General features: G+C 35.7%; 3 protein-coding genes and 2 pseudogenes across 3 annotated transcripts; 2 read left to right on the top strand and 3 right to left on the bottom strand.

Annotated features, from left to right (window-relative positions):
- Positions 1-4,943: 4,943 nt before the first annotated feature.
- On the bottom strand, positions 4,944-12,158 carry LOC116143743 (sister chromatid cohesion 1 protein 1). Its single transcript, XM_031429193.1, has 21 exons — positions 11,978-12,158; positions 11,777-11,845; positions 11,596-11,654; positions 11,448-11,492; positions 11,322-11,341; positions 11,139-11,215; positions 10,044-10,158; positions 9,231-9,306; positions 9,034-9,112; positions 8,138-8,264; positions 7,891-8,046; positions 7,749-7,791; positions 7,441-7,629; positions 7,229-7,353; positions 6,981-7,152; positions 6,803-6,863; positions 6,496-6,638; positions 6,306-6,390; positions 6,089-6,201; positions 5,887-5,971; positions 4,944-5,282 (listed from the first exon to the last, which is right to left on the bottom strand). Exons 1-20 carry the CDS (start codon positions 12,028-12,030, stop codon positions 5,889-5,891), a joined length of 1,890 nt encoding a protein of 629 aa, XP_031285053.1. The 5' UTR covers positions 12,031-12,158; the 3' UTR covers positions 4,944-5,282; positions 5,887-5,888.
- Positions 12,159-42,033: 29,875 nt separating this feature from the next.
- LOC116143733 lies at positions 42,034-42,640 on the bottom strand (annotated as a pseudogene).
- Positions 42,641-43,317: 677 nt separating this feature from the next.
- On the bottom strand, positions 43,318-43,873 carry LOC116143834 (annotated as a pseudogene).
- A 10,307-nt stretch (positions 43,874-54,180) lies between these two features.
- On the top strand, positions 54,181-59,590 carry LOC116143729 (BEL1-like homeodomain protein 9). Its single transcript, XM_031429170.1, has 4 exons — positions 54,181-55,506; positions 57,965-58,371; positions 58,463-58,523; positions 58,877-59,590. Exons 1-4 carry the CDS (start codon positions 54,181-54,183, stop codon positions 59,366-59,368), a joined length of 2,286 nt encoding a protein of 761 aa, XP_031285030.1. The 3' UTR covers positions 59,369-59,590.
- Positions 59,591-69,329: 9,739 nt separating this feature from the next.
- LOC116143720 (zinc finger MYM-type protein 1-like) lies at positions 69,330-71,057 on the top strand. The gene is made up of 4 exons (XM_031429157.1): positions 69,330-69,761; positions 69,858-70,326; positions 70,672-70,914; positions 71,005-71,057. Exons 1-4 carry the CDS (start codon positions 69,330-69,332, stop codon positions 71,055-71,057), a joined length of 1,197 nt encoding a protein of 398 aa, XP_031285017.1.
- Positions 71,058-72,089: the final 1,032 nt, after the last annotated feature.

Below are 72,089 nucleotides of genomic sequence, written 5' to 3'. Positions count from 1 at the left end.
GGTCGTAGATCTGGCCTTTTTCGACCAGATATGTGGTGGATCTGGCCGGAAAAGGTCATAATGATGCGTTACGGCACAAATCGGTAACAAAATTTTTCGGCTAGATTCCAGTGGTGGTGGCCGGAATCTGGCACTGCAGGTAGTGGGGGTGTTTTTGTCATTTTATATATTAGGGTCTTTAATTAAATTAGTAAACCTAAGGGTTTTTTCATAAATTTTTAAAATTTACCTCGTAATACTCCCCTATCCAATATCTCGATACTATCCCCAAAATCCTATCCAAAATACTACACCAAACGCACCTTAGAATGCCTTTAAAAGTTTGATATGTTAGTTTTTTATAAATTTAAAAATTTCTAAAAAACCCTCTAGGTTTGCTAATTTAACTAAACACCCCAACATATAAAAATTTTGTAAAATCACAAAAACACCTTCACCACTCGCAGTGCTAGATTCATGCCACTATCGTCGGAATCTGGTCAGAAAATTAAGTTACGACACAGACCCCTTCGGATCTGTGTCGTAACGCGTTGGTCTGGCCTTTTCCGATCAAATTTGTGGTCGGATCTGTGTCATAACGTGGCAAAGACCAGACCAGACCAGATCTACGTCCACATCTAGCCGTCGAGAGTTTTGTGGCCTCGACGACTAGATCTAACTGTAGATCTGGCCTTTTCTGGCCAGATCTGCCATGGATCTGGCCGAAAAAGGCCAGATCGACGCGTTACGACACAGATTTGATGGGTCTGTGCTGTAACGCAATTTTTCGGTCAGATTCTAATAGCGGTGGTCAGAATCTGGCACTGCAAGTGGTGGGGGTGTTTTTGTGATTTTATAAAAATTTTATATGTTGGGGTGTTTAGTTAAATTAGCAAGCCTAGGGGGTTTTTCTTAAAAAAATTTAAATTTACAAAAAACTAAAATATCAAACTTTTAAGGACATTTTAGTGTTTTCACTATTATCAAATAAGAATCACTAACACACGGAAGATACTTATTTGTTGTTATGATAAATCTTGGGTATGTGTAAGCCGTTTGACCCAAAGTTTGAAAGAGTGACAGGCTGACACGAGTAAAAGTTTTCTTATCAGATAAACATTATTTATTAATTTATTCAATATAATTAGACTTGGTTGGAAGAATTTTTGTTCTTTCTCCAAAGGGAGTGTGAATACTAAGTTGGGTATTGGCATGTGAACACCAGCTAACTTTATTTACTAATTCATAATTGCGTTGCGGTAGTCGGCCAATGAGAGAGAAAACTGAAGTGGGACAGATTGCTAGGAACTTAACTTCGCTATTGGACGCATGAAAGTTGTGGTTCAACTTTCTTTCTTTCTTTCATTAAACTAGGATTTGGGAATTGAATAATCTTCTGACTAGAGGCATTTTGGTACTCTACAAGGGCTGTCAAGTTACTTGAATATGATTTTTGGTAATGTGAAAAGTGAAATAAAATATGACACGACACGTTTTTTGTTATGAAGTTTAGAAAATGATGTTAATGGAATCCCGGATTAGAAGGTGGGACAGAGTAATGGAAGTATTTGTTATTTAGAATTAAAAGAAATTTAAAATGGTCAAGAATAAGATATGTTGGAACACAGAAGGAACAATTTCTTCGCTGTTAATCCAGATTGCTTCTCATAGTTGGTTAACTATTGATTTTTTTTTTTTATTCGAGGTTTCCGAACTAATTTACGTGTACATCAACTAGTTTTTTAGGACTCTGAAAACTTATGCTTTATTAAAAATTGAGAGGAATTGAACTCAAAACCTCTAAATAATATATTCAAGAATTTTTATCGAACAACCTAATCATCCAATGGTTAATCAAAGCGTATTGACTTGTAGATTAAGTTTAATCTCTCCAACTTTTCACTAACAACTATTGACTAATTCTATCATTTTAACTTTCCAATTGGATCATCCACACCACGTGTCACGTTTGTTTCTACAACTTATCTTCAATTTGGATTATTATTTGAAAATTTTCTCCATCACAGGCTTTTTAAGTTTGTTAAAATCTAAATTTTATAAAATTTTCGATAAAAGGATTTTATTATTTATTATTATTTTTGAAGTATATTTTCCTCTTTAAGAGCTTTAACCTAATAATATCAAATGTTTTAAAAAATTAGAACCAACGACAGCAAAAAACTAGATTGGAGGCCGCGAAAATCACGTTGACTAATTTATAAATGTCAATTAAATAAATTAATTGTCGTGTCACTTTCACTTACTTGGTTTACGATTCTATTCTTACGTTGAATTATTGAATTTCCTAACATGCTGACTTTTTTAATATTGGTGATTGATGTAATATAAATTAACTTCTTGTACTAAATTTCGAAGCCAAAAAATAAAAATTAATTAAATATAACAAACATTGCTAATTGGATAATCACGAAAGACCCTCAATTAGCTTAATTAATCAAATTAATTAATTAAGATTTTTGAAAGTTATTAAAGAGCTTACATTTATGGTTTTTTGACATTTGTAACGGAGTTATGAATGGATCAAGTGACTTTATAGGATTTTCAAAGGGTTTTCGATAATTTGAAGAACATCCAATAGTTTCTGTGGGTCCCACCAAAGTTTGATGAAATGACACTTTTCCACCCTTCAAGTTTAAAAATGACAATTTCCTACCCTTCATTAGGTTCAATTATGTTTTCTCATTTTTTGTTAATATTTTATTAGAAAGAGGAAAGTATCCTTAAGAAATTGACTTTATAAATTTTTAATTAGCTAAAAAGTCAAAAAAGAGAAAATAGTTAGTCCCACCTAAAAAGTTATGAATAATGTTATGAAATTATTTAAAGTTAAATCATCTTAATATTTATTTATAATGTCATCAATATCTCATCCCTATTATTCAATAATCTATTAAATTTATAATGTTTTTCATAATATAATGTTTTCCATTTTTCCTAATTAATATAAAAAAAAATATTCATAATTAATTAAATAAACAAAGAAAAAATATCTTTACACTTAAACTAATAAATAATCTAGAAAAGACTTTTACTTAATTAAATTTTAATTTATAATAAACTAATTAAGAAATAAATTATTTAAAGGTATTTTCGTCTTTTCACTTAAATATTAATAGAAAACACTAACAGAACATAACGAATGGTGGGAAAATGTCATTTTGAAACTTGATGGGTGAAAAGTGTGATTTCATCAAACCTTGGGTGCGCAATGTGTTCTCCCTTTCTGGGGTGGTTGGAAACATGGTTATCAAATCGTGTATTGTATCGTGTATCGAAAACCTAATTTTTTGAATCGTGTATCGCGTATCGTATCGTATCGTATCGTAAGATACGCCTTTTTCAAACAAATTAATAAAATAATCAAAATTTTCTAAAAATTAATATAATCCCCAAGATTAATTAAAGAATTTTGTGGTATTATTGACTTTAAATTGCAGTATTACATAATCAAAATTAATCATAAAATTTCAAGATTAATATTAATATCTATATCTCCACTTATATTTTGTTATCATGTAAAATGGGCAATATATATTCCTCTTCACTTTCTTCATGCAAAATAGGTAAATTTGGACAGGTTTTAGTGAATCGGGTTGGGTGACCCGGTTTCGACCAGATTTTTTTTTTTTGGACGTTTGGCCCAAATTAATAAAGTCGTATCGATTTGTATCGATATTTTTAGGGATACGAACGGATACGTATCGTATCGTAGGATACATATCAACATATCGAATAGTTTAGGATACACTCTCTGATACGTATCGTTGGCGACCTATATCGAATCTTATCGTATGATACGTATTGGGTATCGTAAGATACTAATAACCATGGTTGGAAATATTAACCTTTCAGACTCTAATTATATAAAAGGTACAATACAATGACACCTTCCCCGTAATAGTTACAGTTTGCTTAAAATTACTCCACTTGGGTGAATAAACTTATAAGGTGTATGGATGATCGATTCGTTTTATTGGAGGTGGTGGTGGGGAACATGTTATGATACAGAAGCCTCATTATAAATGCAAATTCTGACTTCATTGATGACATAAGTAGAAGCATTATTGCATGAAATAATAATTAATAAAGGAAATAAAAAATAACTTAATGATACTTTTTTATCTATAGACTTTTTAAATGCTACTTAATTATCTAAATTTATATTCTATTTTTGATTTCAACGTCATTATGACACCACACCATCACCATCCTCTTCTCTGATCACCACTCACAAAAACCCTTCAAATACTACTCTCGTCAACTTTATCAATCATCGACAATTGAGCGATTAGAGTTTATACAGCTATCCCTCCCAATTCAAATTCTGATCAATTTCAATTATCAAAATCCAACATTCCACTACTAAAAAAATCATTGGTCTTCCCTTTTCAAAAGTCCTAATAGTTGGGATAGAGTTTGCTCTTTGTTTGTCATCAAGATATAAATTTAAATAATAAAATAATATTTTAAAAATATATGGGCACTGCCATTTAAACGATTATTTGGTTGAGAAAAAGTCGTTAACCGAACTCTTATAAATAAATACAGCTAATAAAAATCATAGAAGCAAACTGGTATAGTTGTATACTTGTATTGAGAATGGGTAGAATCCTTTGACCGAAGGCATACAAAATTTGACCGTTGAGTTTGCATTTGCGGCTGCTATTGATGCAAGTCAGACAGACACTGAATTTAGTTGTTATTATCTCCAAATTCCAATGAATATTAGACATTTATTTAGACTGGACTTCATAAATTTTAATAGAGAGTTGCTACCTCTGTCCCTAAAGTCTCAGCAATATCATAATAATGTTAATGTTATCATAGTATTAAGAAAAAATTAAATAACAAGCAGAAAGTTTGTTCTATATTTTTATTCAAACATCCACCGTTGATTAATCATGGGAAAGATGACAAATACAGTGATATATTAACATGTCAAGCAAATATGATTTTGGTCATTAAAACAAGAATTATGAGGAGTTTGGATCTTCTTGGGCTGGGCTAAAGCTTAGATTCTTTTTACTGTTTGGGCAATTCACTTTGACTTCAAATAAAATCAATCAATCAAAGAGCAGAAGAGACAAAAAAATTCTAAACAGATTACTCAATAATCCTAATTCTATTTCTTTTTCCTGCTTCCTACCGTTCGCCTTTGATAATGTATAAATTTACGACTGAGGGTCCTCTTGCTTTCGATTAAATTTACGAGTACTCAACTCCTGTGACTGCATCTTCTTTGTTGTAGAAACGAAAGAGGTTTTGACCTCTTATTTCTGGCTCTGCAGCCACCCAACACAGAACGCATCAAATAAACTAAATTATGTGCTTGTAGTACCTTTATTTATATTAATCTCACAGACCTAATACTATGAGGAAAACAATATCATAAATAGGAAAACAGTTTCTATTTACAATAGAAAACGTACTAACCAACTGAGAAAAGATAAGTAAACCCATCCCTCCCAGGCATTCTCACTTTCTTTTTGCAACGCAATTCCTAATCCAAATCAAAATTTAAAAAACGAAGAAACTACTTGGAAATCCATTTTTCTGGTTGATTTTTTTTTTTTTTTTTTTTTTTTTTTGTGATAGACTAGTTTGTCTGCATCTTAACTAATCCAAATTACCTTGTGTTAGTAAAATTACTATTATAAATAAAAATCAGTTTAATCATGTTTTAAGTATAAGAAAGAGAAATATATAATTCAGATCAAACAATTAATTAGAATTTTTTCCGAGTCTAACTTAATATATATATTATATTTAATTAGGAGCTAATTCTGTGATCTAAATAAGGTTCTTTTTGAATTCAAGTTTTTGTAATAAATCCTAAGCAGAGGTAATGTAGAACAGAAATGAATTTGAGATATTGACACTTACTTCCTTTACATCTTTGCTCCCTTGGAGATGGAAATGTCACCATAAGGCTCCTTTTGCTCAACTTTTAGGTAATCACGAGTGGCAAGGACTGTACAGAGATTAGCATACTCATCTCAGTTATTTATTTGTTGACTTGTTTTAAGTTGAGGGTTAATTAAGAACGGTTCTACAAAGAAGAGGGTGGGTAACATGTATTTATACATACCACATGTCTGATAAAAGAGCATAGCTGCTCCTTTTCGGTTCAGTCCAGCAGCTAGTGCGTTCAACGATTCTTCTTTAGAGGCTCCAGGTGCGTCAAAATGTGTTTTGATATTCCTGTAGGTGTTTTAAGTCCAAGGAGGATATATTAATTGATAATCCAATTGGAAGTTACATTTGCAGAACTAATAGGAATCCAGCAGGTTTGAGATTAATCATACATTCGAATAGCATCAGTAATCTTGTCAAGAGCAGGATTGATGACAGGAAGCTGAGTTTGTGTTGGTCCAGTTTCCACAAAAAATTCTGTAGAAAAATAAACAGAGTAATCAAGTCCTCTTTTTGGATAAAGAACGATTATTCCAACTTCCTCCTGATAAAACACAAAAGAATAATTCAAGAGTTATTTACCTGGGTCTGGTGTAGAACCATTTTCAGCTAGCCTCGATAAATTGAAATCTGGTTCAGGATACTCAAATGGTTTTTCTTCTTGGATAGGTTCAAGCCCATTGCCACTTTGTCCAGATGAAGAAAAATGCCTTTTTTGGTTGGACCTGTTGACAATCAGAACATCCAATCCAATAAATCATTTAGAAGCACTAGAGTCTTACGCCATGTCAGATGATATGGCTCAATGTATTTTCTATGAAATTTAAATGTGCGTCAAAACTTATTTCAATAATCTTTCTAATTGATTACAGTGGGATGTTTTACTAACCTGTCCGGATTGAGTTCTTGGTTGCTGTGTCCAGATCCTGAGCTTTCAGACAAATACGCTACTGTAATTTTAAGACAAGAAAAAACTTACTAAAATGCATCATAATACTCATCCGATAACTTCAAGATTTTTACCAGGGAAGTGAGGTGCAAAGATTATAAAAGAAAGATGAACTAACCAGAATTTTCAGGTGTCACCATCACATTGGTCTCATTGGCCCTAAAAACCTGGTTGCGAAAATTAGCTGTCATTTCTTCTATGATGCCTTCTGTTGGTTGGTTTCCCCGTCTTCTTTCTATGGAACCACCTAGTGACTTGGAGCCAACTTCACTATGAATATCTTCAAAGGGCTTCACATTCAAAACCTAAATTAGACATAGGCTTAAATGTTTTTAACAGAAGCAAATTAAAAGACTGGAGTCCTACAAATCCTGCTGGTATTTGAGGTTGTACTCTCTCTTGTGCTGGTGCTGATGATGATGATGGTATTGGGAGTTGCGGTGGCGATAACGATGATGATGGATTTGGGGGTTGGGGTGGTGAGCTCTTCTCTGCAATCAAAGGATAATGTGATCTCTGTCCCTAGGTTATCTCCCAACAAGAAATATCTCAAGGGCAATTCATAAGTGAACTCTTACTAGATGGAAAATCATGACGCGGCGGAGTAATTTTCTTCCAATGCTCAAGAAGAGGAGCCGGATAGGGGATTGCTTGATTTCCTTTAATAAATAAATCATCTGTTAATACTGTAGGTGGCAACTCTATGAGGTTAGCTATCTTCACTTTAGACAAGATATCGGGTCTTAACTGCAACAAAATGCATAAAACTCATCTTGCATTAGGGAAAAGTTAAAAAATTCTTCTCTCATCATTAGAAGAAAAAACGCTTCATGCAACATTCTATAGATGTCCAGGGTTCAGGAAAAAGAAATATTGTCCAAGATACTGGGAAGTTTAGCAATTGAAAAACAAGTCGGTGCATCATTAACCTAGGCAGAGTCACCTTACTTAGCGGGAAAGAAGTTAGCTTTTAGATAAACTATAAATAGGATAAACTCTGAAATGAATATTGGAAAACAAACACAAACCTTCCTCTTTTTTCTCTTTCTTCCGCCAATATCTGAAGTATCTTGAAGCCAGGATTGGTAAATGTCACCAGGAATAATTGTTTGCTCGTAATCCATTATACAGGCCGCTGGAATTCTTGTTTTCTTTCTTAATGGTCCTTGCCTCTGTTGACCATGCTTTATCCAAATCATCAAGGTTGGTCAAGCTTGTCATGTTTTTGTCATAATGTTTACACAAGGATGATGTTCCACGTAATTGAATTATTACCTGTCTCCATTCTTTGCTTTCATCTTGTTGATTGACATGGTGTTCCGGATGCTGGTCATGGGTTTCATCAACTGTTGGAAGGTTTGGAGCTGAGCATAGCATCCATCTTGATTTTTCTATGCTATTTCTTTGTTAGCATACACAACCTCGTATGTTTTATATCTCATATTTAAGGCTTTGGCCACCATGTTCAAATTAATGTTTTTTTTACAGTTGTTAAAAATACAGCAGCAAAAAGGAAAAGCATTAAAAAAAAAACAAAAAACAAAAAAAGAATAACCACAACATAATATGAGTTGGTCATTGTTAGTGAAAGCATGATGATGGGCAGTTTAATAAATATCTTATTACTAGTTTACCAGATGTTAAATGCAGCGATACTAGTAGACTAAAATGATATAGAGAGGCTTAGTGCACCTTTGATGGGAGTCCCTAACAAGATGAACCAGGGAGAAAAATCGCATGATTCCGAAATTGAATATTTTATGTAAATTCTCATTCGGGATTCTAAGTTTCAGGGCAAGCAACAAGTTGAGTGAAGTGGTTACCAGGCTGCTGACCTCTTTGAGGCTCATCTTGAGGGGGTGGGGAAGGTATAAAAGTTGATGGCATTTGCTCCATGTCCTCTTCAATGTCAAATCTATCACACCACCCGGAAAAGCATAATTATAGATATCTATAAAAAAGTGAATAATATAATTTCAAGGAAATCCCAAATAGAGGATGAAAAGAGATCACTTGAGGCTCCATGATACTCTTGAAACATCAACTGCTTTGCTTGTTCTCAAATTAATGTTGTTACCCATAAAATATTTATCTAACAATGGGTCTTTAACTATATAATGAGAGTTAACGTAACAATCAGCAATGTTAACCTATCATGGATGGAAATCTACCTTTCAAACCGATAGAACATGTTGTTGTTAGCCTGATGGGAATCAAAACGGTCAGACAAGGTGATATTATCAACATCAACTGAGAGAGAAGATAAAATGTTAGCATGAAGGGAATAATTGGATTCTGGTCCAGTTATGTATGCCCATGGTGATAATTAATAATTAGGGAGGGAAAAGTTAAGTTTTACAAAAATAACCTTGATGGAAGTTTTGCAACGGATCCTCCTCTCCTATATCGTTGTGAACATAAGTTTCATCCAAGTCATCCAGCCGCTGACACAAAATGCAAGAAATTTAAGTGGTATAATATTTTTTGGCAATTATTCCACGAAAGCTTTTGAACACTAATGTCCAAAAATTCATTCTATTTTGGTTTGTTTATCCGCATAGTTTAGTGTCTCATACATGGGCTTCTACCTAACTGGGGACTCTTGAAATTGAAAAGATGAAAATGCTGAGGATGAAAAATTTCTTTTTATCTCTTCCGGATATCATAAAAACTCAAACAAAGCCAACAAGAATTTTGAAGGGACCTTCTCAAAGAACTAACAAGTTCTCAAAGGCATCTCCTAAATTTATAAACAAGCAAAATTATTGAAAGGATACTAATAATTGCACCGTTTAAAGAAAATTTAGTCTAAAAAACTGAGGTAAGGACATTTTTGGTGAAGCTTAGATTGGAAGAAGTCTACATTTGACATGTAAGCTATTTCTGTTACCCCAAAAGCAGAGGAATTATAAGAATTCATTTTGAATTCTAGTGTTCGTCTATCCTACATCTTGAGCAAAACTTGACAGGGTGAGAGACCACATTTTATAACCCTGATCTTTAATGACTAGGATTTTGCACTCGAGCCTTGAATACACACATAACTTTTTTGTTTTTTGGTCTGACTATTGCATCAATGGGTAATCGGGTTCATTGATCAAACACATCTCAATCACACAAAAAGTTTCTGCAACAGTTTTTAAAGTGTTTATAAATGTGCTATTACAACTTAGTAACTTACCATTGCACAGAATGTTGTTTGTTGGAACTCCATCTCAGCGTTTGAGAAATTAAGGGAAGGCTCAATATCCTCAAAATCTGTCTCTCGATTCTCAGGCAATGTAATAGTTTTTTTCCTAAAAACATGAAAATCAACAATCAATAGCAACAACGACATTTCTATAACAAATTAAATGGTTTTGCCATAAGAGTAAATAACCAGTAATGTTCATTAGGTCTCTTATCTGCCGTTTCAAATACAAACAAAATATTTTTTAACTCTGGAAACAAGAAGCATCCATCAACAAAGAATGTGCAGAGAGTATTTGCTACTGAAAATATTACCCATTTGTTCGGCAATTATTCACAGAACCTAACGAATAGCTTTAAGCCAGAATTATTTATTTTTCAAGATTTTGATGAGAACAGTCGTAATAAACAACTTATGATATCTACTTGGTGAAATTAACTAAATACATATAGTTCAATAAGATTTTAAATTCTAATTTGGAACAAAGAAATGTCTCTCTTTTAACTGTATAAAGCAAACAAGAATGTCTATATATTCACCAATACTTCCAAAAGGCTACGTTAGAATATCTAATTCCGATGGTACCAACTCCACCTAAATGTTAAAGTAAAACACACAGATATTATTTAACCTTGTGAGTCATTAATTTTTTCAAAGGATGCTTTAACCTTTTCATCCACCATATACACATTTAACTCAAAACAATACTCTTCTAATCCTTACGTGTGCTGTTTCAATTTGCAATTGTAAGTTAGCTCCAATGAAATGGGTCATGTTTTGTTGCCTATAGAACATCCCTTCCGCATCAGTTTCACTACACTGAATTGTATTCTAAACTTTAGTTGGTTAAATTCACAAGCTGAAACCACGAAATATTTGTAACAACTTTCAGGGCTAGCTGCTTACCCAAGATCAACTCAGTTGAAATAACTTAAAACAATAATATGATGATGATGATAACCATCTGGTTGTAAAAATTCTGAAACTACGCCGTTTCGTTTTGTTTATTTTATTTATTTATTTATTTTTTTTAATGCTAAAACCAAATTGAGCTGATAGTCAAGAAGAGAAATGGTTAGTGGTTACTTGGCTTGTGATTTTCCTTTGGGGAGTACCGTTGGATCTGCAGCTGCTTTTACCTTCCATGCTTCATTCATTTCTACCTAAAACCATTAATCACCGAAGTACACATAGTTCAAACACTAAACATTGCTACTGATAAGTGATGAACAAATTGAACGAATATATAAAAAATTTCACGAAATTTACCAGGAGTCGATTAACATCATCTGTAAAAACAAACAAACCAAAAAAGTAAAAAAAAAGGCATTACATATTCAAAAAGTTCTTATTCACAGATTCTAAACAGTAAGCTGAATATTTAAAAGAAATTACCATAAAGGAGTTTCACTTTTCTTTCGTACACAATCACAACTCCACCTGAAAAAATAAAATAAATACGTATATGTGATTGGCTAATTTAAACGGTCGATGGAAATATGAAGTGAAAAATTAAAAACAGAGTTAATAATATGTTAATTACCCATGAGAATTCCAGAGAGTCTCAAAGCCAAAGGAACTGGTGGATTCAAAATCTCTTCACTGCAACATACACACACATAAAAAAGAAAAAAAGATTTAATGAAATTAACTGAGCTCGTAAATGCCAAACAGAGTAAGAACAGATATACAAATAAAGAAATAGCAAATTAAATAACTATAACCAGATTTGGATGATGTTAAGCTTCTCCAGCTTCTTTCGATTCATTTTCGCTCTCATAGTTGCAGCCATCCTTCATTGAAATTGAAATCATGTTCATTAAATAAAAAAAAAACAAAAAGAGAGAGAGAGAGAGAGAGAGAGAGAGAGAGAGAGATAAAATATCAATAAACTAATTAATTTCATAAAATAGAAATAAAATCACCATATCTGTCCCATAGAAGCTTTGCGAGCTAGAAGTTGATGAGAGAAGAACATTTTGATGTCGGTTCTTTGAAACTAGAGAGAAATGTGAAGAGTTAATGGCGTTTGAAAGAAAGAATGAAAAAACAGAGCGTTTGAAAGAATGAACGAAAAAACAGAGTATAATCAGAGAGATGTCGAAGAGCCTAATATGCGCTGTGTGATTTTTGTTCTCTACAACGAGCTAATCATGTCTACTATATACTCTACCCGCCATGGCACTGAGAGACATGCCCGAGGAGAGAGAAACGCAAAAAATGCTTTGAACTGATAAATTCACCAGCATTTTCTGGAAATTTTCGTACTTTTGAGTTGATATGAAGACACGTGTACTGTGTTGAGTAGTAGAAAGTTGGGGTTAATCGTCGTAGGTGGGTGACAATAGAGAAACTGACAGCGTTGGTTATTTTCTGGGGCCCACTATATCTGATGTGGACACACGCTGCAAGCTGCTTCCTGAGCACGGAACCTTGCTATTTTTATATTTCAAGAATTTATACTGAAATTTCTTAAAAATATTTTTAATCAAGATTTATTAAGTTACTATTGTCAATCACAAAATTGAGGCACACTGAGAAGGCTGTTTTTAATAAATGATATAATTTTTCTGCATAAATAGAATATTTAATATCATTGTATAATGTAAATTTACTTTTGAGTTTGTTATATTAAACTCAATTTTTTTTTATTTATACTACTAAACCCAAAAAAATCACACAGCACATGTTAGGCTACTCCTAATCCTTCCAACAAAGAAACTACTTGGAAATTCTTTTTAATTTAAACTACTTTTCCTATTAGGATAATATGTTCCTTTTGTTTTCGGGTTGTATAGATTAGTATAAATAAGGGACACTATTTATTTTTCTTCTCATCTTTTGTTCTCTAATTCTCACTCACAACTCACAAATCAAAACACACAAACACCAACTAGAAATACAAAGGATGAATTCATTATTTGATGTGTTCTGTGCTTGTTATGCCTGGGAAAATAGGGCCGACGTGGCGCCCAGTTAAGTGCGAAAGGTCAAACCTCGGGAAGAGCTTACTGGCATTCTGGCGCAGCTGCGTCGTGTGATCATGGTAACACCCACAACTTGCTTCCGTCAGAATAATGGATGCACGTCAGGCCAGCTAGGAGTTGTGATGATCCCGCGTGTCCAATCCTTGCAGCAAATCATGTGAATTACTCTAAAAGAAAGATTTGCACGGATCATCCCACCAACTTACAGATTCAGTGATCATTATCTCAAGGCATCCCACTATAAAATGGGAGCTCCTCTCTCATTAAGGGGATTCGCACATTTTCCTCTTGACAAAAACTCTCTCTCTCTCTCTCTCTCTAGAAAAGACGGTCTTTGATACCTTGTATCATCAGTGTAAAGTCAGTCATCTAAAGCGACCTGACCATTATCATTAATAAAAACATCAGTGAACGTAGGATTTGCTTCCTTAGTATCCGAACCACTTTAAAACTCCTTTCTCACTGCATTTAGTGTCATTTTCCTTTCCATTCACGTGTGTCTTTTGAGCCAACTCAACATTTCACACGTGCGTTTCGTTGGTGTCAAAATCACGCATCAACAGTGCTGGTTGCTTGAGCCTAAAGCGAGAGCGAGCCTCTTTGATTTGTGCAACCAAAGAGAGTAACAATACGCAGGTGCAATCACAAGATTATTTAAGTAATAGCCTTAACTTGAATAAGAAGCAAGAGGATCACACATCATCAGAGACGAGTCGTGGGAAGTTCATGTTTTCACCGAAGTTGGATGGACTGCACTATTTTGAAACCCTCGTCTTCTATAAATAATTTACGTACGAAAGAATTAGATGCATGCTCACAACATCGATTGGAATTAGAATGATTAGATATATCGAAAAAAAATTAAAATATTTTCTTTTCTGTTATTTTATTCGTTTATTGATAAGTACTTAGGCTCCGTTTGTTACACTCTTTCGAATATTATTATAGGTTTTTCCAATAAAGTTAAACAGTAAAATTGATTTATTCTCAAAATATTATTCTATATTATTCAATTTCTTTTAAACCCCCCTAAATTTGTTAATTTAACTAAACATTCTCAAATATTTTTTTTAGAAATTGCAAAAACACCCCAGCAACCCACATTTACCAGATTCCGACCACCACTGCCGGAGGCTGGCCAGAATATGGTATAATGGCGTACTACCGGCTAAATCTAGACGGTAATGCGCCGATCTAGCCTTTTCTGGCCAGATCCACGGTGGATCTAGCCAAAAAAGGCTAGATCTATGACCAAAGATATGGCCGTCAACGGTCAGATCTTTAGCCGTAGCCAGTTGTCAACGACGGCCAATATATGGTCGTCGTTGACCATTAACGATGATTGTATCTTTGGCCATCGTAGACGACCAAATGCGGCCAAATCTAATTGTCAATGGCCAGATCTAGTAATAGATTTGGCCTTTTCCGGCCAGATCCACCGTGGATGTGGTTGAAAAAGGCCATATCGGCGCACGACTGACAAGATCTAGCCGGTCATGCGCCGATACGGTGACTCCGACCACCCTCTGGCAGTGGTGGCCTGCTGTCCGTATTTAATGGGTGGGTTGGGGGTGTTTTTGTTAACTTTTAATATTTAATTATATGGGTATTTAGTAAATAAACAAACATAAGAGGTATTTTTGTTAATTTCTAAATCCTACATCGTAATACCCACCCAATTTAACTTTTTTCAAAATATTATTAAAAAAAGTATTAGAATAATGAATCAAACGAACCTTTTCTTGGTTTTCAATAAAGGAATATCTTTAATTTGAAAGTACTTTTTGTTTGTTTTTCTGTTTGCTAATTTGAAGGAGATATATGATTTCAGTTCTTAATAACAAGAAATCTTATCAACTAAACAAGTCATTAGTAATTTTGACAAACTTTTGTCTAGCCTCTGGAAACAATAAATTGAATTTGGATAGTTCATAATTCACTAAAACTTTATATGGATTTATCGTAATGAAGTTATCAAAGTTCTCTTAATTGAGACCCTGGATTAGAAGGTGGAACATACAAGAATTGAAGTATATGTTATATATTTACAATAATTTACAAGCGCGCGCACACACACACACACACACACACACACACACACGCACACACACACACACACGCACACACACACACATACATATATATATATAAGATTTAATGGAAAGTGAAAAGGAAAAAGGAGTAGGGATTGTAGGGTTAGCTAATCACAGTTGGCTCCCACCACAAGAATCTTTTCTTAGCTAATCGAAGACCATCAATTGACCATTGTCATTTTTTACCAAACAATTGGTGTTCAGATTTTTGGCATCTATGCAATATATATGTATGGGTGCACCGAGCATAGTTTACCATAAAGACAATTTGGTATCCAAAAAGTTTGGAAATAACAAAGACCCACTTCCCGTAAGGTTCTGTTAGTGAATTCCGTCAGCCGAAGGACAGTGTGGTAATTTCTTATTCGACTGAAAAAAACCATCCCCAACCTAATCCTTATGCATTTTTCTCCTTTTCCAAACTATAATCCCCATTCCCCAAAACCAAAAGTTAAAAAAGTTTTCAAATTTTAGACAAATTCATATTTATTTAGATTTTAAACAAAAGACAAACATTGAGTTTACCTCGTAACCTTATGACAGACACAAAATGCAAAGAAAAACGGGGCAGTTTATTAAAAAGACATTTGGAGTTAAAATTTAATTAAAGGGCTATGTAGTTTGTAAATGTTAACTAAATAGCCTTATTTTTTATTAAGCTTAATTAAATATGATTAGGGGTTAATTAGGATTAATGAATAATTATGTAATCTTTTAAAAATTATAATATGTCCCCAAAGAGTCGAAATTCTTGCCAATAAACTCAAACACCTTCTTCTTCTTCCTTCCGCCACGTTAATGCATTCCTCTGCCATTAACATCTTCTCCAACACAGATCCTTCTCCTCCTCTTGACATTTCGTCCAGGTATGTGTATCTCCCTTTCGATTTCATATTTCGATTTACAAAGATCTGGGTTATGATTTTGATTTAGTTGTTTAGGTTGTTGGGCTATGTTTGATGTAATGGAAGTTGAAATGAGTGAAATATGTTGAAAATTTGTTCTTGGAATGTGTTCTGGGTATGATGGATCGATTGTAGGTGAAGATGACTGAAAATGTGTTATGGGTATGATGGATTGCTTAAGCGATCTGGTGTATCACTTAAGTGATCTGGTGTATCGCTTAAGCGATCTGGTACGTCTGGTAATGCAGCAGATAGATCGCTTAAGCGATCAGGTATGTGGCATAAGGTCGCTTAAGCGATACACTAGACCATATAAGTAACTGTGCAGATTCTTTTTAAAATATTTGAACCCTTAGTTCAACATTTAAGAATATTTTTTTCTTGCATTACAGGTAGTTGGCTATTATTACACATGGGACAAGTTGTTTTGGGTGTTGAATATTTTGGTGAGTGGGTGGAGGAAGAAAGTAGCTGGAAGTGGATTGGAAAGAGCAAAGAAGTTATACCAATTGTTGTGAGCACAGAGGTTAGTTTTGATGAGTTGATTGATGAAATAATTAGAAGAGGTAATTTGAGTTGCTCGCGTAGTAATATAGTTGTGAAGTATGTTTTAAGCAGAGTTCCTTAACATTATAAGGTATCTCCTTCTATATTAAATTTGGATGAAAGTGTGAAGTTATATATGATTGATGTGGCTGATAATGGTTCGAGGCCGATTTTAAGGGTTTTTTTTGTAGAAAAACCGTTGGAAGTTGGTTCAAAGGAAGGGGATAATGAGGAAGTAGGCAGAGATTTGCCTGATTTTAATTTGAACTACGAGGCCATTAGTTTGTTAGTTGAAAAATCAAGAGTAAACGGTAAATTGGGTGGTGAGGAGGACACTATAGAAGAGGTTGGTGATGGGGGCAGAATGAAAATGTTGAGGAGGAGGACACCGTAGATGTTCCCACAGATATAGAGATTCCTTTAAATATAGATTATGCAGAAGACGTAGATTATGAGGAAGAGAACACTATGGTTGTAATGACTGCTTTATACTAGGATACTCATAGAAATATATCAAGTAGAATATATTTATATTAGCAAAAGTAAATGGGCCCAAAATTTTCTTTTATTATATATAAACATTATTTATACAAAACGACGCCCATCCAACTGCGTTCTCACCTAGATCCTGCAACCACAAAGAAAACAACAGGGTGAGCACAAAACAATGCTCAATAAGTAAATCCTCTACTCGACTGTCCCCGTAACTCTTTCTCTTAATTCTTTCCTTACACATTTTCTCATCTCATTTATTTTCTCTTTCATACAGCTCTCTTTCTTAACTTCTGCTATATGTCACGGCCTCATCTTACCGGAGGCACGGCCGGGTGGAGTTCACAAAGCATCAATCCGTTTTTCATAACTATCGGGTGGAGATCACAAAGCACCAACCCGTTTTTCATAACTATCGGGTGGAGATCACAAAGCACCAACCTGTTTGAGTAACTACCGGGTGGAGATGACAAAGCACCAACCCGTTTTTCGTATTTTTCTCATTCTCTCTACTCTTAGAGTAGTTCATACACAAAGTTCTCTACTCTTTCTCAATCCACTTCTCAATGCACAATTAATACATATGGATGGTTCTTCTCCACTAATGCCTCTGAAAGCCAACATCAATGTTGCAATTTAAGGTTTACTACTCATGATTCCTTAGGCATTTCTCAAACAACTATTGTGCATACATACACTTTACTTTATCTAATTCTACCCCTCTCTTAAACCATCCAAATGGGAGAACCCCCTCACTAACTATAATTCTTGTCATAAGGAACACTCCTAAGAACTTACTCATTTCCAACTCATCTCAAACTACATCCTCTCATCACATATTCATCACATATTAACCTTCTCATCAATGAAGTGTATTCAACAACCATAACACAATCACTCATCTCAACCCAAATTCTCAAAACATAACATATATCATGCATAAATAAATCCTATTCAAAGGATTTCTCAAATATCAACTTGGATTGGGATTTACTTACCTTGTAATGGAGATCTTACTAGCACTTTCCTTTCCTTTAGTTGCTTGTCTCTTCTCTACCCTTTAAACAATAAACCATAAGACTTCATTGTACAAATATATGCAAAACTTCACATCGAAGCAAGGATTCTTACCTTAGGTGCCTTAGATTAATGTTCTACCAAGATCCAACTAAAAGCCCTCAAGATCCTTGAAAGATGGAAGGAAGAGTTGAGAGGAAATGGTGAAAGAGTATGGCATGGAAGAAGAATGAATGAAGGGTTCACTAAGCTTCAACCCTTTTTAGCTCAAAATTATCATTCATTCCCATATTGCCCTTGCTTTTTCTTCAAAATTCCATCTTTGTCCTTTCAATCATTACAATCACACCCCCACTCTACATATTCTCCATAAAATTCTTCCATTTTACTCTCCACTTTTCCTGCTAACTAAGGGTAGAAAGGTCATTTTGCCCCTATGAAAGAATTCTCTAGAAACCTCAATAAACTTTTCAACCAACCCTCGCCACAGCGAAGACATTTCCGTCGCCCCGGCGAAAACTTACAGAGCTGACACCGCAATACAAAACCAACGTCTCCGCGGCGAAGACCGAAATTCCAAACTTCACTAAAACTCAACCAAAATCAGGGCAAACACTCAACAAACCAACTAAGGGCCAACCACTGAAAATAATGACATACAACTCAAATGAAACAAGCAATAAACATTCAAAATACAATATAATATACTACGTACCTTAATTGGGGCATTCACATGGTCGTTTATGCAGGTTCAGAGGGGGCAATTGGAGGTAGTAGTGAATTAGCTCATATTTTTACGGATGGATCGGAGTTACGCATAGGGTATTTATTTACAACAAAGAGGAAGTGGTGAGGAAGCTAAAACTTGTTGCCGTAAGAGGTAGTTTTGAGTTCATCACCAAAAAGTCAAATTCATTGGCTGTGACGGTTGCATGTCATGACCAAAAGTGCAAGTGGCGGGTTTATTGTAGAAGGTTGCGGAGTCGAAAAAATTTATTCTTAGCACATATACCCGTGAGCACAAATGTGATTTGGGACATATTTCTGTGAGCATCGACAAGCTCCGCTGATGTTATTGGCTAATTTGTCAAAAGTCGGTTCGTTGAAGTGAAAGGTTATTCTCCTAAAGACATTCAAGACTTGTGCATACAAAGTTGGGATGTGTTGTTGGTTACTAGAAATGCGGAAAGGGAGACAACATGCACAAGATTTTGTGAGAGGCACGCCAGAGCACGGAACGCATTATTAGAAGTGTACCATTATATGCTTAAGTTGACAAACCAAGGTAGCAAGACGGCTTTGAAGTGGGACAGGAATATGATGTTTAAATATTTTTTTGTTATTTACGGTTCTGCTATAAGGGGTTTATAACATCAGAAAGGTGTTGGCTGTTGATGTTGCTTTCTGACGGGAAAGTATGGAGGTACATTGTTGGTGGTCACTGCACAAGATAGTGAGAATCACACATATCATGTTGCAGGTGTGTGTTTGACTCTGAGAATGACGAGTCGTGGACTTGGTTTTTTCAGCAATTACGTACGATAGTGCCTGACAGTGACGAGTTGTGCATAATATCGATAGGACCAACTCTATAAAGAGGGGATTGCCACTATTTACCGTCAAGCACATCTGGATTCTGTATGAGGCACCTGTTGAAACATAAAATAAAAGTTTATGTGTGCTGGCCCCTTCAGACATACTACATGGCAGTAAAAGCTTATCGGGTGATGAGTTCGAGGAACACTTCTAGCAAATCCGAATCAAGGATGATAAAGTTGCTAAGTATCTTAAGCATGATGTTGGTTTCGAGCGATGAAGTAAAGCTTACTTTCCTAGAAGAAGGTTTGATGTCATGACCATGAATAACGGAGTCCATAAATTCGAAGTTGTTATAGAAAGAGAGTTTTCAATGAGTTGTACTTTTTGATGCAATCCAAAGAACATTGTCACGGTGGTTCCATAAGCGTCGTACGGTCAGTATTTTACTACAACCCTTGTTCCATCAGTTGAAAAATTATTGTGAGAACTTATGAACTGTCAAATGCACTGTTTGCCTATCCTCTAATGCTCAAGAGTTCACTGAGCGCGGCTATGGTCCGAATGCCCTATTTACCTTGTTAGAAAAACTTGCAGCTATAAAGTGCTTGACATTCAATGTTTACCTTGTCCTCATGCACTAGCGCACTGAAACACCAACGGAAGCCGGATTTTGGTTCAAGAATTTACATGGAACTTTGCTCCCCTCTCTATAGGCAGATCACACATGCTAGCTTATTCAGAAACATATATCCAGTGCCTCCAGAAGAGCGTGGTGTGGCCGCCAGAGTTGGCTGACATTATCATCCATCCGCCATTCAAGAATAGTAAAGGGAGAAAAAGAGTTAGCGTATTCCATCAGCCTATGAGGTTCCCTGGAAGAGTAATAGTGCTCATTTGCAAGCAACCTGACCACAAAAGCAGTTGCCAGAAGAAATCACATGCAAATCCTGAAAATTAGTTCGAAGAAGGATGAAATTCGGAGTTGCGAAGGCCAACCGTTGATAGTTATTGTTTTCATTATTGATGTTATAAATTTTATTGTTCACCTTAATAAATCATTCTTTATATTTCTTGTTACTGGCCTAAATATTTGTTGGTGATTTTAGTTTGGAATTAGGTTGTCAAATTGAGGAGAAAGTATGGAATTAATACGTGTTGGTAATTTTAGTTTGTCAAAATTCAGGAGAAAAGCTGGAAAATTATATATGCCCATGGTCGCTTGAGCGACAAAGGGTTTTTCAAACTGGCCTACCCAACTTCCCAGATTCCGTCACCACCGCCGAAATCCTACCGGGAAAGGGCGTTATGACGCATAGCGGTCGGATCAGGCTGATAGGGCGTTGATATGGCCTTTTCTGACCAGATCAACCATGGATGCCGAAAAAGGCCAGATCTTGCTGTCGACGGACAAAAGTCGACATTTGGCCGTCTGCAATGGCCAAATTATAGGGCCGTCGTTTTCGTTCAACGATTCCCAAGATTTGGCCGTCGTTGACCGTCAACTCGGCCATTTCTTTGAAAGTCGATGACGGCCAATGAGGCATTTTCCGACTAGATCTACAGTGGATCTGGCCAAAAAATGTCACATCTGTGAATTACCGGCCACTTTCAATTGTTTGTAGCCGTCGGTGGTGCCGGAATCTAGGAAGTTGGGTGGGTCGGGTGTTTTTGTTACTTTTTAAACTTTTTCAGGCGGTATTAATGAAATTAATTCAGTTAATGGTCTAAAATTTATTAAAAAATACCAATATTTCCTAAATAATTAAACAAAGAAATATTTTGGGAATAGATTTGTAATTTGTAGCAATATTCAGCCAAACCACTCTTTATTTCTGAACAAAGAGAAGAACATATGTTCACTAAGATCCATGGTTACCTTTGAAATATAATAACGGTCATGGTCCACTGAACGAATCCTAAACCCCATATGTTTAGCATAGACATAAACTTCTACACTTATATGTTCATATTGACATAAAAGAACTATATGTTTAATATAAATATAATACCGTCATAGTCCACTGAACGAATCGTAAACCCTATATTTTTAGCATAGACGAAAACAGTCTACACCTTACATGTTTCATATACTGACGTAAAAGAACTATATGTTTAATATAAATATAATAACAGTCATAGTCCACTGAACAAATCGTAAACCCTATGTTTAGCATAGACGTAAACACTCTACACCTTACTGTTTCATACTGACGTAAAAGAACTATATGTTTAATATAAATATAATAACGATTATAATCCACTGAACGAATCGTAAATCCTATATGTTTAGCATAGACGTAAACAGTCTACACCTTACAGTTTCATACTGACGTAAAAGACTATATGTTTATATAAATATAATAGGTCATAGTTCACTGAACCATTTGCAAACCCTATATGTTTAGCATAGAGTTATCGTTAACCGATCTCTAAAATACAATAAATAATATCCGAATACATAGGATCACTTAAGCGATCCTCTGTATTTACATAGTCGGTTAGAGTCCGTTTGTATCGCTTAAGCGATTCTTTGCTTTCTCTGGTCGCTTAAGCGATCCGTCTGTATCGCTTAGCGATTCTTTACTTTTACTCCGGGTCGCTTAAGCATCTAGCCGCGGCAGATGCCCATATCGAAAATCGATCAGAGTCTTTTACGAAAATCGCTTAAGCTATCCATTTGTATTTCTTAAGCGATTTTCGTAAAAGACTCTTGATCGCTTAAGCGATCTTATGTATCGCTTAAGCGATCTTGGCCAAGGCAGAATGAATTTGCCCAGATCTATGATCGCTTAACGATCCATTTGTATCGCTTAAGATTTTTTTAAAATACTATTGGTCGCTTAAGCGATCTTGTCCGAGGCAAAATGAATATCTACCTAGATCTATGATCGCTTAAGCGATCTTATGTATCGCTTAAGCGATTCTTTCTAAACGAGTCTCTGTCACTTACGATTTGGGATCGCCTAAGCGATCTTGGCCAAGGCAAATGAACATCTGCCCAGATGGGTAATCGCTTAAGCGATCTTATGTATCGCTTAAGCGATGCTTCGTAATAAACTCTTGGTCGCTTAAGCGATTTGAGATCACTTAAGCGATCATATCTGGAAAAGTCTTGGTCGTTCATATACGTAATTGTTTGGTACCATGCCATTCTTTAAGTTAATTAATTTCAAAATGACTGTGATTGGAAAACATTTGTACATCCTCATTTATATCATGTTAGAGTAGATGCCCCTAAGCCAATCAATTATTGTAGAATTGACTCTTGTAATAATGTTCATTAACAATAATAAAAGGCATTTTATTCTATATCGCGTAAATCATTATTATTGCAATATGTATTGATATATGTCCTTAGAATGATAGAACCGTAACAAGGGTATCAAGTGTTTCAAATCTTGATATTAAGAACCCTATGAGCACATATGGTGGCCATTCTAGAAACGTCCGTATCCCAGTATTATTCTAAAGTAAGGGCACAGATAATACGGTAAGGCTATCATAGTGTTGAACGACCCTGTCGAAAGGCAGTGACTGATCTCACTTGTCAATGTTTTTTGGTGACACCTGGTGCAACACATGGGTGCTTGTTGTAGGCGGATATACCACAGCAGTTCACTGGACTGACCCCCAAGGATTCCATATGGATGGTAACCCCAATGTCTATGGAACAATCATCTACGAATGGTGCATGTGATCCTTAGACTTGAGATCACCGGAGTGCCTTGTGCACCGATTGGTACAGTTTGACACTAGCCTAACGCAGTTCTATTCAGAGCTGTCGTACGTAGTGATTGGCTATATCAAGGAGTGTATCAAGACTATGGTAGATTGACAGAGGATTCATCCCTCTCGGGTACAGGAGAAGTTATCCCACGGCGCAATTCAGTATATGCGATGAACAAAACTGTGGTCACAGTGGGATTGAGTTGTTGCTCTATCTGGATTATAATATAGGTCATTGGTCCAGAAACTGAATACATAATATCGAGAGTAACCGAAGGTTGACACTATTTCTATGCCTTCGTCTCGTCGAGATAACTATGATGAAAGGATCGAATTGTACGGTAACCATATCGTTCACAGGTAGCTACTTGTTTGAATCCGAATCTATCGGGTGGCCATGATGCCTTGTTAGGGGCCAATCTTGGTTTGTGTATTAGAGAGACGATTAATGGATGTTAATCGTGATACTATACACTACTGGTAAGATGAGGACCTATGGGTCACACACATAGAAGATAATTTAAGAGCCAAGAAAAAAGAATGGTGTTTTCGTCTTTTGGGGCGAAATGGTATAGGTAATTTCACAGTGCAATTAAATTTGCTGAGGTCGTAGTCTTTTATTAATTTGTTAGAAAAATTAAATAAGTGAATTTACGGTTAAATTTGTATTCGCACTATTTAATTAAATCATCATTATGTTACATGTAATTATATATTAATTGATTTTTAATTGAGATAATGATGAATTAAATTAAAATATCTAATTGGGATATTTGGCAAATTGGGGGTGTTTGGGTTGGAGCCCAAGCCCATTCCATAGGGGAATATGGCAACAAAATAACACTATAAAAACAATTTTTAGTTAAAAATATAAGTGTGTTATTTTATTATTTCATTTTCATTGAAAAGGAAAAACCCTCAAGCCCCAAATACTCTCCCACGCCACTTTACTATTTGATTGAAACCAAACACTTCTTTTGTTTTCTTCTTGATTTCTTAAGGTCAATGAGGATCTAGCAAATCCCTCCTTGGTTCTTGTTGATTGTCTTCGTGTGGACCTCTACGGTTCGATCCTACCCTTGGATCGGTAGCAAACACTTTCAAAGACAATATTGGTGGAGCCCACAAACGTGGGTATGGTTTCTTAAACCTTGAACTGATTTTCTGCAGATTTGATTATTTTATGTAACTGTGATTTTTGTACCCGGATCTTGTTCTAAGGAACGATCCATAGAGTTTATGTTTTTGTTTTTTTTTCCGCTGCGTAACTGGGTTGTTTAATTACATATCAATCTAATTCATCACAAAATCAAATATAAGAGACTCAATGTAACCTGTTTATCGAAACACAAATAAAAAATAGCCATGGGATGCGGCAAATATCGAAATATATGGACAGGCTAACCATTACCCAACTGTGGTGAATCAAATAATTACCACCAGTACATCACACGTTGTAGTGATACACAAAATGAAACAAAACGCTAAAAAACCATTATCCAACTTGGGTGAAGCAAATGATCACACCATACATAGTAAATTCAAACTGCTAATGAGATATCTTATATGGACAAAAAAAAAAAAAATCTCCCAAATGTCAGATCCAATTCTTTACAATGATTCTGCGGGCATAAGGCTTTTGGCTGCCACAAGAAGAGCCACAACACAAGAATTTCCTATCACTGCCTTTAATTTACTTTTTGATGCCAAAGAGTTTAATGTCACTAACACCTTTGCACAATCCCTTTATTGCAGATGCCTCCTCCTGCCAACCAGCCTTTTAGAAGTTTTCGAATTTTGTTTGCCAGCAACCTCTCTGAGATCATTGTTTGGTACCATGCCTTCCCAGCAGCCTTTATTGCAGATGCCTCCTCTTGCTAACTAGCCTTTGAGAAGTTTCCTCTCATTGTTTGCCAGGAACCTGCAAAATTATCTGGCACACACCTACGTCAACTTTTGTAAATAAAAAAAAACATGTAAAAAAGTTACAGAGTGGGTAGGTCAGAAGTTCACTCAGTCTGTGTCTTTCAGTAAAGCTCCATATAAGCATGACACCTGCAACATCAGCAGCACAACCTAAGTATCAACATCAACATCAACATCACATAAACTACAAAATTCAAAGTCCAACTTTCATACCTTTTTATTGGGTTCTGCTCACTCAAAACAGATCCATCTGCCCATGGAAACAGTCGACAGCCCAGCCCTCCCGACAGTCTCTCATTGTTTCGTCATTCAACCCGTCCATCGGGGTGTTGGTCATGTCGAACTCAATAAATTTCAAGGTATATGCCCCACATTCAACACTACAATAGGAAGAAGACATTAGCATTAGAATAAACTTATAGAACAATTGTATTATGTAAGTTAGTTTTATACAAAATTTACCTTGACTCATATATTGGGCCGGTAGAGCGCTTAATTGGCCATTTTTCGGTTAGTACTTGATCACCCAAGTGCCCAAACATCCCGTTGTCACGCAACAATCGCGGGAAAAACCTAGACAGTGGCTCCAACTCGACCTCCAACTGCTTGTCTCGACAAATAGTGGGGTTGCAGTCAAGGAACTTCAGCAACCCCTCCTCTAGATGCGCAACGATTGCTATCCAGTGCATCTGTTTGACAAGGATGATACAGTACATTCTTTTAACAAAGACCCAATCGTGGCCATATTTGGGCTAATCCCCCCGTATATACTGTATAATTCTGTCATCAAAATGAAAATCATCAGGGATGCAGTCCAACTGTACTGGGGCCATCTTTTTCGCTTCGGTCCTTTTGCTGCACCACTAGCAACATCATTTTTAATTAAAGTGCAATATGCCGAAATAAGCGTTTGGTCAAACGCCACATCGGTGATAGCACAGTCGGGATACAACAGATCACCATCAGTAGTCTGTCGTAGCCTCATCAGTGCCAATATCTCATCGATGTGCTNCTTTTTCTTCAAAATTCCATCTTTGTCCTTTCAATCATTACAATCACACCCCCACTCTAACATATTCTCCATAAAATTCTCTTACATTTTACTCTCCACTTTTCCTGCTAACTAAGGGTAGAAAGGTCATTTTGCCCCTATGAAAGAATTCTCTAGAAACCTCAATAAACTTTTCAACCAACCCGTCGCCACAGCGAAGACATTTCCGTCGCCCCGGCGAAAACTTACAGAGCTGACACCGCAATTACAAAACCAACGTCTCCGCGGCGAAGACCGAAATTCCAAACTTCACTAAAACTCAACCAAAATCAGGGCAAACACTCAACCAAACCAACTAAGGGCCAACCAACTGAAAATAATGACATACAAGCTCAAATGAAAACAAAGCAATAAACATTCAAAAATACAATATAATATACTACGTACCTTAATTGGGGCATTACAATGGTCGTTTATGCAGGTTCAGAGGGGGCAATTGGAGGTAGTAGTGAATTAGCTCATATTTTTACGGATGGATCGGAGTTACGCATAGGGTATTTATTTAACAACAAAGAGGAAGTGGTGAGGAAGCTAAAACTTGTTGCCGTAAGAGGTAGTTTTGAGTTCATCACCAAAAAGTCAAATTCATTGGCTGTGACGGTTGCATGTCATGACCAAAAGTGCAAGTGGCGGGTTTATTGTAGAAGGTTGGCGGAGTCGAAAAAATTTATTCTTAGCACATATACCCGTGAGCACAAATGTGATTTGGGACATATTTCATGTGAGCATCGACAAGCGTCCGCTGATGTTATTGGCTAATTTGTCAAAAGTCGGTTCGTTGAAGTGAAAGGTTTATCTCCTAAAGACATTCAGAGACTTGTGCATACAAAGTTGGGATGTGTTGTTGGTTACTAGAAATGCTGGAAAGGGAGACAACATGCACAAGATTTTGTGAGAGGCACGCCAGAGCACGGGAACGCAGTATTAGAAGTGTACCATTATATGCTTAAGTTGACAAACCAAGGTAGCAAGACGGCTTTGAAGTGGGACAGGAATATGATGTTTAAATATTTTTTTGTTATTTACGGTTCTGCTATAAGGGGTTTTATAAACATCAGAAAGGTGTTGGCTGTTGATGGTTGCTTTCTGACGGGAAAGTATGGAGGTACATTGTTGGTGGTCACTGCACAAGATAGTGAGAATCACACATATCATGTTGCATGGTGTGTGGTTGACTCTGAGAATGACGAGTCGTGGACTTGGTTTTTTCAGCAATTACGTACGATAGTGCCTGACAGTGACGAGTTGTGCATAATATCTGATAGGCACAACTCTATAAAGAAGGGGATTGCCACTATTTACCGTCAAGCACATCATGGATTCTGTATGAGGCACCTTGGTGAGAACATAAAATAAAAGTTTATGTGTGCTGGCCTCCTTCAGACATACTACATGGCAGTAAAAGCTTATCGGGTTGATGAGTTCGAGGAACACTTCTAGCAAATCCGAATCAAGGATGATAAAGTTGCTAAGTATCTTAAGCATGATGTTGGTTTCGAGCGATGAAGTAAAGCTTACTTTCCTAGAAGAAGGTTTGATGTCATGACCATGAATATAGCGGAGTCCATAAATTCGAAGTTGTTAATAGAAAGAGAGTTTTCAATAGTTGTACTTTTTGATGCAATCCAAAGAACATTGTCACGGTGGTTCCATAAGCGTCGTACGGAGTCAGATAATTTTACTACAACCCTTGTTCCATCAGTTGAAAAATTATTGTGAGAACGTATGGAACTGTCAAATGCACTGTTTGCCTATCCTCTTAATGCTCAAGAGTTCACTGAGCGCGGCTATGGTCCGAATGCCCTAGTTAACCTTGTTAGTAAAACTTGCAGCTATAAAGTGCTTGACATTCAATGTTTACCTTGTCCTCATGCACTAGCAGCACTGAAACACCAACGGAAGCCGGATTTTGGTTCAAGAATTTACATGGAACTTTGCTCCCCTCTCTATATGGCAGAGCACACATGCTAGCTTATTCAGAAACAATATATCCTGCCTCCAGAAGAGCAGTGGGTAGTGCCGCCAGAGTTGGCTGACATTATCATCCATCCGCCATTCAAGAAGATAGTAAAGGGAGAAAAAGAGTTAAGCGTATTCCATCAGCCTATGAGGTTCCCTGGAAGATGAATAAGTGCTCAATTTGCAAGCAACCTGACCACAAAAGAGCAGTTGCCAGAAGAAATCACATGCAAATCCTGAAAATTAGGTTCGAAGAAGGATGAATTCAGGGAGTTGCGAAGGCCAACCGTTATATGAGTTATTGTTTTCAATTATTGTGTTATAAATTTTATTGTTACCTTTAATAAATCATTCTTTATATTTCTTGTTACATGCCAAATATTTGTTGGTGATTTTAGTTTGGAATTAGGTGTCAAATTGAGGAGAAAGTATGGAATTAATACGTGTTGGTAATTTTAGTTTGTCAAATTCAGGAGAAAAGCTGGAAAAGTATATATTGCCCATGGTCGCTTGAGCGACAAAGGTTTTTCAAACTGGCCTACCCAACTTCCCAGATTCCGGTCACCACCGCCGAAATCCTACGCGGGAAAGGGCGTTATGACGCATAGCGGTCGGATCAGGCTGATAGGGCGTTGATATGGCCTTTTCTGACCGATCAACCATGGATGTGGCCGAAAAAGGCCAGATCTGGCTGTCGACGACAAAAAGTCGCACATTTGGCCGTCTGCAATGGCCAAATATATGGCCGTCGTTTTCGATCAACGATTCCCAAGATTTGGCCGTCGTTGACCGTCAACGTCGGCCATTTCTTTGAAAGTCGATGACGCCCATGAGGCATTTTCCGACTAGATCTACAGTGGATCTGGCCAAAAAATGTCACATCTGTGAATTACCGGCCATTTCGATTGTTTGTAGCCGTCGGTGGTGCCGGAATCTAGGAAGTTGGGTGGGTCGGGGTGTTTTTGTTACTTTTTAAACTTTTTCAGGCGGTATTAATGAAATTAATTCAGTTAATGGTCTAAAATTTATTAAAAAAATACCAATATTTCCTAATAATTAAACAAAGAAATATTTTGGGAATAGGATTTGTAATATTTGTAGCAATATTCCCAAACGCACTCTTTATGTTCTGAACAAAGAGAAGAACATATGTCCACTAAGATTCCATGGTTACCTTTGAAATATAATAACGGTCATGGTCCACTGAACGAATCCTAAACCCCATATGTTTAGCATAGACATAAACATTCTACACCTTATATGTTTCATATTGACATAAAAGAACTATATGTTTAATTAAATATATAACCGTCATAGTCCACTGAACGAATCGTAAACCCTATATTTTTAGCATAGACGAAAACAGTCTACACCTTACATGTTTCATACTGAGTAAAAAACTATATGTTTATATATAATAATACAGTCATAGTCCACTGAACAATCGTAAACCCTATATGTTTAGCATAGACGTAAACACTCTACACCTTACTTGTTTCATACTGACGTAAAAGAACTATATGTTTATATATAATATAATAACGATTATAATCCACTGAACGAATCGTAATCCTATATGTTTAGCATAGACGTAAACAGTCTACACCTTACATGTTTCATACTGACGTAAAGAACTATATGTTTAATATAAATAAATAATGGTCATAGTTCACTGAACACATTGCAAACCCTATAGTTTAGCATAGAGTTAATCGGTTAACCGATGCTCTAAAATCCATAAATAATATCCGAATACATAGGATCACTTAAGCGATCCTCTGTATTTACATAGTCGGTTAAGAGTCCGTTTGTATCGCTTAAGCGATTCTTTGCTTTCCTCTGTCGCTTAAGCGATCCGCTGTATCGCTTAAGCGATTCTTTACTTTTACTCCGGGTCGCTTAAGCAATCTAGCCCGCGCAGATGCCCATATCGAAAATCGATCAAGAGTCTTTTACGAAAATCGCTTAAGCTATCCATTTGTATTTCTTAGCGATTTTCGTAAACCTCTTGATCCTAGGCGATCTTATGTATCGCTTAAGCGATCTTGGCCAAGGCAGAATGAATTTGCCCAGATCTATGATCGCTTAAGCGATCCATTTGTATCGCTTAACGATTTTTTTAAAATACTATTGGTCGCTTAAGCGATCTTGTCCGAGGCAAAATGAATATCTACCTAGATCTATGATCGCTTAAGCGATCTTATGTATCGCTTAAGCGATTCTTTCTAAACGAGTCTCTGTCACTTAAGCGATTTGGGATCGCCTAAGCGATCTTGGCCAAGGCAGAATGAACATCTGCCCAGATGGGTAATCGCTTAAGCGATCTTATGTATCGCTTAAGCGATGCTTCGTAATAAACTCTTGGTCGCTTAAGCGATTTGAGATCACTTAAGCGATCATATCGGGAAAAGTCTTGGTCGTTCATATACGTAATTGTTTGGTACCATGCCATTCTTTAAGTTAATTAATTTCAAATGACTGTGATTGGAAAACATTTGTACATCACTCATTTATATCATGTTAGAGTAGATGCCCTAGAGCCAATCAATTATTGTAGAATTGACTCTTTGTAATAATGTTCATTAACCATAATAAAAGGCATTTTATTCTATATCGCTAAATCATTATTATTGCAATATGTATTGTATATGTCCTTAGAATGATAGAACCGTACAAGGGTATCAAGTGTTTCAAATCTTGATAGTAAGAACCCTATGAGCACATATGTGGCCATTCTAGAAACGTCCGTAGTCCCAGTATTATTCTAAAGTAGGGCACAGATAATACGGTAAGGCTATCATAGTGTTGAACGACCCTGTCAAAGGCAGTGACTGATCTCACTTGTCAATGTTGTTTGGTGACAACCTGGTGCAACACATGGGTGCTTGTTGTAGGCGGATATACCACAGCAAGTTCACTGACTGACCCACCAGAGGATTCCATATGGTGGTAACCCCAATGTCTATGGAACAAATCATCTAACAAATGGTGGTGCATGTGATCCTTAGACTTGAGATCACCGGAGTGCCTGTGCACCGATTGGTACAGTTTGACACTAGCCTAACGCGTTCTATTCAGAGCTGTCATTACGGTAGTGATTGGCTATATCAAGGATTGTATCAAACTATGGTAGATTGACAGGGATTCATCACTCTCGGGTAGGAGAAGTTATCCCACGGCGCAATTCAGTATATGGCGATGACACTAAAACTGTGGTCACAGTGATTGAGTTTTCTCTATCTGGATTATAATATAGGTCATTGGTCCAGAAACTGAATCATAATATCGAGAGTACCGAAGGTTGACACTATTTCTATGCCTTCGTCTCGTCGAGATAACGTATGATGAAAGATCGAATTGTACGGTAACCATATCGTTCACAGGGTAGCTACTTTGTTGAATCCGAATCTATCGGGTGGCCATGATGCCTTGTTAGGGGCCAATCTTGGTTTGTGTATTAGAGACGATTAATTGGATTTTAATCGTGATACTATACACTACTGGTAAGATGAGGAGCCTATGGTCACACACATAGAAGATAATTTAAGAGCCAAGAAGAAAGAATGGTGTTTTCGTCTTTTGGGCGAAATGGTATATGGTAATTTCACAGTGCAATTAAATTTGCTGAGTCGTAGTCTTTTATTTAATTTGTTAGAAAAATTAATAAGTGAAATTACGGTTAATTTGTATTCGCACATATTTAATTAAATCATCATTATTGTTACATGTAATTATATATTAATTGATTTTTAATTGAGATATTGATGAATTAAATTAAAATATCTAATTGGGATATTTGGCAAATTTGGGGTGTTTGGTTGGAGCCCACCCATTCCATATGGGAATATGGCAACTAAAATAACACTATAAAAGACAGTTTTAGTTAAAAATAGTAAGTGTGTTATTTTATTATTTCATTTTCATTGAAAAGGAAAACACTCAAGCCCCAAATACTCTCCCGCCACTTTACTATTTGATTGAAAATCAAACACTTTCTTTTGTTTTCTTCTTGATTTCTTAAGGTCAATGAGGATCTAGCAAATCCCTCCTTGGTTCTTGTTGATTGTCTTCGTGTGGACCTCTACGGTTCGATCCTACACTTGGATCGTAGCAAACACTTTCAAAGACAATATTGGTGGAGCCTCCAAACGTGGGTATGGTTTCTTAAACCTTGAACTGATTTTCTGCAATTTGATTATTTTATGTAACACTGTATTTTTGTACCCGGATCTTGTTCTAAGGAACGATCCATAGAGTTTATGTTTTTGTTTTTTTTCCGCTGCGTAACTGGGTTGTTTAATTACATATCAATCTAATTCATCACAAAATCAAAATAAAGACATCAATGTAACCTGTTTATCGAAACACAAATAAAAAATAGGCATGGGATGCGCAATATCGAAATATGGACAGGCTAACCATTAGCCCCAACTGTGGTGAATCAATAATTACACCAACATCACACGTTGTAGTGATACACAAAATGAAACAAAAGCCTAAAAAACCATTATCCAACTTGGGTGAAGCAATGATCACACCATACATAGTAAATTCAAACTGCTAATAGATATCTTATGGGACAAAAAAAAAAAAATCTCCAAATGTCAGATCCATTCTTTACAATGATTCTGCGGGCATAAGCTTTTGGCTGCCACAAGAAGAGCCACAACACAGAATTTCCTATCACTGCCTGTTAATTTACTTTTTGATGCCAAAGAGTTTATGTCACTAACACCTTTGCACAATCCCTTTATTGCAGATGCCTCCTCCTGCCAACCACCTTTTAGAAGTTTTCGAATTTTGTTTGCCAGCAACCTCTCTGAGATCATTGTTTGGTACCATGCCTTCCCAGCAGCCTTTATTGCAGATGCCTCCTCTTGCTAACTAGCCTTGAGAAGTTTCCTCTCATTGTTTGCCAGGAACCTGCAAAATTATCTGGCACACACCTACGTCAACTTTTGTAAATAAAAAAACATGTAAAAAGTTACAGAGTGGGTAGGTCAGAAGTTCACTCAGTCTGTGTCTTTCAGTAAAGCTCCATATAAGCATGACACCTGCACCATCAGCAGCACAACCTAAGTATCAACATCAACATCAACATCACATAAACTACAAAATTCAAAGTCAACTTCTATACCTTTTTATTGGTTCTGCTCACTCAAACAGATCCATCTCCATGGAAACAGTCGACAGCCCAGCCCTCCCGACAGTCTCTCATTGTTTCGTCATTCAACCCGTCCATCGGGGTGTTGGTCATGTCGAACTCATAAATTTCAAGGATATGCCCCACATTCAACACTACAATAGGAAGAGACATTAGCATTAGAATAAACTTATAGAACAATTGTATTATGTAAGTTAGTTTTATACAAAATTTACCTTGACTCATATATTGGGCCGGTAGAGCGCTTAATTGGCCATTTTTCGGTTAGTACTTGATCACCAAGTGCCCAAACATCCCGTTGTCACGCAACAATCGCGGGAAAAACCTAGACATGGCTCCAACTCGACCTCCAACTGCTTGTCTCGACAAATAGTGGGGTTGCAGTCAAGGAACTTCAGCAACCCCTCCTCTATTGCGCAACGATTGCTATCCGTGCATCTGTTTGACAAGGTGATACAGTACATTCTTTTAACAAGACCCATCGTGGCCATATTTGGGCTAATCCCCCCGTATATACTGTATAATTCTGTCATCAAAATGAAAATCATCAGGGATGCAGTCCAACTGTACTGGGGCCATCTTTTTCGCTTCGGTCCTTTTGCTGCACCACTAGCAATCATTTTTAATTAAAGTGCAATATGCGAAATAAGCGTTTGTGCAAACGCCACATCGGTGATAGCACAGTCGGGATACAACATCCCATCAGTAGTCTGTCGTAGCCTCATCAGTGCCAATATCTCACGATGTGCTGCATCAAATAAAAATAACAAGATAATATGGAAAACATAGGCAAAAATAAGGAAAATTAAGCGAAAATAACTTACCGAGTCCTCAAGCCACGTGCCCATCGTCAACAACTTCTCAAACCATTCCAGGGATAATCCACTGTCTTACACTTTATATGGCCATTACTTCCTGATCCATTGTAATAGGCATAGAAGAGTTTTTCTTTTCCTCTATTGCCTATACAAATCGACATTTAGTCCAATTTCCCTTGCCCACTTCCTCCCCTTCCTCCATTTTTACATCCCGCCTTTCTTCGCCTCCCACCTCGCCCTCCTCCTCCTTATCACCGCCCACTTCCCCACCAACTCCTCAACCTCCTCCATTTCTGGTTCTTCCTCCATTTGTTTCTTAATTTCTTCTTCTTTACCTGTGTCACTTCCATGTAAGGCGATTTCACAAACTTGCACTTTCGGCTCTCTCTTTTCAAGCCAGTTTGCCACTTCACCCGCCTTTAATTCTCCACAACTTCCTCCTCCATTGTACCAACTTCCTCCTCCACTGTACCAACTTTCTCTCCCAGCTTATCACTTTCTCCTCCACCATTTTCATGCACTCTTCATCTTGTCAACCTTGCATAAACAGCTATTGTAAAACTCTCAAACATGGCGTTTATGAGGTCACAACCTCATTCTCCCGACGCCATGTCTCGGTAAGGCGTACTTGTTGTACCAGTTTGCTGAGGCATACGGACCTCTTCCTCCCTCTTCTTCTCTCCTCATCCCGGGCCTCCCGCCATTAGGGCTTCATAAACCTCGGCATCAACGACGTTGTCAAGCAATGGCCTTGCAACTACCGTCACATGCGTGACCCCTTTTAGGTCCCGCATCAGGCGGTCTATCCGTTCATCCCTTTCATCCTCCATTACTTTGAAAGATGTGATATAGTCCTCTTCCGCTTCATCCCCAGTAGCGTGAGAAAGGGACACGACTCCCTGCAATAAGAACAAAATCAATCAGATTGAAGCAAAATAAAAAAGTAACTGCATATTCAAAAGCTTAATCCTTAATCTTACCCCAGCCACTTGAATCTCAATCTCTATTTGGTCGTAATCCAAATGGTTACACTTCCCGACATGCCACCGCAACATCCTAGGAAATTATTGTTGCACATCCAAACTGTTGCTCCTCCTCCCCCCCCCCCCCCCGCGCACGCCTTAGCGAAGACAGGTAGCCTCGTACATCCAAGCCTACATTGTAAAAAAACAGTCCATATCATAATTCAACACATATATTAAAAAATATAACGAAGAGCTATTAATATTTACCTGCATTACCCATGGGAAGCCAAACAAATTACGTGCTTGGTTTAGCCTTCCCGCCCCATTCGGCATGCTTTAACGCCATATCTGGTTTTTTTAGGCTCTTGATGTTCAGCCTCAAAATGATATCCATCCCCACGGATAAGAATTAAAGAACTCCAAGTCGCTTGCAAACAACAATCAATCTTTCTCAATAGCTTTTGTTGAGTCACCAGCCAATAAGATAGAGTGTAAAAACAATAGCAAGCACACTTTTATCTTCTCTCCATCATTAAACTGAACTGTTTCTAGCCTCTCCTCTAAAACGTGTCTTGTAATAGACTTTACCCCCTGCAAAACCTTATTACGAAACCTTATGGCTCCCGGACTCGTCCTTATTGCGTCTGCCTTCGCCTTATTTAGCATTTCCCCACATCCTAAGCCCGTCACCAAGGCATACTCCATCATCCCAAACCGTAGTGGCTTTCCATCCTCCACGAACCACATTTCATTTTTTTGTTGCATTTTACTGAGTGCAGCAACATGTAATGCACTCCCTGCCCCCAAAATGCCTTTTTCCAATTTGTTTCGATTCTTAAAAACTGATTGAAATAAGTGCGACCGAAATCTCTTTCACCACGCCTCATTCCAGCTAAAATGGCCCTTATTTTGTCAAAAACATCCCAACTCGACCTCACAATCACCCTTGCAGGAAAGTAGGGTACCTTCTTACTTATAGGCTCTAACTCGTAGTCTCTACAGTTTACGGTCCGCACAATCTGCACAATCGATATAAACAAAATGTCAGCAAAAAAAAAAAAAAATAAACCAAAACAACTAATAAACAAAATATCAGCAACAAAAAATTACCACTGTAGTCGCTTAAGCGATTTCGGATCGCTTAAGAGATCTTGACTCTGCCTCGTGCAAGATTGCTTAAGCGATCTGAAATTACTTAAGCGACCAAGAGTAAACTGAGAATCTCTTAGGGATACAAAAGATCGCTTATTATATCTGTGATTCTGCCTCGACAAGATCACTTAAGCGATATGAAATTGCTTAAGCGACCAAGAGTAAACTGAATCAATCGCTTAAGCGATTGTATCGCTTAAGTGATCATGAGTAAAACAGATTAATCGCTTAAGCGATACAAATGATCGCTTAAGCGACAATACAAGCAATATTCCCAAACAATGTACCCTTTCTTCGCCGGCCTCCTACTCGTCTCCTGAATCCTCGGACGACTCCTCCTGGCCTGAATTCTTGCCTGACTTCTCGTCTTCAGAATCGTTTGCCGGTTCTTCCCTCTGTTCTTGTGCCACCGGCGTCTCCTCTACGTGTGGACTATCTTCGCTGATCGGATGATCCACCGGAGCAGCCATTGAACTGCTTGCGCCACTAGAATCTAGGATTCGAAGTGGCGTTGGGTTTTCCTCCTCATTGTGAGTGTCAGCCATGGTTTTGGATTGAATTTGGTGTTAAAGTTTGCAGTTTCGATCAGAAATATGGACTATATCCCCAGAAATCGCACAGATTCCGTTTAGGGTTAAGGAAATCGATTTTAGGGTTCAACAAATCGATCGGAAATTGAGACTATATTGCTGGAAATCGCGACTGTATTCGGTTTAGGGTTCAAGAAATTGATTTTAGGGTACAAATTTGCAGGTGTTCAATCGGAAAAAATCGCGTCTCCCTTTGGTTCAAGAAATCGCTTTTTGCTCTAATGAATTTCGATTAAGCGAGGTGAATAGTGGGGCTTGTTTTGAGAAATTTCAAATTTTAAAAACTTTCATTATTTTTTATTCGGCCCACATATGTTTTAATCTTTTCATTTTAACCCATTTTACGTGTTTAATTAATCCTAATTATGCCACATCATCTTCTCTAAATTAAAAAAAAATGAAAAACAGTTTCAAGGCCATTTTCTTAAATCGAAACTTGGGATGGTCGGGCAGCTAAATTTTCTCAAGAAAAACATAGGAGGGAAATTAAAAAGAAAGTAGATAGCAATAGTGCATTAACACAATTGAAATATGCAAGACATTTGCACACGGAGCCAACTACAAGTTCTTTTTCACCCACTCATGTCTTTGATACCTCTTAAAAGATTAACAACTTTCCCATGAAGCCTTATTACAGCATGGAAAAGAAAAACAAAAGAAATAAAACAATAAATGAAGAGCAGTAAGGCAAAGCTTGTAAAATCATATGAAGTGCTCATCCTCTTCCCTCTATATTTACTAAATGAAATTCCCATTTGAACAGACTCCAACAGTTGGTTGATGGGCAGACTAGGAGTTGGATGTGGCAAAAAGTCGGACAGGTGGTGGACGACGATGAAGCAGCAAGGTTGGAGTGATGGGGGAGTGGTCGGCGACCAAAAAAAAAAAAAATAACACCACAAAAGCAACAAACACTTCTAAACAACAACCCACTGATCAAACACCAAAAAACCAACAAAACGCAAAAGAGAAGGCCGTAAAACACAACTGTCTCGCGACGGCAGATGCAGGTCACCGGCGACAAACAGCGAGTTGGGAGGGCTAGTGGAGGGATGGGTTTTGAAGAGGAGGGATGGGGATTCAAATGGGAGTGAGGGCGACGTCCATCGGCGTCAGAATCTGACTAGTTCTGGCTTGATCCGACAACTGCTAGGGTGAAGATGGTCATGGAAAATAGGAAATTCCCGCCAAAAATGGGTCAAATCCGGCTAGGGAGGGAGGAGGATGTTGATGGGAGGTGAGATCAATTGAAGATGTGAAGGAAAAGGAAAAGAAAGCGGACAAGAATGGCAGTAGCAGCAGCAGCGGCGACGGCTTTAAAGAAGAAAGGTTGAAGATAAAGTGTTGAGAGAAGAAGATGGGATAATTATATATATAAGGCTTTAAATGACATAATTACCCTTTATTTGTTTTTGAATTTAATATCTTATTCTTTTTCAGTTAAACTTAACAAGCAAATAGTAACGAAAAGCAGTGTCTGTAATTTCCAAACTTTGTAGGTACCAAATTGTACAATGAGTGGGTGTAGAGGTGGGCAAGGGACCGGCCCTTGCGGGCCCAGGCCTGGGCCCGTTTGGGACTGGTCCCAAATGGGACCAGTCACTCATAGGCCTGGGATCGGTCCCAGGCCCATGAGAAAAACCAGGACCCGGACCAGGCCCTAGGCCTGGTCGGGACTGGTCCCATGGGCCTTGGATAATTTCATTTCCCCCCCTCAATTTTTTTATATCTCGGGGGCAAAACGAAATTTTATAAATTTTTTAGACCTGGAAGATTTTTTTTTTATAAATTTTGTAAAATTTTATTTTAGTCCTCGTAATTTATATTTATTTTAAAATTAACAGGGGTTTTATGTAATTTGGCAGGGGACTACATTGAAAAAATACAAATTTTTTTGGGCCCAGGCCTGGGACAGGTCCCAGGCTCTGGCCTTGGAGGAGGGCCCAGTGGAGGGCCCGGGCCCTCCTCCTTAGGCCTGGTCCCATCTCAAGGACCGGTCCTAGGACCGAGTTTTAGAGCTGGGCTTTTGGGCCCGATCCCAAATGCCCAACTCTAAGTGGTGCATGTCGATCGGCCTTTATATATTTTCATTCTTAAGTTTTCCAAACAAATTAAAATCCTATATGCCAAATAAGCACTAATTAATACAATTGCGAGGGGCCATCCTCACTTCCTCTCCTCGTTTAATCGCTTGGTAGCTGAGTTCTTCCATTAATTTTCTACACAAAAATAAACATAGAGTAGCTTTCTTAATAGATTTGGCGTACTATTTTTTAACTTCGCTCGTTTAGTATACTTTAGAATTAATTCTTACTTTATTATATATAATTATAATAATAATATTTTCCTTATATTTTTTTATTTCACCAAGATTAGCATAAACTAAATATTTTCATTCTTAAGTTTTCCAAACAAATTAAAATCCTATATGCCAAATAAGCACTAATTAATACAATTGCGAGGGGCCATCCTCACTTCCTCTCCTCGTTTAATCGCTTGGTAGCTGAGTTCTTCCATTAATTTTCTACACAAAAATAAACATAGAGTAGCTTTCTTAATAGATTTGGCATACTATTTTTTAACTTCGCTCGTTTAGTATACTTTAGAATTAATTCTTACTTTATTATATATAATTATAATAATAATATTTTCCTTATATTTTTTTATTTCACCAAGATTAGCATAAACTAAATACCTTATTTTCTCTTCCATATGGTAATAGGCGACTCCTAAATCCTAATCTGGTCCAAGTTAAAGTCTTCTTCTCATCTTCTGCAAGAAAATAAAATAGGACATTTTCCTTAATTGATTTGGAATTTGTTTTTTTTTTCAATTAGTTTTCTTTTTCGGTAAGTTGCAGGATTTCTATTATAAATAAAAATTATTCTCCAAGTATGATATTGATTTTGTAGGAAAATAAAAAATATCAACATAATAGGAAGAAGATAGTTTACTGGAAACTACTAATTTTATTCCCAATTATAAACTAAAAATGCCTATCTTTTTTTATAAGAGTATAAATCATAATTCCACTTAATTTAATAACGGAAATGATAAAGTCATCGAAGGTTGTGCACCGATTTTATGCACCTAATGACGCAAAATTCTGACCATCTATTAATATTCAATTAAAATTAATCAATTGTCAGGATTTTGTCACGTCATTCGGTGCATAAATTCGGTGCACTACTTCAGTGAGTATAGCATTACTCAATTAATAATCCTAAACCTAATTAGATATGTCATAAGACTTATCAAACTTTAGATAACTTATAGACAGACTAAGATTAATCCAATTTTAAAGAAAATCACAAAATAAGACGCCTAATACAGTAATACTACTAGAATAAGAAATCTAATCAAACAAAACCACCTAGTTTTCCTCATAATTTAAGGTCTGAGATTAATATAAATAAAGGTCTCAAAAGCACATACTGTATTTTCTCCTCACTTCCAGTCTCTATTAAAACTTTCTCTAGTCTCTTTATTACAAATCCATTAATTTCTAAACTCTATTGTCTCAGAAACCATGAATTCGATGTTCAGTTTATTTGATGCATTCTGTGCGGGGTGCCTGAGCCAAAAACCAGTGATCAAAACCTCTGTCCCTTCCACGACAAAGGATGCCAAAGTGCCGACGCAGTCACAGGATTTGAGTACTCCTAAAGTTAATCAAAAGCAAGAGGGCCCTCCGGCATCATCCAAGCCGAATGGTAGGAATTAAGCTTAATTTTGCACAGGAGTTGCATGGATGAAAACCCTTTTCTCCGATTACCAACTTACCCACCGAAGATTTGTTGTATGCTGCCCACTAGATTATTAGGAACTAGGATGATTAAGACGTGGGAAAACTTTTAAGACTTTTTTTTCCTCTTCCTCTTTGATGGATTGTTCTTGATTTTAGTTAGCTGTAAACATAGGTTTTATATAGAGTAGAACCTCTTTATAATCATAATATTGGAATCAACTAAATTTATTACTATAAAGAGGTTATAACTTAATAAAGGTAGAGTTACAAGAATTATTGTTTTGATTTCTTATTTTATAATTCATGTTTTAGTAGTATTATGATTTCAATTTATTGTTTTAGTAGCATTAAGATGGTATGGAAATGGATGTTAAAGAGTAATTATAAAATTGAGTGTTCAGATTCGACAATTTCATTACACTAATCAAATGGATATTAATATATTCCTTAATCATCCAAACGAGCAAACAAGTCGTGTATGCTTTAACTGAAAAATATATCATTACTAGAATTAGACAAGAAGATGAAGGAGATAATCCTAAGAATGAATATAGTACAGAAATACCAAAAGTTTCGAGCCAAGAAGCTCCAAACATGCAGTTATAAATATTTTGGCTTCAACAAGAAGATATTCATGTTGGCGATTATTACTTATCCGCAAGATAAAAGATATGATAAAAACTCTAAAGCATAAATTATTGTCTCAAACAACTTTAAATAAATATTTTATTTCATCTAAACAGCTAATGTAACATATTTTTTTTTTTTATAATATACATGCAATTATTATTATGTAGAGGCAAGTTACTTAAAACGGAACTTAGAAAAACTATAACTTATTACAATGTAGAATTTTTATTCTTATTTATAAATGGCCCAAGTTAAGACCAAAATTTTTTATGACTACATGAAGGTTATTCTTATATAAAGTATCACTATGGAGAGATTCTACTGTACTAGTTGATTTTGTATTTTCTTTTTTAATATATAATTAATTAAATCTCATTGAAGATTGTTGGTTTTGGAACATGTGCTTGTGATTTATATATGAATGTTCACAGAGATAGTATTTCGATCGATGACTTTTTTAAGTTGATTTCTTAAAAGATTTTTGAGAATTCTTTAGAAAAGAACTTTTAAAAGATCGCATGACATAATTTTAATCTCACATGCAATTATCCTACAAAGGTTATTTAATTTATGAAGCTGGCTATCACCATGAAACAGTCGATCAGCTCACTGTCGTAATAGACAAGGCTAGTCAGATCTCGAGTTTCTTATTCATATCACTCTAATAACAGATTTAGGCCATGGACCAAGTAACACCCACCTCAATATTGAGCCCCAAAGCATCAACAATATCATTTTTACAAGGTGGCTGATTAGCATGCTCTTCATCACATCCATTCACTGAGTCACACTCATCAACCACCTTTGTCATCACACCTTTCCATTACTAGCCCTTATATTTATCTTCTTCCCACACCTTGACCCTCCATCATACCACCCAGTCGATAGCGCCACAATCGGCTCCGAGTTATCATGAAACTTGCCATCACACTCCGACGGACCTCCCCCATCGCCACCTTCGCTAAAATCATTGTTTGTTAGTTTAGCTTTCGTTGAGGAGGTGACGGTAGGGGAGCATTTGAATTGAGGAAAACTTTTGCCGTTGCATCTTAGTGTACCCGAGGACTGGCATTGACCGCTCGGCGTAGGGCCAGGCTTTGCACATATATGGGTCCCAACGTCGGGATTGTCACTGCACTTACCGTTGATGCAAATGAGCTGACCAACGCAGTCGTCAAGGGTGGCCCGTTGCACTGGCAGATGACATTTGAAAGTAACGGAATGGAACAAAAGATCATAATTATAAGGGAAAGAGAAGCTAAGAAGAATTTGTTTGCCATTTTAATTAGCAAATTAAGGTTTTAGAGTTGGATATAGTGGAGTGGTGAGAGGGTTTGGTTTGAATTTATAGAATTTTACGATGTACACATGAAGTAGAGCCTTCAACCGATCGACCCTTAATTAGCGAGTTGATTCAAAGCTTTAAGTTTGTCTTGTTCAACAAATGGCGAATGCTAAGTTTTTTTGTCTCTTTATTAACTTATAGAGGTTTAAATATTTGTTTTTGGATATTTAGTATTTGTTTGATTGGATGTATTCTTTTTCTCGGGGTCCATACCACCCACGCAACACAATAAAATGATGAACTCTAAACTCCATTTACTCAAAGACACTTTCCACAACTGCAATTACCCATTAATTAATCAACAAAACGGTATTATTGATTTTTTTACCAACAACAGTTTACATTTCCTTAGATATTTAATTTCCATTTGCCTACAAGGCTATGAGTTTGCCTCTGCAGGTGCTATTTAATTTCTAAAATTTGGGAGACAATAGATTCATTAATTAGTCCCACCCAAAATATCCCATAACATATATTAATCTCATAATTAAAATGTTATTTAAAAGAGTAAGAAAGTTATGTATCACCAAACAAATGATGCTCAAAACGATAGACAAGACCAGTGTGATCTCGAGTTTCTTTTTCAAAGCACAATACTACCATATATTAACCTCAGGCCATGGACCAAGTAACATCCACAACTCCATCGTCAATGTTGAGCCCCAAAGCATCCCACACAGCATTAAAACCATCAACAGTATTATTCCCACAAAGTGGCTGATACGAATGCTCTTTATCACATCCACTCACCGAGTCACACTCATCAACCACCTTCGCCATCACACTCCTTCAATTACTAGCCGTTATCTTTATCATCTTCCCACACCTCGACCCTCCATTATACCATCCCGTCGATAGAGCCACGATGGGCTCCGAGTTATCATGGTACTCGCCATCACACTGGGATGCACCTCCGCCATCACCGCCTTCGCTAAAATCATTGTTCGTTAATTTAGCGTTGACCGCTGGGATTAACGGGGCTAGCGCTAGTGCAGATATGGATCCCGACGTGGGGATCGTCGTTGCACTTGCCGTTGATGCAGATAAGCTTACCATCGCAGTCGTCGGGGGTTTGACATGGGCCGTTGCACTGAGAGATGGCATTCGAAAGTAATGGCAGGTTCATGATAAGAGAAAGAGAAGCTAAGAATAAGGTTGTGGTTGCCATGGTTAGCTTGCAATTAGCTTTAAGTTTAAGAGTTGGAGATTGGTAAATGAAGAGAGGGTTTCATTGAATTTAAAGAATTTTGGTGACCCGTAATTGGTTCAGAGTGTGGCCTAGTGGGTTGCACAAAAATCTGTGAGTGACCGCAATTTGTCCGGTCATCAGTTGACTCCAAAAGTCTTTGTGTTTTAGTCATGTACTCATGTTTTATCCTTCTTTAAATTTTATTTTAAAATATGAATTTAAGAAAATAAAGTAAAACTATATTTTAAAATTTTTATATATTCAAGTTATTTCAATTTGATGTTTTAAACTATAAGGAATATTCAAATTTTTTTAGGTTTATGCTCTGTCCGGTTTTGGTTTGTACATGTAAGAATAATAGGACAAATGATTTTTTTAATTTCATTTATGTCATGCTTCTACTAAATGTTCGAAGTATTCATATTCATTCCTTTTTTGATTCGACTGATTAATAGTTTAAGATCATTCATATTTTAACGAAGTAATAACTATAAATATATTACTAATTAGATTTTTTAAATGGAGCATGGATAATTCATTTTATTGGTTCAAAACCAAGTCGATCATTAATTATTTTAATTGCTAATATTATATTAATATAGATAACTCCTCACAAATGGATCAATTTGCACTTCATTGCAAAGAGCCGATTCTCAATGCATCTAAGAAGGCAAGTCTTTGGCTCGTTTACTGTTTCGAGGTTTAGCAAAGGGCTGGATTGGCTAAAGAGGTGATTCTCAATTCATATAAGAAGGCAAGTCTTTGACTTTTTTACTGTTTTGACTTTTGAGGTTTAGTAAGAGGACTGGATAGGAAAAAGAGGCGATTCTCAATGCATCTAAGAAGGCAAGTCTTTGACCTATTTACTGTTTCGAGGTTTAGCAAGAGGACAGGATGAGGCATGCTACACCGACCCTTGCTTTGAATAGCAGGAATTCGTCGGTGGAAAGACCTTGAAAATGCCTTTTATTTTTATTATTTTGACACTAGACATAGGCCGCTAGGAAGGAAGATTCTGAAGCCGATTATCCCAGGAAACAAGTGATCATCATAATTATACATTAAACTAATTTTTTTTTCATTTTAAAATAACTTTATACACACATATTTTTCTTTTATTTCAATTTAACATATCTTCAGTTTAAAGAATATGATATCAAAAATATTTTTGAATTTTATAAACACAAAATTAAATTTATTTACTTTTTGAAAATAATTTTTTAAAGCAAAGACTTCAGAGTCAACTGATCACCACAACATTCAAGTCACCCAACTTTTCGCAGCCCACAAATTAATAAACAAGTGTCACTTTCGATTATTTCTTTATTAAAACGTATAAAAGATAAATAGAGGAGGGCGTTTTAGTTCAGGAATTCGTAATTACTGGAAATATTGTTCTAAAAAGATAGATTACCTGTGAAATATTACGAGAATCTTTAAAAAAATGTGTTGTGGTTAGTTGGTAGGTATGTTGAATTAATATGTTTGGTTACCTATGGGAATAAATCGGTGGGTATGTTATTAAGTACTAAATACCTTTAATATTAATATAGATTATTTTATAGATTAATTGTAAATAATTTTTTAACCCCCAATATGTTAGATTAGCTAAAACACCTCGCCTTATATAAACTTTAATTTATGACGAAATCACCCCACCTTCTGCCGCACCGCAAACCACCACTCGGGAATCTCGAAAAGTACCCGGAGTACGTCACCATGACGAAGAGGTCCGATTGGCCGTTGTACTGGCCATATTCGATGGCATGAGAAAACGGCCATATCAAAGACTCCCGGAGTCTCCCACCGAACGAATTCATTCTTTTTTGGGGACTCCGGTGTTGGTTTCGAACGCGGCCCATGGTGTTGGCTCGCGGCGAGTAGGCTGGGTGGACAGTGGTTGTGGTGGTTGGGCAGGCGATAAGTTGTAGTAAATTATTTTTAAATACTAAGGGATTATTGTCAAAAATTTAATGTAAACAGGGATTAAAATGAATGAAATAGGATATTATGTTAAATTTGTTTTAAAAAGTAGGAGTATTATTGTCCAAATTTTATAGTAAATAGAGGAGATAAAATGTAACAAAAATGAAACCTGGTAATATCAGAATACCTAGAAAATAGAGGGTAATTAGATTACCTCCCATTACCAATAGTAACCACTATTGGTATTTGAAGATTTACCGATATCTTTATATATTAACAACCAATTATATGGTAATCAGAGATATATAAGATGACCATTACCCAGTAATCTCAATAACCAACCAAACGCCTAATGAATATGGAAAAAAAAGACCCATATTAATGATTCTCTCAAAGAAAAAGGCAAACTAAATCGATAACTGACAAAAATATTTATCTCCTTCTAATTGAATAGATTAGACTCCGTCAATGTACATTGAAATTGGTTTAGGTTTATATTCACGAATGAATTAGATTAAGTAAGAGTAATTGGTGGTAGGCATAAATGAAGATGCCTTTTGTTTGTTCATCTTAATTTATATTCATGGTCATAATGAAACAGTCTTATTCACTTGTCACCATGATCAATCAGTACTATCAATAATCATCATCATGATGAATGGTTGTAAAAATTAATTCTACGTCATTATGTTTATACTATACGATATTACAATTCAGGTGATGGATCGATATGGAGAAGATTGTCTTATAAAGTCTTTCTCTTAAATCATATCATGGTTTCCAAGTATTAAGCTTACCGAAAGCTACAGAGTTGATGCATGAAAGTTATCTCAAATTTTCTTGGTTAATTTAAAGTTTTTTTTGAAATCATGTACTCCTTGAAAACTATGGTGAGCTTTCATAAACAATATAAGAGTAGTTGTTGATTAACTGGGCTTACTGATTCCAACTTTTTCTCCTTCTTTTTTGCCTTTTTCTCGGAAAAAGCAGCCGAACATATGGGTTATTGACTTCCCTTCCATCCGAAATATTCAGTTAAGATACATTCATAGTTTTCAAGCATAAGAACTGCATATGAGAAAAAAACCTCTTTTTTTTTTTTTTTTTTAAAATATAAGGATATTTTGAGCATGAGAAAATTCATGGTTTATCTTCCACTCAAACAGTGCAATAATGGCGACCCTATTGGCCATGTAGTGCAGAGCTGGCAGACACTAAGTCACTGGATTTTTTTTTTTTTTTTTTATTTGGGTGTCCAGGCAGCTTATCCTTTACTTCAACTAATCTCCTAAATACTTAAAAGACTAATTATTGTGAGTTAGAGAGATCAAGATCACCCTATAACAATAAGGAGGAATTCGAACTCAGAAAAGTAGACCTCTTGATAATATCGAGAGTCTTTCAATCAACTCTTACAAACTAGTGGTTGTTAGTTCACTCGACTTTCTCTTCTCAAACCTCAAAATTAAAACTTCACAAAAATGGTAAAAAATCAGGTGAATTTGTCACTTTCAGAAGCCTCCGGACGTATCATCTGTACTTAAAACTACATGGGTGAATTTGTTTATTTTTAAGAACGAAGAGGTAGTACTATTGGCATTTCAGAGAGCCCAAGCCCAACAACATGATGAAGTTGTCGGGCTAGGTCTACTACGTTTCTCACTCTCTCTGTGTCCCAACCCAAAACCTTTATTAATTTTTCAGATCTTGTCGTACTCATACCTTGCAACTGTATACAGTTTAGATTTTTTTAAAGGAATAATTAATTTACTCTGATTTCTTGGTTCTCTTGTTGAACCTTAATGCATATAAAAAATATTATATCAAGTATTAATTAATCACCTGTAGTGTTTTAATTAATCTGTAAAAAAAAAAAATTAGTGCCCTAATCTTTCTAAGTTAATTGTCACATTTTCAAATCTAAATCATTACTCTTCCTGTGCAATATTTCTGCCCCTAAAGTTTATCTTCTTCTTCATTTAACACGTCGATCCATTGATCATTCAACATTCATAGTTGTGTTAAAGAGGGTAAGACTTTTCCCAGCCAAAGTTTGCCTTAATGACATTTTTCTAAAAAGTTTCAAAAACTACTTTTACGAAGTTTAGATCTGTACACCAAAAATAAATCACTTCCTCAATCGGTGTTCGACGGTTACCATCAGCCAAGGTATAGAAGTTTTGCAGATGGAGGCTGTCAAATGGTGGACCGATGAATAGTGCGCTAGAATAGCCGAAATAAATTAAGAAAGAAGAAATTCTAGCTTTTGATAAACCATCGATAAGAAATCATATACTAGAATGAAAGAGATTTGTTGAGAGGAGATCAGAGGTTCAAATGGTGGATAGGAGAATTTTTGCCAACCAATTGGCTTTAAATGTAATAGAATATAATTAACTTTGGCGTGAGAAAGTGGTTTATAAACTTTTTTGATGGAAAATCATATAAGGCAAACTTATGGTTAAATAGGGCAACCTCAAAAATATCATCTTTGATCTCCCTGTCCTCTTCACGCAGCAATAAGCCCACAATTGAAGTCTAATTGGACATGTCGATCATTACCTTCCTTAATTAAACACTTTGGGGCCATAATTTTCTTCTTTCTTATCTTCATGTCAACTTTTCGTTGCATGCAACATAATAAGTTAATTATAAAGGCTTTATCTAAAATTGGTCACCCTATTGAAGTTCACGCATGCAAGCCCAGCCACAAATGGAGTTTCACATTCACATGACCCACCAATACTGCAAACCTATAATTTTGCCATCACCATAAGGACCAAAAAGTGGGGTGCAATTGCGAGTCACAAGTCCATTGATTTGAAGCGTGCATATATTTACTTAATAGGGCAAAAAGACAATATCAAAACGTGGTATGTTTCATAATTCATAATCACGCGACCCCCTCCCCCCCCACCCCCTTGCAATGATTGATAAAAGGATTTTGTTGATGTGACCATTTCAAAATTTTGTTGTGTGGTTCTTCTTCTCTTCTTTTCTTCTTGGCTTTATTGACAACTAAAAATGTAATCATATTCCAGAAATGAAAGGGCCCAGGTCGGTTTTGAGGCTTTCATTTCATATCAGAATCATGCATCATGCCATGAATGGATCAAGTGAAGGAGAGAACATCACCCCTTTATTAATAAGGTTTTTGATTGAATCTTTGAAGTTGATATAAAACCTCTTTGCCTTCAAAGTACACCATACCATTATCCACTATTTAACCCAGGACTATACCTACACATGAAAAAGCTACAATTTATAAATTGATAAGATTCGATTAGATATAACAAATGTTACTTTGCAGATTAGTCAAAGGGAATAACAGGGATATGGGTATTCCCTTGTTTACTTTGAAACAAAATTTTTGGAATGGAATGCATATTCCACCATTTTGGGGGAATATGGGAGGAATGGGTATTCCAGGGCCAAGGAATGGCTGGAAATTGAAATTCTTGCCCCTATTTTAGCTAAATATTCCTATTTGGTATTCCAGGGCCAAGGAATGGCTGGAAATTGAAATTCTTGCCTCTATTTTAGCTAAATATTCCTATTTTGTCCTTTAATTAAATATTATTATGTGATAATTTAATAACCATTAAATAAAAATGACTAATGAATTAATACAAATTATTTTTAATTCAAATAGAAAAATAATTAATTTTTATTTAAAAATATAAAATATGATTTTTCATTTAAGAAAATATTTTTTTTTCTTCAAAATTTTCCAACTAGTTAACCACATGTCAATGTTTTGTTAGTTGGTAACCGACGTCACATTGTTGGTGTCATTGCCAGCAGATGATAAATCGATGGTCGACGATTTGTCGATTTAGCAGATCCACAACCAAGGATGTAGGAAATAACATCAAGGCCAATATTTACTATAACCTACGGTTGACGTTATCTCTAGCATCTTTGGTAGCCAAAATCTGTCTAGATTGGTAGATCACTTATTGATGATTTTTATGCGCCAATGGAGACATAGACAATATGATGTTAGTCTCTAATCGGGGATGTTGATCATGATTGATCGGTTTTAATTTTTTTATCTGTAATTGAATAAAAAAGAAAATGTTAATTTATTAAATAATAAAAAGTAATATTATTTTAGTTTCATTTATAATAATTAAATATTTTATGTAAACAATTTTAAATTGTTGAGTTATTTTTGTTTAATTATATTTTAATGGATTTAATTGTGTGATAATGTATAGGTATAATGATTTAAAGTTGAGGGTAATTTTGTAAAAATAAAATAAAATCTATTCCATCACTATTAAAAGAAATCAACCTAATCATATTTTATTCCTTTCATGTATTCTCATTCCCTTCCTAATCTCCATAGTCCATACACATCTCTATTCTCATCCGTGTGCATTTTACGAAATAAACGCCACCTAAGTGAAGAGAATCCAGCCTTTGATCATTATCATGAACATGAAGTACTTTGGGATCATCAGAACCAAAAGTCATATATTCAAAACGTTGCTCTCCAGCTTTGTCCTTTCAAATCCTGTAAGGCTTCATCAATTATATTAACCTAACTTTATATTTATCAAATTTTCTTCTTCCAATCATAGCCATGCTAATTAAATCATCAAACTTTATTTGTATCTTTGACTTATCATAATATAACACAAAAATTACACCAACAGTTATTTGATTTTTCAATTTTATGCTAAATATTTGTCTCCATGAAAACAGATAGCTGGCCAGTCTGGCTTTTATGGAGGCCAGTGCCGGTGGTGGGGAGTGCTTGGACGTAGAGGGTGGTTAAGTAAAATAGGAAAAGGGAATGGCATTACGTAAATTAATGGAAAAACCAAGTGCAAGAAATGAGAAGAAGTGACCTCCATTAATGAACTATCCAAAACCAAATAAAAGCCTAAAAACCCTATTACAAATAGACTCTCTGTAGTCTGTACTGACGTTTTAAGATGACATCACCGACTTTGCCCTTTCCTCACCCTGCAATTGTTCCTTTTGCAGTGCTTGCTTTCTTCAGCATTATTCCGCTTCATCTTTTTTATTATTTAAATATTTTATAAACAATATTTTAATATTTTAGTTTTATTAATAAAAGTTATCTCTATTGAAAGAAATAAATGAGGTTTGAAAAGAAAAGTGTGTTACTTAATTATTACACGAGCCCATAAAGTCACAGGGTTCATAATATGAAACTGCCTAACCCTAGCTGCAAACTCTGCAGAAAAGAAATTCACAGTCGAATAGACGTATAATAAATTGATATCAAAAAACGATGAATACAAAAGATTTGTACCAATTGAATTGATTTCAGTTCATTAAATGGCCAGTCAAAGCAACTGGTTTTCTGTCTCATCTTTGTACAAATAAACTCTATCCATGCAATACAAATACCCATCTAAGTCTCCACCCGAAGAAATTAAATAAATCTTCAAAAAAAAAAAAAAAAACTAAAAAAATCTAAAATTTAATGAAACTTTACCCAAGAAAAATTCACACAAACATATATGCTTAATCAAAACTAAAGCTATCAATGCAACCTAAAAGAGATTAATACTAAGAACAAAAATTAAATCCTAGGAATAAAAACAAATATGCCAAGACATAGGAAAACTAACAATTACCCAACTAATACTATAAAAATGCAATCAACTGCACAAATGATTAACCAAAAATAAAAGGAACATAAAACTAAAAAGATGAAAGAATTTCACAATCGGTTCACGCCAACACTTTGCTTCACAAGACACACTGCAATGTTTCCCAAATTGCAAACTTCCTGCAAGCACAAAATAAACACGTATGAATCTATTCGATTGAAACTAAAATGAAAATGAAATGAAGTAAAATAAATTAAATTAAATTAAATGCAAAAAACTTAAAGTGAAAAGAACAAATCACAACTCAAAAACACACAAGATCAAAAGCACATTGCTCCTCAGCAAAGGTGCCAAAATTTGTCGAGCAGGTCGTCACGGCTGCAAAATTAATCCTAATTACTATAGTTAGCAGTAAGCAAAGTCGAATCCACAGGGAACAAAGATTAACAACCTAATGCGTATTTGAGTAAGCAAGCGTAAGATGGCAAAGTGATTGATTAAAACTAGGGAAACTAATTGCTAATATTGAAGAACTTAATTAAAACTAAACAAACTAAATGTGAATAATAAAAGCTTGAAATTAAAATGAATTAAGACTTTATAATGAAAATGTTGCCGCTACGGTTTTGGTTCTACACGAGACCAACTCTCACAATTCTCCTCCACACTCTACGATCCCCTAAACGGCAGGGTAAACCAATGAAATCACTTTCCAGCACTCTAGGTATAATCTATCATGTCTCACCCGATCATTCAAGTTCGATTGGTTAAAGATTATCATTGAATACCAACAAACGCTACAAGACAATACCACTAGTTGGTACGCAATTAACAAATACAATTTGTCAACATCTAATCAACCAACTACATAATCAATGCAACACAAGTAGAAATGACATTAAATGCGAATATAACTCGATTACAATCTATGTGAGGTAATTTAAAGCAATACTCAACATTTAATTATCTAGAACCAACATTTATCATGCAATAGGATTTATATTAACAACTAATCTCAAAGGACAACACCAATAATCACAAATCATGCATCAAACTACATTAAAGTATCATAATCAAACATGAAACGAAAATAAATATAATTTGATACACAATACTACCGAATGTCCTATGATCGGGCTCATCCAACTAATCGAGAGCTGATGAGGAGAGCGATGGAGTCAATGTCGATCTCGCCTATACCGTAATAGACAACCGGAAGCTCAGCCACTCATGGGTGTGTCGACGAAGGCTGGAGCAGTGGCAACGAAGCTGGGCATGGCCAAGAGCACGGAACTGACAACAAGATGATGCAAAGAAGGAGTGGAAACGACCAACGAACAACTTGGAATACAAACCGTCACAACTAGCCAGAATACGTTAGTTTTTTAATGGGTTTTCAAGCAAAAGGTTGCAGAATTGGGATATGAAGGTACCGATGGAAAGCTCACGAGCTGGGAGATCCAGGTGTGTGGTTGGGGGACCAATCAACGCTGAAAAAGGCATGAAATCGCACCAAGAAATCAAAGAGGTATGGCGGCGATGATGAAAAGCCATGATGGTTTGCGGTGATCTTTCACGGAAAAGGGCGTGTGAGGGTTTTGGAAGGCCAGAAATATGGAGATTGGTGTTGGCAAAGGTGAATCAACGCCGGAGAAGCTCAAACGTCACCAAAATGTGAAGAGGCATGGCGGTGGAATGCATAACATCGTCAGAATGTGAAGAGGCATAGCGGTGGAATGTGTAACGTCGCTGGAAAATGGAGGAATCATAGTGGAGGTGATGGTGGAACGTGAATCGACGCTTGGGGAAGTTGAATGGTTGTCGAAGAGTTTCTAAAATCCGATGAGGTGAGCTTGGGTTTGATAGGAGGCGGTTGACTACTGTTCTAGAACTATTCATCTTCTCTTATACTAAGTCCAGCAAATTTCAGTTTAGTCCCTGCATGAATGAAAACTAACAAAATCAACCCCAAAAGTATGACAATTTACCCCCTGAACAGAATAAATGAGACAAATTCAAACCTAATCAATAAATCACAACCTAATATCAACTCACAATATCTCAAAAATCATTCAAAACATGCACAAATTTCAAGGAAAAATTAAAATGTGATTTTCCATTAATAATTCCATAATTTCTTCAATTGTCTCAATATAAATTCAATTTAATTATACATAGGGTCTTTTTATCACCAAAATAGAGTCAATTTCATGACTCTAACAGAAGGGTAATTTTGTCTTTTAGATGACATGAGTATTTTAGTAATTTCGCCATGCGATTAAATTTGTTGGGGTTGTTGCCTATGTTCAATATTTATATTGAAATTAATTAAGCAAAATAACAATGTATTAATTTGAAAGATTAATATTTATTTGGAATATATATATATATATATATAAATTCAATACCCAAATTAAATAAATGTTTATTTTATTTATTTATTTAAGTGCTATTCCTAATAGGAATATTGTTATTCCTATTCTAAGTGAGAATTGCTTATTCCTCACTATAAAAAGAAAAGGAAAATGAATTAATTCATTCACTCAAAAACCCTAGCCGCCCAAGAGAAAAATCGAGAGAGTTTTCTTTCAATTTCAATTCATTCCCTTTTTGCATTCAGATTATCCAGCAAATAATTTGAGTGTGATTGTTGCTCCTACCTTTGTGTGGACTTCATTGGAGTTGTTCTATCTTGAATCGAAAGGCAAAATAAAATTTGAAGGAGCCTTCAAACGAATGTATAAAGCTAATTAATGCTTTAATCTATATATGTGTGCAAATGGATTNGCTGGGGATGATTTATTCCATAGTTTGCCTCTCACAATCTCATCCCAATTTAATGCTTCATCGAGAGCGATTGGTGATGGTGGTGATTTTCAGGGTTGTAGTAGTAGCAATTGGAAAAGTCTTGTGTCACAGACAAACTCTGATTGGATGATGAATTATGCAAGTGGATCGGCAGGTAGGGAAATCAATCAAAATGAAATGCTTGTTGGGGAAGTCTTGTCAAATAATGTGAAAGTGAGTGATGTTCCTGCATCCAGAAAATATTTTAAGCCTAATAGTTTCAATGAGTATCAAAATCTTCACTCTACAGTAACCAATCCAGCAAGTGAAATTTCTTGTCAAGATAGGGAAAAACAACAATGTGGGGACATGCATTATGCTACTCCACTATTCCAAAATAGTATTCAGGATGTTGTTACTTTGGCTTCAATTGGAACTCATGAGGGATTAGCAGTGGCTTCTCTTGTTCAGCATGATGCTAGAGAAACTGGCCATGCCACTTGGACTGGTTCGGATTCCAGTAATGAACTTGTGCTTCTTCCGAATTTCGGAAATCAATCAAATGCTTTTCGTTATACTAATGCCAATACATGGACCAATAGACCAGTACAGGGTTGTCACCCGTGGAATTCCGAATGTGGCTTCATTGCAAGGAGAAGTGACATAGAGTTGAACAATGTTGCAAGTGAAGCAACTACACAGGGTCTATCTCTATCACTTTCATCAAATCCGCCATCGAAAATGCATATAGACCATTTTGGAGAGGGATTTGAGTCTCAAGGTTTACACTCGAAGACGGATCTTTTCAAGGAACCTGAGGAGATTAAAGTTGCCAAGTTTGATTATCTTAACTCAATACCAAAGCCATCTAGTTCTAGCAAAGGTGTCGGAAAATCTCTTCCGGAATTAGTGGGGACATCTAATTCCAATGTTCAGCGAGGTACTGGTCCTCTTGGACCTTTCACTGGATATGCAACTATTTTGAAAGGTTCAAGATTCTTAAAGCCAGCTCAAGAGCTCTTGGATGAATTTTGTAATTTAACTGGCTCAAAACTTGCCAACACATGTGATGTGTCTGAGAAAATCTCTGGTGATCAGGTCAGTGCTTCAATTTCAGTGGACGTTGATGCTGTTGATGTTACTGATAAAGAGGTTGGAGCTAAGGGTAATAGCTCTGTTATACCATCCTCTACATTTTACAGTTCGAATCAAATGAGTTGTGATGATGGAGTTGGCAGCAGTTCATGTGAATCTTACAGGCCTGAATACCAACAAAAGAAGGCAAGACTCGTATCTCTGCAGGAAGAGGTTGGTTCTATTTTCTCTTATGATCAATTAATATCCTATATGCATATGTGATTACATAAAAGGCAATTGTTTGGAAATAATCTGATTAACATAATAAAGAAATGTAGTCTATAATACGGCAGATGTATCACATCTTGGTGTGACATACCGTGTATTCATGTTATGCATCTATGATTTTCACTCTTTATCTGTCATGCATGTATATTTTTTAAATTGAATATATTCGATGGCATGAATTTATTGATTGTTTGTAACTTGTACCAAAAGCTTTCAAAAAAGTAAATTGCCAAATCAACAAGGTGCATGACTTAATTGCTACTTGGAATTTGAAAGTACCGTTAGTTTCTTGTTCTCAATGGTATATGTTTTGTTTGCATGTCCGAATCCATTCTTTTCATAATTAATTAGGCAGGCCTAACCTACATTTGCCAAACTGATCTGATAAGCACAATGAATTGAGGTGTGGTGGAAGATGAAGTCTGTTCAGTTTCACCTGCATTCCTCTAATAAGTTCTGGTGAACACAGAGAGATTTCTTATGGCTCAGCATTGACAATCAAAGTTTAAAATTTTTTAAGAATAGAATTTACAGGGAGGAATATAGAGAGAGAAGGAAGGGGTGTTCAGACTATGGTTATAGAAAGGACTGTACAAATATAATCTGTTGTTGATAGATATCTCGAGGATTTAATTTTAAAAATAAATGGATATCTTGAGCTTCATGCAGTGTATTTTGAGTTCTTATTGATTCTCTTCACAAGAGTTCAATGGCCTTAGAAGAATCCATGCTTACTACTTACCTAGTTCAACTTTAAATGTAGGCTATGACAAGGCCATGCGACTGGACAATTGCTAACATTAGATGTGTTATAAAAGATGTTATCTCAGCAACTTTTTTGTTTTGATCAAAACCTTGGGCGGAAAGTAGGATCTTATTAATTAGTTATTGTGCGAGACAAGACCAATTGCTGGTCAGACCTTTTACTTACTGGATGAATATATTGCCAAGACTCAATTCCTTCAACATTATGTTCTCACCCCCGCTTACCTCTAGAAGGTGGGTTAAAAGTTTCGAAAACAAGAACTTTAAATATTTGAATTTGGTAGTATACTATTATACTGACTGATCTATAACAATGAATTTCTTGAAAAAAATTCCTCATGTCATTTTATTTCATGGCCGTTATGAGAATGACTCTAAATAAATTACAGATCTGTTACCAATGTGAAGTTTTGAGTTTTGACTATATGGTATTTCTAGTATATTTCCTATTTTTTCAAATTTGATGTGTTGTTGCAGTTTCTCAATGCTAAAAACTGCTTTATGATTAATTTGAGGATGTTAATTCTCCTACCTGATTATATCTTCTCATGTATACGAGTTACACGGTAATACTTTTTTGTATCGGTGAAATTGTGATGCCGACTAGAGAATAACATGCTCATGCTATACTACTGACACTCTTTGCCTTTGCTTCCATTGCTCTCAGTAACTTCATTCGTAAGGTTCCTATATGGGAATATGAATTAGCAGTCTTTAATAATTTTCATGTTTCTTTCTTTGCATTCTTTATTTGCTTATTTATATTTTTAACTCTTTGTTTTGATATCATGTCAATTGAAGTTTTTAACAGTTGTGATGTCATTCCGTTATGATGAAGTTCATTTTTCAACTGCTGGGGTGTATAATATTAATATATTGCTATGTTCTCTTGCTTTGAAGTGAATTCTTTCAAGTAAGAAATTCCACTCTGGAATTAATTTCTATGCAGCTCAATGAAAAATTTGTGAGAATTCAATTAAGTTTTGCATAATTTTATGACAGAAATCATTAGAGGAACATTATTCATGACAAAGAAGGTGACATGATTATTAATCTAAACTTCAATGATTTAATGGATTTGAAAAGTGAAATAAATTATTGATTAAATTTGAAGTTGAAATGTAGTTTAAGACAGGACATCTGAACAGGGTTCTGTTGGCCCTACTGCCTTAATTTGGACTTCTCATAAAGTTAAAAGGTATTCTATCAATAAAAATAATATGTCTAGGAGTTGCTTCCTCTGTATGATTGTGTATGATGATGGATTTTGATTAACAGTGCACACCACTTCTTTCAAATTCACTTTTTTGAATTTTAATACCCAATAATTTGTCTTCTCAAAATGGATGAAGGTCCCATCATCGGTGGGTGGAAAGAATCGCCTGTATATCTGCCGACATAATACTTATTTTGCTATCTAAATCACTGTTAGTTTTCCAAATTTGGTGCTTTATTGAAGAATTATTGGTGTTGCTTTTGTCCCACCAACCTCCTCTCAGTAAATTTTGCCATGATGATTTCTTTTTAGAGATTGTTAAAAGTTTGTTCTTTAGAGCATAAGTGTATTTTTGCATTGGGTTATTTGCTTATTTACATAACCTTCTTGGTAACTCTTCTTATCTGTGCCAACTGAAAGGTATGCAAAAGGTACAAGTTATATCACCAGCAGATGGAAATGGTGGTTTCATCTTTTGAATCAGTTGCCGGACTTAGTGCTGCTACCCCTTATGTTTCCTTGGCTCTCAAATCAATTTCGAAGAACTTTCGGTGCCTAAATATGGTGATCTCTAATCAGCTTAAGCATGTAACAAAAGCCTTAGGCGAGGACTTGCTGTCTTCGGTTACCTTTACTAGTATTAGTAAAGGTGATACAAACACATCAAGGCTAAAGTACATGGACCAAAGTTCTCAAAAACATAAACTGGGTGGGAGCAACATGGGCTTCCTTGAACCCCAACAACACGTCTGGCGGCCCCAGAGAGGCCTCCCAGAACGTTCAGTGGCGATTCTTAGAGCTTGGTTGTTTGAACATTTTCTCCATCCGTGAGTATCTTTTCTCTCTCACACCCACTCTCTGTAGAAACTTTGTAGTTTGGTGTGATTTTTTCTCCTGTGTCAACTTTTTTCTTTCTAGGTACCCTACGGACACAGATAAGCACATGTTAGCCACTCAGACTGGCCTATCTCGCAACCAGGTAGGTTCAGCTCCTTAGTATGTTACTGAATTATTAGTTCTAAGCGTCGTAACTAAACACTCGGGTGATTTAATCAAAGTTTCGTTGGTGGCAAAGCATGTTGGGCAATAATTCTACTCTGTTTTCCCGCCACTGTATGTTGATTAATTTGTTAAGCCTTCTGATGTCAAAGAAATTATTGTCTTCATTCTAGAGGTCTCTTTATGTTGAATGTAAAGACATGTATAATGTCATTGTCACTATTGAATTTAAGTTTGGCAATAACATGATTTTGTGAGGTATAGATGGGAGCATGGTCATGTTGCAATGTTTGATTTTGTGATAATAGTTTGAATAATCAGTTAATAATGCAGGTTTCAAACTGGTTTATAAATGCCAGAGTACGCGTTTGGAAGCCAATGGTTGAAGAAATACACATGCTTGAAACAAAAGGCTTGGCTGGAACCAGCTTAAACCCCAAGAGAAGTGATGGGCAATCTGCTAGCGATGGTACTGGCAGGTCTAATAATGGTGATGAAGAAATGAACAAGGTAGGGATAAGTGCAATGTGTGATGAACAATTGGATTTCTCGGGCATTGGTACCTTGGTAGGCAATGAAGATGGGCTTAGCGCAGAGCAGTGGAACCAGGAGAAGCGATCAAGAATCGATTGTCAAGTTACTACGGGCATGGACAGGTCATTACTGAGTTTTATACCATACCACAGAAGTGGGATGGAGGTTGGGGGACTTGGCGCGGTGTCACTAACACTAGGTCTCAGGCACGGCGTGGAAAGTTCACATCAACAGGAAGATCAGCTTAGGCGGCAACTAGGGGGTCATATTATTCATGATTTTGTGGGTTGATCGATTGAATGTTTATATTTGTCTTCAATGAAAGCGGAGCAAATAAGAGGGAGAAGAATTGTTTCCTCCATTTTATGCCATGACGTCTCATGTATTGGCAAGAAAATATTGAAGGGATATAATTAAGTAGTAGAATCCTTTAATTAATATCCATGGTAGCAAGTCACCTGACATCATATTGAAATCTTTTATGCTAAATGATGAATGAAGGATTTGCTACCATTTACTGGTACTTGCTTTTTCTCTTGTTCAACTTTAAAAGAAATTTAAGAGCAATCTTGCATTGTAGGGAGAGAAAGAGTAATGACTCTATAAGTAATAAAATAGTATTTCAAACAAAATTTTAGGACAAAACCTAAGTTTTTAGGGTGCGATTGGTTAGGGATTATTGGAATATTAGAATCTTATATTATTTATTAATTTATTCTTTTCAACCAAATGAATTAATATAACATACCTACTAATTAATCAAACACATTTTCTAAAAGATTTTTAGTAATCTTTAGGGGACGTTTGGTTCAGGAATGTTAGATTACTGAGAATGTTGGATTATTGAAAAGGTAGATTACCTTGGAAGATTACTGGAAATCTTTAGAAAAATGTGTTTGGTTAGTTGGTGAGTATGTTATATTAATATGTTTGATTATGGAAAATAAATTAGTGGGTATGTTACTTAAATTATTAAATTGTCCATTTTTTAAATACTAATATAATATTATTTTTATTATTAATTTTTGAATAATTTCTTTTAACCCCTAATATTTCAGATTTAGCTAAAACACCCTCGCTTATATAAAATTTTAATTTATAACAAAATCACCCCCACCTCCTGCTGCCACCGCAAACCATCGTCGGAAGTCTCGGAAAGTCCCTGTGAGTAGATCATTGTGATCAAGAGGCTTCAATATGGCCATTTTCAGCCATATTGATGGTCGAAAATGACCATATCAGGCCAGATCTGGCCGTTAACGGCCAGATTCCTGGATCTGAATGAGATCTGGCCATTTCTGGCCTGATATGGTCGGAAACGGCCATATCGAAGCCTCCCAGAGCCTCCCACCGAATCTCATTCTTTTTCAGGGACTTCGGTGATTTTCCGGCAACGGTTTGTGGTGGTTGGCCCGCTGTTGACGGTGGTGGCTTGGTGGCAGTGGTGGTCTGTAAATTATTTTAAATATAAGGGCATTATTGTCCAAAATTTTAATTAAACAAGGGTAAAATTGAAATAGGATATTAATGTAAATTTGTTTTAAAGTAGGGGTATTATTGTCCAAATTTTTTATTAATAAGGGATAAAATTGTAACAAAAAAAGATAATCCTGGTAATCTCAGAATACCTAAGAAAATGGAGGTAATCAGATTACCTCTGATATTACCAATAGTAACCACTATTGGTATTTGAAGATTACTGGTATCTTATATTACTTGACAACCAAATATGGTAATCAGGTAATATAAGATGACATAACCCTAGTAATCCCACATAACCCCCAACCAAACGCCCCCTTAAGGTAATCTAACTTTCCAGTAATCTAAGATTCTCAGTAATCCAACATTTTTTGAACCAAACGCCCCCTGAAGATTATTGAGAATCTTTAAGAAAATGTGTTTGGTTGGTTGGTGGGTATGTTATATTAATATGTTTGGTTTGGGGGAATAAATCGGTGGATATGTTATTTAAATTATTAAATTGCCTTTTATTAATATAATGTTACTTTTATTATTAATTTTTGAATAATTTCTTTTAACCCCCAATATTTCAGATTTAGCTAAAACACCCCCGCTTATATAAAACTTTAATTTATAACAAAATTACCCCTACCCCCACCCCCACCCCCACCCCCCTGCCGCCGCCTACCGCCACGGCAAACCACCGTCGGAAGTCTTCGAAAGTCGTCTTGAGTAGCTCTTCGTGACCACAAGGCTCCGATATGGCCCTTTTTGAGCATATTGATGGCCAAAAACGGCCATATCAGGCTAGATCCTTGGCCATTATCGTCCAAAATAGATCTGGCCTGATATGTCTGTTTTCGGCCATCAATATGGCTGGAAACGGCCATATCCAAGCCTCTCGAAGCCTTCCAATGAATCTCGGTCATTTTTAGGGACTCCGACGACTTTCCGACGACGGTCTGTGGTTGTTGGCCTGCTGTCGATGGTGGTGGCTGGGTGGCAGTGGTGGTCTATAATTTATTTTAAATATAAGGGCATTATTGTCCACAAACTTAATTAAACAAGGGTAAAATTGAAATGGTATATTAATGTAAATTTATTTTAAAACAAGGACATTATTGTCCAAATTTTTTATTAACAAGAGATTGAATTGTAACAAAAATAAGATTACCAAGATAATTTTATAATACCTAAGAAAATTGAGGTAATCAGATTACCTCCAATATTACCAACAGTAACAACTATTGATAATACAAGATTATTGGAATCTTATATTACTTGACAACTAAACATCGTAATCAAATAATATAAAATGACATAACCCGAGTAATCTTTCATTATCTCCAACCAAATGCCCCCTTAGTACAATAAGTTAATTGATATAATAGATGTAGCTACATATAAGTATGATTTCCCTCAATGGATTCAATATGTATGGTATATGGTTTCCGATGATTATTATGAACGTTGGATATATATTCTATCAAAATATTCCAAGGGAAATTATGTTCAACTCCCACATTTTGTCTATTCCAAATTGGTAAATCGGGCTGTTGGGCCAGCCAACAGTTCCCCTTTTCCAGGTAGATTTTGAGCCGAAACTTGGTTCCAAGCCCGAACAAGTATCTGTTAAATCATAAATGTTGTTTATGAAACTTTTGTCCTCTAAGGGTTGTTTTGAAGAACTTGTGCCCTAAGAATGATATCATCCCTTTATTCAATATTCAACTCCAAACTGGTGCATCGGGCTGTTGGGCAGCCAACTGTTCTCCTTTTTCAGGTTGATCACGATCCGAACTTCGTTCCAAGCCCATGATATAAAATATTAGTGGGGCCTGATAGAATATATTTCCATGGCAATATGGCCAGAGATTGAATCGGTTTCTGGGCTGCATGGTTAATATATGTACTGTATATTAGTCATATTATATGGTAAAATTATAACTGAAATAACTTTAAGTTTCTTAATGAATTAAACTATATATGAAATAAACTTATTGATAGATAGATAATAATAATAAGTTAATAAAGATATTGCTTCACAATTTTGGCTCATGAGGTTATAAGAGTTATATTGCAATTACAATGATATTCGTAGATATGCAAGAGATAATGTATAGCTATTTATATAGCTTCTAATAAGTTAATTAGAATGAGTCAATGAAATTCACAAGACAACTTTACACAAATTATCGATTTGATGTTTCTTTTAAAAACCGACTTTAATTCTAAACTTTGTATACCATTGCAATTCGAATTCACTCTTTTTGTTATTCTTTTATGAGAACATATTGCATCAAGGATAGAAGATCACACTACAGATTTTGTCCAAAATTTAGTAGCATAAAATGGAATTAGTTCAAATCATAGCTTTACTTTCCATTAGTTCTTAATTATAGTTCATGCTTCTGATATCATGCAGCCATGCATTAATTCATGTGTGATAGTCGTTGGAATTTAATTGTAAAACAGTACATAACATTACATTATTAAATAACACGCTAATATTATTATACAATAAGGTACATACAAGCTAATACATGTGGTCTTGGCTCTTGATTCTACATCCAGAAACACTTGTTAAACATGAAGTAATATCATACAAGATATGGTTATTCTAACCTCACAAACATATATTTAACGTACGTAAAACTATACTATAACATAATATTTACAAGTTTTAGCCCGCCCTTCCTGATCCAGTGCCATTGCAATTGTCATGATTAAAATCTGGCCTAGGGCAATTGTGGTGGTCATTCACATCGTCGGGTGAATACTCAACTTTCACATTATTCTCATCCTCGATCAATACTCGGCTGTACCGTACTGCTTGCTGATCACTGACATCCAATAAAATCCTTCTGTTTGTAGCCAAGCAAGAGCTCTCTGTCATAAGGATTATAGCAACCACTAGAACCCTCATTCTTGCACTGATTTGATTGTCTTTTAACACTGTGTTATTTCAAAAGTGCACAAAATTCAAGTTTAATGCAAATGAAATATAAGAGACTACACTTTACATAATCAAAAGAACTAATGTTTACTTACCTAGATAGAGATTAGAGTTTTTGTATAATTCGTGGGAGAGGATGGAGAAGAGTGTAGCATTTATTATGGAATGCTCTAGGGTTAGTGTTACAATTATATAAATCAATTGATATTTTGTGATGGGGTGTCCACCAAATGAGGCAAGATGAAGTGGGAGGACCCTATAATCCAATTAAATTTGTTTTTAAAACAATTGAAATGATTGAGTTGAGAAAAATCTTTTTGTCCATATTAGCACTATATTTAACTAGGACATCTCCACATTAGCTGATAAACCAAAAGTCAATGAAGCACAATAGAGAAGCCGTTCTGCTGCATTGTGATGTCAAAGCATGGTTACCAGAAAATTTATCTAAAAAGTTAACTGTGTAATTAATTAAATTCTGATGAATACATTTGGCTAGTCAATTTGCTTTAACATCTCCCCAAGACATGGGTGCCTTTTATTTTTATTTTTTTTCTCGTCTAAGTATAACTAAAAAGCCAAAGATCATCTTACTATTTCGTTATACAACTACCAGTTGAAAAGGTAATAAGAACAGCAAAAAATGACAGGAAAGAAAAACAGAGTAGCAAAATTCTATTTCTCTTTTTCAACTTTGCACAATGAATCTTTTACACACTTTATCTCATCCGTTGAGCAAGAAAGCCTTACTAGAAACTTAGCCATCTGATCTGCAACTTGCGCTGCAACTTGCAAGTGCAAGTTGCAGTTTGTTAGAGAGCACGAAAGGTGTTGAAAATCTGGCGCCACTATCAGTTATTTTGAGCTGAATTAATTTGATATAAAACGGCTTAAGGATCTGTAGTTTTTGGAACTTCAACCTTCTTCAGCTGCCAGCTCATTTGTGCTTAAGTTGCAGCAGTCAACAGTCCCTACATAAAATAACAGCCACTTGCTATTTATGTCATTTCTCATTTGCAATAAATTGTGGGATGACTCAGGCTAGCCAAAAGCCGCCAACAGCAGTGTTCAAAGATATGAATCATGTCACTGAAAAGAATTCCTTTTGATTTGAGCAATTGTTTTTAAATAAAAATATTTTGTGAAACTCAAATCATGTGGCATACAAAAATGTTTAATCATTTAATAATACTTTTTAGAATATCATACCTGAAATGGACGCTAATTATTGTTTTGCTCCTACTCATGGGACATTTTCAGTTGATAAAATGAAGCATGAGCAATTGAAAGCCGCAAATAAACTTCCATCAATCTTCCAATTTTCCAAAATCACATGCTTCTTTTCTTTTTATTAGGAACACAAAAATAAATATTAATCCGTTGTTGTCTTACAAAACTTAATTAATTAATGAAGAGAAATTGTCAGAGTTCCCACTGAAACAATTTCGAGAGTAATATTAAACCAAACAAATAAACAATCATAAATTTCAAACTAGTAAAGAGAAAGAAAACATGCGCATTTACCTTAGTTCATCCAATAAATATGTTACGTCCATCAAAGTAAATATTATTAAAATACCTTTTCACCTTTCTCTTTATAATGAATGTATTTGTTATGATTTGCTATCACTTATACAAGAAAAATATAAGTTTATATACTACGTTTAAAAAGAAAAACCTAATATTACTAGGATTTTTTTTCCTAAGCTCAAATCCAATTAGAAATTTAATTACTTAAAGAAATCCTATAGTAGCTCTTCATGGAATAGGCCCAAACCGTTTACAGGACCCTCGAATGCATCTGTCTTGCCTCTTATTGTTGAAGTGGTCGATAACTCTAACATTCACCCTTGTACTGTTAGTGAATAAAATTAATTAATTCAATCTCTAGTAATTGAAAGAGGAAACCTTGACAAAATGATAGGTTCTAATTATATATCTAGGTTGTTGGTTTCATCACTTAAAGGCTTAAACTAGTGGAGGGAAAATGCATGCAACTAGACTTAGGCAAGGACCGTTCCCAACCAGGTCAGGGTTTGGGCCCGATTGGGACCAGTCTTCCTGGGCCCATAGGACCGGTCCTATGGGCCTGGTAAATTTTTTTTCCCCCCAACTTTTTTTATATTTAGGGGCCAAAAAAAATTATGTAAGGGGGTTTATGTAATTTTTAAGGGGAAATTAGTAAATTTTTATTTAATTTAAAAAAAATAAAAAATAAATAAATATCAACAGTCATGTGCTGTGTGTAATTATTATTTTTTTAAAATTTTTGTAAAATATCAATTTAACCCTCAATATTTTTATCAATTTCAAAATTTATGGGAGGATTTTGGATATTGTCTAGGAGGTTTTTGGATATTGTCCAGGAGGCTTTTTGAAAAAAAAAAGCAAAGGGGTTTGGGCTTGGGCCTGAGACCGATCCTAGGCCTAGGCCTAGGCCTTAGAGGAGGGCCTGATCCAGAGATCGGTCCCTCCTCCATGGGCCTGGTCCGGGTTTGGGACCAAGCCTCCCATGAATGGTTTATTGGGCCTGGTCCCAAATGCCCAGGTCTAATGCCAACTAATTTTCCAAATAACTTATCTTATGGTTCAATAATTCACCTAAGTAATTATGAATATTACTAAATATCGATGTCTATTTTTTATGGGTGATCACTATGAGTTTTGTAGTCTTAGTGATGGTGGGTTCCTAGGACAAACTTTTTATTGAGGTTTTTTGTCGAGCACATAGGGGGCAATGAGAGTAGGGGTGTTTTTTCTTGGCTTTTAAGAGTTGGGTTGGTCAAGGCAGGCCCTGGGGGAGGATTTCATGCTTGGGAGAGGGGTGGAAGTCGGTGGAAGGCAATCGTTGAGGTGATTGTCCTTTTTGATGGTGCAGGCGTGCACGCCAACGCCAGTGCGTGCAGTGCTGGACTTGCCAGTCAGCGTGCGCCTGCAACATGGGCGTATCAGGTGGCGTTTTTCTGGTTCGTTAGCCATTTTTTCGATCATTTCTAACTTTTTGAATGTTCCCACAACCCAAGGCATAACAAAAAAAAAACAAAAAAATTATTAAAATTTTTTTTTGTTCAGTGCCTTGGGCTTTTGGCATTGCGTGGATAGTCTTTGCCTTTTTTGGTTCAATAGGAGGTGGTTGTTGGATTTTGTCGCCTATTTGGGCATTTTTTTTTGGCTTTCTTTGGTTTTGTTCCCAACTCGGGGCATGTCCCAATGTAGGAAGAGTGTTTTGTGTATATACATAGTCTTGTATTGGTCATTTTTTTGGGTCCTAACCCAGGGGTTTGTCCTGAGATAAGCTCAGTGGCGGATTTAATTAATGACGAGTGGGGACACGACCCCCCACTCAAACTTTAAAAAATTTCAGATTTTATATATATTTATATTTATTTACATTTTGCCCCCTATAGAACTTTGACATTTTGGGAAAAGAACATGTTTTGTTTTTTATTTTTGAACTCTTACAAGTTACCAGAACAACAACGCACGCCAAGAACCTCTCTTCCCTCTTTCTCTCATGGTGCAGGTGCTCTAAATACTAAACTCTCAAGTCTCTCTCACCGAACTCTCCTTTCAAGTCTCAACCAATACTACTTTTCATCAGTTTATCAAAAGGTAATGTCCCTAATCCTAAATCCCTAATTTTCTTTATTCAATCGATGTTTTACATTTTTAGAACTTTTGTTATTGCATTCTTCCAATAAAATTGAGCATTATGTATTTAGAATTTGAGATTTGAAGTATAACTAAACTTGAATCGTGCTCCTAATGGCAAACCAAAGTCGTTGAAGGGGCCTTTACCATTTAGCCAATACGGTAATGCCCAGACGTCCCCACGCCTACTCATGAATTTTGAGAGACAAGGGTGTTCCTGTAAACCTATTGGCAACCCACACTAGCTGACACCAGCCATCAGAAGTCTCTCTGCAGACTGCAATACCTTTCCCCTGTTGTTTCTCCCTTATAGTAAAATATTCCTAAGAAACAATATGTCCTAGTAAAAGACTAAGAGTAGTGTCAAAGAATCCAAACCTGAATTTCCCATATAGTATAATATTCTTAATTGAATGATTTTAAGAGATAATGTTATCCATAAATCAAATTGAATGATTTAGTGATGATATCTTTATGTCCATGAGATGACAATGAATTATGTGGCTGTTTATAATTAGGTTGTTTGTTGTTGATTATTGTTTATGTTTAGTAAAAAAAACTGCACAAAATATATATATAAAAAAAACCTATCCTTTTGCTGTATCAAATAGATTATAAGTTATATGGTTTGTGGCTCCTTATGTTTGTTTGTGGTCCCTTGATGTCTGTTTGTGGTTTGTAGTGCCTTGATATTTTCTTTATTGCTTCTCTAATGTTTGTAAGGCCATCACATGTTTATTGTTAAACAAAGTACAAACCAGTTTCAAATATTTTTTCTTGTTGCAAGGAGATCTTTGTCTATTCTTGAAAAGAAAATGAGCACTGAAACAATCCACAACTATGAGAATACTTGATACATATATCAGAACATTGGCACAAATAAATACAAACATGATCTAGGGACCCAAAAGCACAGAAATGGCAAAACAAAGCACAAAAATGGCAAAAGGCTATTGACTTGCATTAAATAAAATACATAAGATTTTTTCAAAACTTCAATGCTCTCTTTTGCCTTCTCCTTGAACTCAATGCAAATGTGCAATTGAAAGTTATACCAAAAGATGCAACAATGATAACAGATTTATGTTACAAAAACTTATTATCCACATAAACTTATTACAAAAGCTTACCAAAACTTATTATTAACATAAACAACTAATTATTTCTAGAACTTATTAAAAAAACTTATTATCAACATAAACACACACACACACACACACACACACACACACACACAAAAATACTTATTACAAAAACTTAAAAGATGCATATTTAAGATTTTTAATCAAGCACAATGAAAAAAAGGACAAAAAAATATTAGTTCTTTGTTGACAATATCAAAAACTTTTTAAACTTTTTAAACATAAACATAAACAACTAATTATTTATTGTTTGTAAAGATTAGCTTGAAAAATCATTGTTTATGTATATTTTCTTTCATCCTCATTAAATTACTTGACTAAATCAAATTTTATAAAAAGAGTTGACTTCTTTTTTTCTATAAATATGCATGATTCATGTTAAAAGAGTCTAAAAGGAATTCAAACCCACAAACTATCATATTCTTATTGTCTTTCTATTACTATGTATGTAAATCACTATAGGTTATTATTCTTGTATAATTTCTTATTGTTTTATTTGTTTAAAACTTCTTATTACGTATGCAATATGGATAAATTTCTCAAAAGAAAATCAGCAATAAACCAATCATCTTCATCATTCCAAGAAAGTACAGTCAATGATAAAGAAAATGATCCATTAAAAGAAAGTCATGTAGAACTAGAAGCCATCTTGAAAGATCTTCTATCTAATCCAACTCTACGGCCTAAAATCAATCATTATCATTCTAATTATAGGGATGCAATTCGAAGATTTTACTTGCAAAAGAGTTGTTGCCAGCCTTGAAATCATGCATTTCCACTGACAAAATTTGGAAAAGGATATCGTTGATTTAATCCTGCTTGGTTTGATGTGTATGGCAATTGGCTTGAGTATAGTGTGACCAAAGATGCTGCATTTTGTTTGTATTGTTATCTTTTTAGACCTTCCATTATAAGCCAAGCTGGTAGTGACGCTTTCGTTAGTGAGAGATTTTGTAATTGGAAGAGACCAGAACGCTTTCAAATTCATGTTGGCCAGCCAAATAGTCCTCATAACCAAGCATGACAGAGTTGTGTGAATTTAATGAATCAAAAGCAACATATCGAAGTGGCTCTATCTAAGCAATCAGATCAAGTTAGGACTGAATACCGAACTCGCTTGACTGCATCCATTGTTTGCATTATATTTCTTTTGCGTCAAGGGTTGGAATTTCGTGGTCATAATGAAACTGAAGACTCGAAGAACCAAGGTAACTTTCTCGGACTTCTTCATTTTCTAGCTCAGCATAATGAACATTTTAAGAGTGTTGTTTTGAAGACTGCACCTGTTAATCTTAAATTGATAGCACTAGTGATTCATAAAGATATTGTGAATGTTGCTGCAAATGAAACCACAAAAGCTATCATTAGTGATCTTGGAGATGACATATTTTCAGTTTTGATTGATGAGTCTCGTGATGTGTCAATTAAAGAACAAATGGCTATTGCCATACGTTATGTAGATAAAAATGGTCATGTACTTGAGCGATTTGTTGGCATTTTACATGTTAGTGACACAACTACAGTATCACTTAAGATGGCTCTTGAGTCATTATTTTGTAAGCATGGATAGAGTTTGCCAAGATTACGTGGACAAGGTTATGACGGGGCAAGTAATATGCAAGGAGAATTTAATGGTCTGAAAAGTTTGATTTTGAGGGAGAATGAATATGCTTATTATATTCACTGTTTTGCTCACCAACTTCAGTTGACACTAGTAGCCGTTGCAAAAAATCACATTTCTGTTACTTCGTTTTTCAGCTTAGTTACTAATTTGATAAATGTTGTTGGAGGTTCACGCAAGTGTCGAGACATGCTTCGGGAGAGCCAAGTTAATAAACTTGTTGAAGCACTAGAAATTGGTGAAGTTGGCAAGGGACGAGGTTTAAATCAAGAGACAAGTCTAAAACGAGTTGGTGATACACGTTGGGGATCGTATTATTATACATTGATCAACTTAATCCTTTTGTTATCCTCTGTGGGCGATGTGCTTGAGGTTATTGAAGAAGATGGTTTAAATCCTAAACAAATGGGTGAAGCATGTAATCTATTAGATTTAATCTATTCCTTTGATTTTGCATTTGACTTACATATGATGAAAAGTATATTGGCAATTACTAATGAGTTGTCACAAGCATTGTAGAGAAAAGATCAAGACATTGTAAATGCTATGGCCCTAGTCAAAGTTTCCAAACAACGGTTACAATTGTTGAGAGATGAAGGACACGAATCTTTGTTGAGTGAAGTTTCTTCATTTTGCCAAAAGCATGATATTGCCATTTTGAATATGGATGATATGTTTGCAATTCGAGGGCGGCCACGATGGAGAGTTGAGCATATGACAAATTTGCATTACTATCGAGTTGAATTGTTTTATACTCTGATAGATATGCAACTTCAAGAATTTAACACTCGTTTCACTAAGGTTAGTACTGAGCTGCTTCTTTGTATGACATGTTTAGATCAAAGTAATTCATTCTCTGCTTTTGATAAGCATAAGTTGATCCGTTTTGCCCAGTTTTATCCATTTGATTTTTCTGCATTTAAGTTGATGCTACTTGAGAACCAGGCTGAGACTTATGTTATTGACATGCGTTCTTGTGATGAATTTTCTAAATTACAAGGAATTGGTGATTTGGCTAAGAATTTAGTTTGGTTTAAAAAAGACATTTTGTATCCATTGATGTATAAGCTTGTGAAACTTGCATTGGTTTTATCAGTTACGACTGCGACTGTGACTGTTGAAAGAGCTTTTTCTGCAATCAATCTATAGATGAATGATTGTTTGGTCACCTATATTGAGAGAGATGTATTTGATACAATTGACGATGAGATGATTATTCAACGTTCTCATAATATGAAAATTCGTCGAGGACAATTGTAGAAAAATTGTGTTTTTCGAAGATATATATTTGTATTTTGTAACTTTTTGTTGATGCTCATCCTAATGAAAAAAAAAAGGTATGGTTATGATTGGTTAAATTTTTTTTTTTGGTTAATTTTTTGCTCCCATCGAGTGAAATTCCTGGATCCGCCACTGGGTAAGCTGGCCGCCATTTATAGACTTTTTGTATATTCTTTTTCTCTTTTCTAATGAAAGCTTACTTACCAGAAAAATAAAAAAAAATTATGAATATTGATTATTTGTTGGCCTCTATCCAATTATTATAGATGCACCCACCAATAGAAAAAGAAGTAAATGGTTTACATTGCATGATCGGTATTTAGTCTATGAATAGATTGATGCGGATTAAAATTCTTTCTCTATACACATGTTCCTCAGTTCTATTTCTACTCGCATCTCTATATATATTATGCAAAACGAAATCATAGCGAAAGCTTAAATCCCACCTAGCACTAGCAGCCATCACAGTTTCGCGACTCTTAATTTCTTTTATATTGTTTTCATGAAAGTCTCAGATGATTTTGTTGCAGGAAAGTGTTTTGAAATCGCATGACAAAAGTCGATGGCCTCTAAAATATATACATGGTTCTTTATTGTTCATTAGCCTGCAGTTTACTGAGCTCGTTTGAGCATTACAAAGCCAGGAGTTTAAAGTTATCAGATGGATATGAGCAACTTTAGGGCTGGATCGCATGTTGCACAGCAAAGCCGGCGCGATAAGTTGAGGATTCAACAATGTTCAACTTCAGGTCAGCACCTAGAGGACTTTGCTCAAAACATGGAACAGTCATCAGTTAACCCAGATCTCATTCAAGTTCGTAATGTGAGAAGTGCGAATTTGCTGTATGACCCCACTCTTTTTTCCCCTGGGATGATAGGTTTCGCTACAAGTCCAATGTT

Source organism: Pistacia vera, unplaced genomic scaffold (genome assembly GCF_008641045.1).
Source record: "Pistacia vera cultivar Batoury unplaced genomic scaffold, PisVer_v2 Contig1133, whole genome shotgun sequence".
Classification (NCBI taxonomy): Eukaryota; Viridiplantae; Streptophyta; class Magnoliopsida; order Sapindales; family Anacardiaceae; genus Pistacia; species Pistacia vera.
The sequence above is the reverse complement of the archived record's forward strand: the minus strand, read 5'-3'. Positions and strand labels throughout refer to the sequence as shown.

Bases quoted from the DNA above. Each gene is read 5' to 3' on its own strand.
- LOC116143720 (XM_031429157.1), top strand. From the start codon at position 69,330: ATGAATCAAAAGCAACATATCGAAGTGGCTCTATCTAAGCAATCAGAT. The intron at 70,327-70,671 runs GTAATCTATTAG...ATACTCTGATAG, and splicing joins TAAACAAATGGGTGAAGCAT to ATATGCAACTTCAAGAATTT. The intron at 70,915-71,004 runs GTGATTTGGCTA...TGGTTTTATCAG, and splicing joins TTCTAAATTACAAGGAATTG to TTACGACTGCGACTGTGACT.
- LOC116143743 (XM_031429193.1), bottom strand. From the start codon at position 12,030: ATGTTCTTCTCTCATCAACTTCTAGCTCGCAAAGCTTCTATGGGACAG. The intron at 11,655-11,776 runs GTTATAGTTATT...TGTATGTTGCAG, and splicing joins CTTAACATCATCCAAATCTG to TGAAGAGATTTTGAATCCAC. The intron at 10,159-11,138 runs GTAACCACTAAC...TCATGTTTTTAG, and splicing joins AAAGGAAAATCACAAGCCAA to GAAAAAAACTATTACATTGC.